The 60,948-nt window shown below is 41.2% G+C and overlaps 4 protein-coding genes across 4 annotated transcripts in view; 3 read left to right on the top strand and 1 right to left on the bottom strand.

Moving 5' to 3' along the window:
• Nucleotides 1-376: 376 nt before the first annotated feature.
• Nucleotides 377-28,963, bottom strand: RhoGAP102A (Rho GTPase activating protein at 102A). The gene is made up of 12 exons (XM_069115680.1): nucleotides 25,502-28,963; nucleotides 19,639-19,795; nucleotides 18,365-18,481; nucleotides 13,078-13,259; nucleotides 6,793-7,008; nucleotides 6,311-6,461; nucleotides 5,540-5,730; nucleotides 4,563-4,789; nucleotides 3,809-3,920; nucleotides 2,375-2,702; nucleotides 1,591-1,879; nucleotides 377-1,063 (listed from the first exon to the last, which is right to left on the bottom strand). Exons 1-12 carry the CDS (start codon nucleotides 27,386-27,388, stop codon nucleotides 724-726), a joined length of 4,197 nt encoding a protein of 1,398 aa, XP_068971781.1. The 5' UTR covers nucleotides 27,389-28,963; the 3' UTR covers nucleotides 377-723.
• Nucleotides 28,964-54,510: 25,547 nt separating this feature from the next.
• On the top strand, nucleotides 54,511-58,100 carry LOC138180987 (uncharacterized). The gene is made up of 3 exons (XM_069115401.1): nucleotides 54,511-57,236; nucleotides 57,308-57,428; nucleotides 57,668-58,100. The coding sequence occupies exons 1-3, from the start codon at nucleotides 56,961-56,963 to the stop codon at nucleotides 57,976-57,978; spliced, it is 708 nt and encodes a 235-aa protein (XP_068971502.1). The 5' UTR covers nucleotides 54,511-56,960; the 3' UTR covers nucleotides 57,979-58,100.
• A 559-nt stretch (nucleotides 58,101-58,659) lies between these two features.
• LOC138181115 (uncharacterized) lies at nucleotides 58,660-60,360 on the top strand. Its single transcript, XM_069115688.1, has 3 exons — nucleotides 58,660-58,849; nucleotides 59,208-59,534; nucleotides 59,944-60,360. Exons 1-3 carry the CDS (start codon nucleotides 58,670-58,672, stop codon nucleotides 60,343-60,345), a joined length of 909 nt encoding a protein of 302 aa, XP_068971789.1. The 5' UTR covers nucleotides 58,660-58,669; the 3' UTR covers nucleotides 60,346-60,360.
• A 518-nt stretch (nucleotides 60,361-60,878) lies between these two features.
• The window catches only part of LOC138181111 (uncharacterized), a 1,786-nt gene continuing 1,716 nt past the window's right edge, over nucleotides 60,879-60,948 (top strand). Inside the window, exon 1 of the mRNA XM_069115684.1 lies at nucleotides 60,879-60,948. This exon is cut by the window's right edge and continues 26 nt beyond it. The gene's annotated coding sequence lies outside the window, so the exon portion shown is untranslated.

Raw genomic sequence — 60,948 nt, 5'->3', positions numbered from 1 at the left:
TCTTTTTTTTTTTTCTTCTTTCTTTCTTTCTTTCTTTCGCGGACACTTTTGACGATCGAATCGTATACTCGGTCCGGACCTGCTCGAGTTTCTTTTCAAAGTGACTCGTAGTTTATCCGGCGCACAATTCAGATTTCATCGCGTAGAAATATATTTATAATTCAGCTGGATACGATCAAAGCGTAATTTACTTGTACGTTGCTCGAATAAAACTAGTTCTTTATAATCGTTAAATAGCTTAAATTAAATACCTTATCGTTTAGGGGAATATGTAATACTTTGGAATTTTAATACGTTAAGGCACAATGTTTCGTTGGAATATAATCCATCGGAAGCTATATTCAAAATATTATTCGAGCAACGCGCAATGAACATAGGAAGATCTGTACAAGTGCGCAAACTGTTCCATCTTGTTGTCGTCTTTTGTATTTCGCCACAGCTGACTAAACATTGAATTTTCTAATTCGACCTTTTTACGTGTCATACCTAAGTGCAAGCTTAGGTACGATCCGAAGCGAGTAATCAAATAGGTCGCGCATTCGTACAAACTTCCTCGCTGAATCTTCGATTATCGTAATACGAAACGCCCTTTTTTCAATTTAAAATCGACGCGAAGCTTTGATCGTGCGCTTAACTTTGAATAGAACTGTCTCGAAACGAGTTCTAAAAGAAAAAGGTTCATCGAGATCCTTCGACGTTCGATTCGATCGCCCACGGGGATATTCAGAGGTATCCCTCCCTGTCCTTGGGCGCGCTGGAAATCAGTTCCCGTCGTTTCCAGACCGGCTGTGCTCTAGTTCTTTGATTCTGCGTGCCAGCCGCCGAAGACGAAGTGGACATCGTCACGGATGGCAAGGATGAAACCGTAGCCGTGTTTTTCCCCGCCAGCGTATCGGAATCGGGGATGTGACGAGTTTGATGCCTAGAGTCCGTGTAACGTCTCTTCGTGTATTTCTTGCTCTCGGAGGACGTTGAAGAGCCGGTCTTACCCTGCTGCGACATCGAGATGCCTGCATCTGGTCTGGAGATGTGCAACATCCTCTCGATGTCAGCGGTCTTCGACCTGAAAAACGAACAAATAATTAAATTCTTTTCGAAGAATTTCTCATTGACATTCGGTAATGCGATAATATATGAAAAACGAAGAAATTAAGCGAACGACCAAGTTAAAAGAACGATCGTGATTCATGCCTGATCAAAGTTTCACTGTAACTATTTTTATCGTATTGCAAGATTCCAGATAGAACCAATTTCCAGGAACTCGTTCCAAACCAATTTAAATTATCGAATAAAAAAAAAAAATATATATATATATATATATATGTAAATAACGAAACCCGATAACGAAAGAACGATGGATAGAATGAACGAATGAACAGCGACAAGAAACGCGAATAACCTAACAACGACCTAATACCGTGAATTACAAGGTGAATGCACCAGGAGTGCATTGCACTAGATTCGAGGGGGGTGAACGAACTGTCCCAGATGTTCCGCGCGAATACCAGAACAGTATAGCTTGAATCATCCGGCCAATTCCTGTCAGCTACACACGGAAGCCAGCATAGTTTAGAGGAGCAGGATTCTCACCTCAAAACCGCACCACCGATGCTGGTGATGCTGGGTGTGTACGGGGCCGCGGTGCTCCTCGACGTTTCCTGACTGCTGCTCGACCTGGTCACTTGACGTAACTCGCTCGAGGTGGTGAACGACACCCTTTGGAGGACGGCCTGCTGATCGGGGATGTAGGAGACAGCGGTGACCGCACTGTCGGGGCTGGCTGGTGGCGATGACGCCCACGACGGAGGAGAACTTGGAACCTGATCGCCCGATAACGTGGCGGAGGAACCGACGGCGCTGTCGCTTCCGTGTCTACCACCTGGTGATAAATAATTTTATGGAAATATAGTGGTTTCTTTTTTTCTTTTTTTTTCTTTTTTTTTTTTTTTTTGCTTCGTGATTATTGCGCTGGAGAGGAAAATGAAAGAGGTGGTAGATATTTGGCGGTAGATATTTCGATCAAGGAATAAGAAATTAGTTGTACGTATTTATGGATTGTGGGATCAGTACGAGGTAAAATGGTGTAAGATCTTCGGAATTTCGGAGTTTCAGTTGGTATGTTCGTTGGTTTGCTTCTGACAGAATGATTTTCCTCTTATTATTTCATTGCGAATATTATTTGTTGAACTCTGGAAGAAATATTATTTAATGAGATCGGTTGCTACGATGTTGTTTGTTGTCTCGAAAGAGCGATTCGATAAGCAAAGAGAACGATATTCCGACAACGCAAGAATGAACGATACGACTGATTTTAATAGCTCGGATTTAACGTAGAACGTTCCACGTACTGCGACGGAATTCAGGAAGGTCATACCTTCGCTGCAACCGGAAATCGATCGCTGCCTCTGCCTTCTTGGCGGTGCACTGGGTTGCTTAGGAGTTTCCTCGATGTAAGGAATGTCCGGATCGTCGAGGTTCAATGTGAACGCTCCAGACATCGGTATGGTAAGACTGGCGGTGATTACCATGGGCGAGGATTTTCTTCGTGGATCGGCTGGATCTTCGCTGGATCCACTGTCCACGCTATTGCTCCTGCCTTCCTCTTTTCGTCGGCTTCCAGGCCTCTTTGGCCGTCTCGGCCTCGGACCTATATCACCGCCCACGCCAGCCGTTTGGTGCAGACACTGTTCCCTAGTCCACATCTTTAACAATCGAAATTGACCCAATTTTCATTTATACGAAACGTTAGTTTCATACAATTTTTATTGAGAATTTTAATCGTCGTTTCCCTAGAACTAATTTCCTTAGAGCTCCTTTGAATGTTCAACGATGATAAATATATTTTAACCCGTTAAAGACCGATGTTGCGTTAACGCGACATTTCATTTGCAATTGTTTTCGATCGCTGTGAAAGGGAGTTTCACGGGTTCGTTTGTATTCCTTGTTTCCTCGTTATTTTCTTCCTTTCTAAAATCTATAATTTTACAACGTTTAAAGAAAACGTGAAGTATTTGTCGTGGTCGATTATTGTGCTTGGTCCTTGATGGGTTAAGGATGAATTATATTCGATAACTTTTTGTATAACAAAGTGTAAAGATCTTGCATTAAGAAACATGCAGTTATGCCTGAGAACGAATGAGAATCTTATTTGTGCGCACCGGATGATATGATTTAATTAATACAGCGTTTATTAGCAAAACATAACGCTTTATTATCGAGGATTATCGGATGAATTTTTATAGAAACAAAATAGAATTATCTAGACGCTTTGTAGTACACTTGATACTTTAGATTACGATAGTAAGGTCAAAGATATTAAAAATCTAGAAATATGATTGTTTATCCAATACAAACGTTATAATTTTAACATCGTCGCTTTTTCAACGAACCCAATGGTGTCATTAACGAGTCCAACATCCACTGCCACCACTAATGACTCTCGTTCCAGCGTCTAAGTTAACGCGTTAAAACAGAAAAATTCTTCGTTTCTTCCATGACGCGAGGAACTTAACCGACGATAACGAGAGAAAATGAAACGAAAAGTAAAAAATACAGTGAAACAGGAAGGTTTAAAAGGAAACTACTCGACAGACCGAGAAGAAGAAGAAGAAGAAGAAGAAGAAGAAGAAGAAGGAGAAGAAGAGCAGAAGGAAAACGGGGAAATAAAAACGTCCAAGGTGTGGAAGAAGATTAGCCCCTGTGAAGTCGAGCCATATCTTTCCTCGATCTCGAAAATGTTCCAGGCGAAGACGTCAGAGTAATACCGCGAAATGGTCGAGGGATATCTCGTTCGATCTGGATCAGTTACCTTTCTGGTAGACGTGGTCGTGCCGGCCGTGGTCGTTGTCGACGTCGTCAGCGTCTCCTCGAGCGAGAAGGTTTCGGCTTCGCTGCACGGGTCCGCCTCGTCTCCGCATTGCCTGCGAAAAATCGTACGAAACACGCTGTCAGCTTTTCCTACGCGACTCGCCGACTGACATCATACGCGAGAACTTCGTTGGCTTTGTGCCACCAAGTCTCGCAAGTTGAATTAAAAATCGTGGAAAAGACGGAGCGCTCGAGTGTCTTTGGCAGAAAGATAAATAACGATTAGAATATTCACGATCGCCTGTTTAACTGCATAAAGGACGAAGAATGGCGCGTTTGTCTCCAATGTAAATTTAACGCAACATCAGTTACGAATATGAAATATAACATTGCAATCGACGATAGAGAAATTTAATGAAAAGGAGAATTTTAATCTAACAAGAATTTACCGCTTATATTGGAACTGTTATATTGCTATTTTGTATTAAGTTTCGTATAGCCAAAAATGAAGAGTAACGATGGAATTTTAGGATAAAGTCAAGTATAATTTTGCGATAATTGCGTAAAAATGGCAATACGTAATTCTAAATTCTTGATACTTTAGGTCGGTTTTATACGAAGTAGCGCTTGTTACGCAGAATGGTGAAAATCGAATCGTCAGCATTTCCTTAAGCATCTATTTCGAAGATCGAAGAGAGAAGGGACTTGACGGGATCGAAGATTAAAGATAAAAAATGGCCATATAAGTTACTCACTCTTCGGCACGTCGAGAAAGGGCGAGATCCAAATCGGCCGGATGGGTGTCCATCATGTGCAAGTAAACTTCGTCTAGAAGAGCGGCTGGCACCTTGAATAACGTCGCGGCGTGTTCCAAAAGAGTTCTGACCACGTTTATCACGTCTATCCTCTCTTCCGCCCTTTCCGCGGACACTTCCGACCTTTGTCCAGGTTTCACGCAATGAAGAATATTTGGGGCAAATACCTTATGAAAGAAAATTCAAGAAAATTCATAAGAGGCTTTGAGAAAATCTGAGAAATTAAACGTGTCTATGTAAATCACTACGGCGATTCGTTAGAGTTCGTTACAGCTGCTTTCTAAACATTTCGGAATGTATTATTTAGAAGCGTGTATAAGCGACAGAAGAGATCGTATTATCTGAAATCTTCGTATAATTCTATAGATTCGTCGTTCGATGGATTTGCTTGTCTCTCGATGTTTTCCAAAGAAAAACAAAATACGAAAAGAAATTCCCATTTGAGAATCATCTTTTTCCACCGCGTGGATCTCTTTGAAATTCAATTGCTTTTTTTCTTTCTTTTTTCTTTTTTTCTTCTACGATTCCTAAATAAGCTACCAAAGATTGATAAAAAGATTCGACGAAGCGCGTCTTGTATAAATTCGCTTTAGAAATCATTGCTATAAAAGTGGAAAAGCTTCGCGAGTGGCGATAACGATCCCCTACGAAGATCTAGAAGAGCGAAACGTAAAAGATATTTAAAAAAATAGCACCGATGAACCTCGAGTTCGAAGCTAATGTCGAACGAGACGTCGATTTTTCCACTCGTTCGATTAGAAATATGAAACGTCCTATCATCGATCTCTACACTGTGACACTGTGCTTACGTGTCTTTTCCTCTTCGTCCTTTTCTTTTTCATTAAAATCTCGCGGTAAATGGAAGATGAGAATCCTTTCGATCGGATTCCCGATAAGAGAAGGCGAATGACACTCACCGTGGCCAAGTTGGTCGTGTCCATCTTGTTGCCCGGTATCCACTCGCCTGTCTTGTTCTTTTGATCTTCGCTGTTAGCCGCCACCACGCTGAGAAAACTCAAAAGTGCCCAGAGCGTCTCACGGTTCGGCGTAGGCAGCAGCTGAACGAGATGCTGAAGTGCCTCTTGCTGAAGTCGCCTGTTCCGGATCTCTGCGGGGAACGAGGGGTTCTCCTTCAGTCCGCGTGGACAACTCGTGCGTCGATGACGCGAAGGGAAAATGTATCGACGAACAGGGATGGGAACGAGAGACGAATCGAACGCAAGCTCTTAACTCTTTCTCACCCCTATAAACACTTTCTGTGCAGCGGAATTGACCGAAGGCTTTCTACCACGTATAACGATTAGTTTGTACACTTATTTGGAATAAACAGCTGTGGAATGTATAAAATACGTATTCGTAGTTGTTGTAATATTTAATCGGATTAATCTTCGTTTAGTTTCCATTTCTCGTTTGTAAAGAAGAATAGAAAGATAAGAAAATTTAGTCGAACGTTCGGAATATAACGTTTTCATTCCACGACGAATATTTTGCCTGAGACTTGTTTATAGGTTCGATAGGGTCGATGATCGTCAAGTCGAAAATTCAGACGATGTTTCAGCTGACAGTACTGAGAATTTCATTGGCGACGATCGTATATACGGAAGTAGGTAAGAAAAATATTTGCAATTATTCTTTCTACGAAGAGATTGGAAGAGTTTAAAGAAATGTTCAGATACGTTTGTCCTTACTTTGCGTATGGACGAAGGCTTGGTAGAGATCTCTGCAGAGCAAAGGGTCCGGAAGATCACGAAAAAACTCCTTCAGAAGGGCTGCTACATCGTGAGGACATTGATCGGGTCCGATTTTTGTCTCGCGACCACAATCGAAGTCTTCTCGTAACTGCGGAAACAAAGAATATAACACGCTTTTGTAACGCGTAAAATGTGCAAACGTGTCGAATGTTTTCTTAATAGTTGTGCTTTAAACTTAATGCGATATTAAGATACGTAAGACATACGAGAAATATGATTTTTAAATATCGGATATGCTCTGATGTCTCCAACGTAAAGGTCTATATGGTAAGAATCTCGTTGATCAAATATGGAACATTCGATTTCAATTTACCGATGTAGACACGATTTAACTGCATGTGGTATAACGCGATGCAATTACGCGTTTCGTGCGGAGAAATAAATAAACGCAAGAACATTTAACATCGTTCGACACTCACCTGTCTCACTCTCTTCTTGGAAGGTGACACCCGGAAGATACCGAGCGTCCGAAGACCCGTGGTTTCCAGGTGCCTGATGCACTGTCTGACTATGCTTGGAACCAGGTCCCATTCCCCTGGAGGGCCTCCTCCGCCGCTATCGCTCAGCTCGAGCACCCCGGAGTCGCTTCCGGTTAGAGCTCCGCCTTTCGACGACAACGACTCGTTCGAACCACCCTGAAACAATTTCATTCCTCCGAAGACCTGTGTTGCATCGGCGAATAGTAGAATCCGACCATTCCAACGATATGAAACGCTCTCTAAATGTCTCTTTTTTTCCGTAATATATATTTATATCGGGTAGCGGGAAGCGAACGCAAGCGACAACAAGCGAGCTTTGTGCGAAATTTAAAGGCGCAGAAATGCGAGGAACGATGTTTCGAATATTTAAAGCAGAGTTTAAGGAATAAAACAAAACTCCTTAGGGTAAAAATAGAAATTCGCATAAAAATTCGTAATGCGATCGTTAGCTTTCGCTACTTCTCAGACTGGAAAATCGATCGTACGATCTTTGCGCTGTCCACTTTGATCGTCGTTCGACTAAAATTGCGTAAACAGTGGATCGATCCACGTGTCTGACCGATAACTGTTCAGCGTTCTTAATGGACGATCGTCGTGTTCGTCGATCTGCTCTGACGGAAAAGTGTTGGAAATTTAGGGATCTTAATTAACCAGGGGCTAAAATTATCGCTCTCTGATCTTGGTTCTATTCGCGTCTCCGATCTGTGACGTCACGCAGCTCGGGATACGCGCGACGTCGACGAGGAAAGTGCAACGTTGCGTCATTCCCGGATCGCTTTAAATCGATCAATCGGGCTACTTAAGCACGTGGCGTTTTCATCGAGTCATCGGCCAAACGTCCCGACCGCGAACTGTTATCGATAAAACGCACATGTTCCGTGATTCGATACGACGTTTTGTTGAAAAGCGAAATCAAGCGAAAAATTGTATCGACTTACTGATATCGTTCGTCAACTCGGTTATCTGACTGTTTCCGGGCATTTCATTCGCCATTGATATCTTTCTGATAATCGCTTTTATAGAAGTTAAATATTGTTCGTACATCGTTTTATCTGTATCTTTAATTAAATTTTACATCGAATAAAATTACAAAACGTGTGTTATTCGCTTGTATCTCTTTCTTTTTCGCCAATTATATAAACTATTTTAGAATTTGAACGAAGCATCGGCGAACGAAGAAAATAGTCATCGTTGAGGAGAAAATTCAAAGTGAACGTAAAGGAAGAAACGATGCATTTTTGCGTGCCATTTAAAGCAGCGACGGGCAACGATGCAGGTAAAATGGATAAAACGAGTAAGAGATGAAACTTTACAATGACGCGTGAAATTGTTAAACGGTACGCGTCAACAGACCGAACTGTGACTCATCTTTTTACTAATATACACAAATCGGATATATATTCGATCGAGTAGCGGAAGTCGAGGGTGGCATTGTCGAAGTTGGCGCCACGATAAATCAATGCTATTTCCACAATGTGTGAACGAGGGCTCTCTATTTTGCCTGTCGATCGACTATTTTTAGAAAATGCTAAGAAATTTCACACTGGAACGCCCTAGCTTTCCTGTCTATCCCGAGAAACAACGCTAAAATTACTCGCGATTTACTAAAATTAACAACGATATTTATCTCCGACTCTTAAAGGCTCCTATCGACATTTTAAAAGTAATAAAGTCAAACAATGCCACCGATTCAATTATCAATCGGTATTAAATAAACAAGAGGAATGTTAACGTTCACACTGGTTACAAATGTATTACTGGATGGTAATATTAAAACGAAATTAAGTTAAAGTTTACACGGGGCGAAAGTTCGTTCGTTCCTCGTTCGTTTTTTCCTCGAAAATCAAATCTTATCGAGGATTTCTGTCTCTTCTAATTTTCCTTCTATTCTCATGTTCTAGAAGCGTGCATGATCCAACAACTTGCGAACTATCTCGGACCAATAGCTGCGGATCAATGCGTAACATCAGAAACTTTGCAGAAAAAGGGGATTCACGTGGTAGATTTAGTTTCTGACTCGTAACCGGCGGAATTTCTCTTCGCGTTGGAAAAATTCCGCCCACGAACAGAATGCGTCACGAACGAGCTAGCGAGCTCGTAAGGGACCCTCAATTATGTATTAACATTCCGAACAGATCGCACCAATTTTCTTGCGGCCAATAATTCCAACTACTTTCTATATACATCCGTGTAAAACAGTTGACGCTATCAATTGCAGTAAGAATGTTAGTTTATTGCTCTTTTGTATGTGTGTACTTTGTTGTGTGTTTTAACGTAATAAAAGACAAGTCCGAGTTCTTCGAGTGTTCGGTACGTTTCCCTCTATACTAGTCTATGCTACTATACTGATTTTCCATCTTTCAAATAGCATCTTTTTACACGGTGTGTAGAATTTGTTATACTCTATGGAATTATATCATTTCAAAATTACGTTTATTTTTTTTTTTTTTTTTTTTTTACAGAAAGTGATAATTAACGCTGGAATTGCCGATCGCTAAAATGTAGAATTTATAGAAAAGAAAGAATATTCGTATACTTGCGAAGTGTGACATTGAAATTTCGAAAAATACGCTGTTCAAGATTTATAAAATTTCCACGTGGAAGTTGCAGTTGGCCATTTTGATCATTTTGATAGTTTTGCCGTTAAAACACGAGCTATTATTATTTGAAACTTTCTACTTTTCGAACAACGAGAAAATCACTACGGCTGACTGCTAAATTGTTCTCGCGGGACGACAAAGTATCGAATGAAGATGACAGATTGACGTTGGAGCCGAGCAGACGCGATGAGATAAATTGATATGGAAGAGAAGAAGGCTGGAACAAAAGGCGCGCGTGGCTAAAATAAATTCTCGGACGTGAACAAATCATCCCGCTGAGCCGCTATAAACCGAAAAATCAATACGCAAAAACGTAAACGCACGAAAATTAGATCGGATCGTGTAAATCAAGAAGCGCGGCTGGAGTCTTCGACTTTCTTAAAATAACGCCTGAACGTTCGAGTTCTTTGCGTGGAGAACGTATGAAAAAAAAAAGAAAACTGAAGAGAAGAAGAAGAAGAAGGAGAAGATTCGTGTTCATCGACCAGGTGGCGCCGGTACTTCTCAAATCAAAACATTTACTTCCTGTCACGATGAAGATAAGTAGTTTCTCAAAAAAAAAAAAAAAAAAAAAAGATAAAAAAGAAAGAAAATAGTTTTGACATGCATGCATTGCGATAGACAAGCATAGAGAAAATTTCTGAATCTGCTTTATTGATAACGTAGCAACGCAAAAAGTTACGAGGTAACCATTTATCTGCATTTTTTAAACGTCACTTATGATTTCACGAACGAATAGTTTCTCTTCGATTCGAACATTTCGTAACGCCTAACGTATACGTGTAGATTATTGTTCTCGGAAGAATAAAAGGCAGTCGAAGAATTTGGAGGGAAATTATCGAATTTGTTTTCGCAAAAATAATGTAACGATCGTTCGTATCGATGTGGTATAAATAGTCGTGAAACCTTAGAAGTGAAATTACATTTTCTAAAATACGTTGATCAATACGTAATTAAAAATTCTGCGTAGGAATAAATTAATTTTTTAAATCGCTGTTTACCTTTAACCCTTTGCACTCCGAATTTTATTTCAATTTCCTTACCAGCAGCTCCCAACGCTTTTAAGCGTTTTATTTGAAATTTACTTTGACTAAAAGATAAGACAATTTAAATAAATAAAGGAAGAAACAAACTCACTTAAATGCCAGTTTTATTCACGCTATTGTTGTATTTTGTCATTTTTAAGTGTATACGATACATCTTGAAACAATTTCCAAGTGCAATCCTAGTTTTCTTTCGCACGTTTCACAAAAAAAGGTGGGACTGAAAGAATGTCAAGTGGGGCTCGACAAAGGAGCTGCTGAGATAAAAACCGATGTCGAGTCACACTCGACGTAGGAGTGCAAAGGGTTAAACGAAGTATCATAACAGTGACATAAAAACGCAGTTTTTCTCGCACAATGCTGATTCGTTTTCGCATAAATTTATATGCATAGATCGCGGAGCGGAACAGAGAACGGGCATCGTTGAAACTTTTTATTAATCGCTGAGTCGCTCGATCTATCTTTCTTTCTCCCTTCGTTGTCCAAATTTCACGCGATCTAAATCGATCGTCTCGACCCAGAAACGTTGAATGGTAACGTCACAGGGTCGCCTATTGGCATTTAATTGCACGAAACCGTTAGCTTAAATCCGGTAAGAGAATCTGGCAACGAATGCGTTGCCTCGGCCGTCTCGACCGTCTCGACCGTCTCGGCCGTCGTACACACCACGGAATATAGAATAAGCGGCTGTAAGCCGGCGTCGCGGCGCGTCGTTCTGACGTATCCATCAAAAAATAACCACTTGCGGTCCGTCGTTCGAACGTCTGGCCCCTGACTCGCATAGTGGCCATCGATAAACGCTCTCGTCGCGATCCGCGGACACTGACGCAATCGATGACGACGTTTACGATCGCATTCACGATCCGTCACGCGACGCTGCCTCCTCGAGCCCCTCCGTCGTGTTCTCTCGTCGTTTTGATAAAGCATCGTCGAACGATCACGATGCAACCGATATACAAGTTACAAGTGGAACGCGTGTACGTCGCCATTCTCGTACTTTGATATTGATTCTTCCGCTTCTGTACGTTTCATTTACGCGATGTTGCTCAGGTCAGCATATTAGAACTTGGTGCGAATCTCTCTGAAAGATCCAGTTTTTTAACTCTTTCGTAGCGTAGCACGTTGCATTTTAAATGGACGATTTAAACGTCATCGTACGACTTGGCAAACAATGATGCGTAACGCAATTAATAAGATTATTTATTGCCTGTGGGAAATTGTAAATACGTATCCTTTATCTGTAGCTAATAGGACAAATATAAAAATCGAAATTAATAATATAAATGATGTAAATGGAATGGATGGATTCTCTGTGTGTCCGTTTCTCGGTCGTTCGTTCGAATTTACATTTGCAATTTTCGCGACGACGATTACGGCAAATCGTAGTTCAACGATTTGCATATTCGTTTACCTGTAATTTCAACTCAACGCCACGATCGAGTAAATTACTTGGCGTGATCGATCGATCTATCCACTTCGAGACACTTTGCTCGAGAAACGCAGAATAAGAAGAAAAAATAGGAGGGAACGAGTAGAATATAGAAACGTGGCTATTCGCGTTTATCGCGTCTATTTTTACGGTAACTATATTTTCGCATTGAGAGACACTGAAATTTCTATCGGCTACGTTGAGAACGTACGTTCCGCGTGCAGATTAGTTCACGTCAATCTAAAACAGGTGACTCGGATTTCTATTCGCGCGTGGGCGAGCTCCTCTATCGTGTTCTCGCCTCTTCGACCGAGCAGTCATCGAGAAAACCGAGTAAAATTCCTGATTGTGTATTCGTGCTAGCCATTCTCAACAATCTACTTGCGTTTCATGCGTGTAATTTTGGTTTGTACGATTCGACAGTCCCCATCTGCCAAAATAAACGCCACATTGTTGCCGGTATCGCGATAAAATATAATACACCGCAGGCGTAATTTCCTTTTCCAAGTATTCCACGATATCTGTCGCTGATTTCGCCGTAGAAATCCTCTTAATGTCTGAAATAGTAGCGCGAGTACTTGCGTGGAAAGATCGCCGACAGAATCGATCGATTAGCGATCGACACGCTTGGCTGACTGGATACGATCTTATACTACTGCAGCAAGGACATTCTCGTTGCACACAGCGAAATATCAAATAGAATATGTTCTAGGAAAGGAAGACGATCGTTTTAGCATTGAATACGCTGTTCTAAGGAGTTAATGCTTTTTATTTTCTTTAGAACCAATCGTAAAAAATATTTTAAATTAATCGAATGGAATTCGAATGAAATTAATGAAATGGAACGGTCGATCGAATAAATTCCACGTACTTGGTGATGTATACGACTCCGATCGAAAGATTAGATAAATCTTTCCAAGTATACAAGTATATAAGCATACTGCTACCAAGTGATATTTAATAGAGATTTGCTATAAAGATACAAATAGAAAAGAGGTGTAAAAGATAAAAGCAAGAAGAATTCTTCGATTTTTAACTCTTCTTAACACCGATATTCTTCGAATCCGTATTGCTACGTTGTTAGGCGATAATCGGGTTGTCGGTTGACACGCCTATGACGGATGAGAAACGAATGTATCTCGCTTATACTTACCTCGTCAGTCTTAGCCGCGACAGTGGGTTCGATGAGGCTCGTGAAGCTCGTTCTGCTACCGTGTCTGCTGTTCCGCGACAGACAACCAACGTCCGAGACCTCGCCAGCGGCGATTCTAGCGATTCTATCGTTCTCCAAACACTGTGACAGCGGTATACCAAATACCAGGCCACCCGACGACTCTGAAATAAAATACGATTCTTCCTGCGTTATGCAAGAAACGAACAGTGCTGGTACTCGAAGAAATAAACGATGCACGCGATGGAAGAAACAGAACCAACTATCAGTGACGTATTCGTAGATCGTTAAACTTTGGCTAAAGAGAAGGGGGACAAACGATATTCGCGCGAAAGTGATGAATTTACAAATGGAAAATTAGACGTGTCGCACTTTCTTAGACGATAGTTTTAGTCGGTTCATTTGTTCGTTTATTTTTTATTTCGAATCGCTTCCATCAACCGACCAAAAAGGAGATTCGTTCCGTTCTACGATTCGTGGTGGTCAGCTGCGTCCCATTCGCGTAAACACGGCTTATTTATTCGTGCGCGAACTGTTCGTGCAATTCATAGGAAATTGTGTTTGAACGCTTGCTACCGAGACTACCGTAAATAGTTGCTGTTCGTACGGTTCTTTTCAATTTAAAAGGTCGCGTAAACGAACGTAAAAAAAACCATAAAAATTGCTCTGTATATTTGTTAAATATCACAGTTTAGAATATTACGTTTCTTTATTTCCCGATATACTAGTAAATACGCAGTGAGAGACGAATTTTTGAACGTATACCAAAGTAATTTGTAGCGTGGATGCAACGATATTGGAAAAAGTGAAATTTGAAAATTCGCGTAGTCTCTGGTCACCTCTGACGACGTGAACGTTCGATGATATTCCGGCTGGCCATGAATGCTTCGGCCGCTTTATTTTCGCCGCTAAACCGCCCGTTTATTCGGCTAAGTTCGCGGAAACGCGCCGTTCCACCTTTCGAATTTCATCTTTTTACTTCTTAATTGCTCGCTTGCCAAATACACACGCGCGAATAACGATCATCGTCTTTTTTTAAGGTCCTCGATTCCTCCTATTCCTGTTCCTGGAAGACTTTACTTCGGAAGACCTCGTGTTCTTGATTTCTCTTTGCTTTATGGCAGAGCAATTGCGGACGTTGACACGCTACCGATTGATTGCTACAGAGAAACGCAACAGAAATGTAATTTTAAAAAAGGAAAAATGTTAAAAGTCGCAAGTTGAGATTTAAATTGAAGAGAATGTTTATAGATCGTTATAAGATAATCGTAATTATAATTATTAAAACGCTTTGAATTGGAATAAAATTTTCGTGACAATTCTTCTGCATCGAGACAGGAAAAAAATTCGTTCACCCTTTTGAAAGACACGTGTGCGTGGCTCGCGTGTTTCAAATGTGGCAGCGCTCTAAAAGAGGACGTCATTTAAGTGACGTCCCCTCGTATGATCGAATATGTCAGACTTTCACGGGGCTCTTGTCTTTCTTTCTCGCACGACGTAGTCCCGAAGCCAGCTAAAAGCCGAAAGGCAACAAACCGTGTCTCTATACCGGTCCGATTATAGACCACAATCTGGGCCATCCCAGCCTCTCCAAACGACCTCTCTCTCTCACACACACACACACACTCTCTCTCTCTCTCTCTCTTTCTCTCTTTCTCTCTTTCTTTCGCCGTGAAACGACCACCACTTTCAGAAGACGACAATGGACCCAGAGTACGAGCCTTTTCCTCGAATTCTCAAAATCATCTGCGACACTTTCCTCTCCTGTTTCCTCTACCGTCGGTGTATCGGTTGGCGTTCCTCTCTTTCCTTCGTCCTTCTCGTTTCGCTGAAATCCCCTCGTTGGTTATTTGGTTATTTGATTATTTAATAGTCTTGCATTCACTGTTCTTCAAATTATTTTCATTTCTCTCCTTATGGAAATAATCTCCATCTGAAAATTTATGCTTGCGGAATTTTATGGTGGCGATGTAAGACTATGGAATTAGATTATACGGAAACGAAGACGAAGGAGGAAAACTATACCAGATCGCTTTATCCATGAATTCGTCCTACATACACATTTTTTTCATTTTTAGACGAATGTTCAAATTTTCAATTTCCCAAATATCCACAATCATCGATTATTCATGTACTAGAACCAAGCTGTATTACGCTTAATCCTAAGTTTATCAGCCAAGTATCGAACAATTTGCGACTAAACAAATCCAAAAATACCATCCACCACCTCTCGCTTCGCGTTTCAAAAAAAAAAAAGAAAGAAAAAAAGAAAAAAAATTCGCTCATAAAAGCTCAACAGAAGCAAGTAATATAACACACCGCCGGCACGTGTTCGCAAACGACCCGATGGAAGGATCGCCGAAGGGGGTAAGCTGCAAACACGCGACCCCGTGGAAGGGCCATTCCGGTTCCCGTTTGACGTCCGGTGTCCCCGCGGCACTCGTACCCGGCGTGCACCGCAAATAAACCTGGTATATGCGGAAATATGCACCGCCACCAAGCACCCCGTGACTAATTTTAGCCAGCGAAATTGTGTCTCATACCAGGCTGGCCGACGTTAGTGCCGCGGTCTGCTGTTGCTCGCACATGGGCAAGCGGTTGCATTCCCTTTTTCCACTTCGTTCTCCAGAAAATCGAGAATGTGCGGAATAATTGAGGGGCTTAGTCAGAGATAGTATTCGATACAAATTCATTTTTTAATTTATAAAAATACGTTGCAGGAAACGATACGTGACACTTATTCTACTAGACACCTTTCTAGATTTTGTTATGAATTTCTCGGATTTTCTGAGTAGATGTCACAATGCGTTTTAACCTATGGAAGTGTTAAATCTTATTATTCTAATTTGAAAATTAGAATGGTAAATAGTTACTGCGAGTAAGAAAGATTTTAGACTTTTCTGGTATAGTTTCTAAGATTTCACGTTCCTCTATCCAATTTTCTATGTGTAAGATTTTAGATTCTTCTATTCTATTTTCTCAGGTTTATCTTTGTCCAAAGTCTTCGTAGATGCAACAGAAATACGAACGAAGGAAAAAATTACAGACTGCCAAACACACGTACACATACGTCACGCGACTACCGAAGTACCTCGTGGTTAAACAAACACTATTTTTTCCGTGTTCGCGCGAATTCCACGTGCAATTTTTGCCGAAAGTCGTCGCTCCGTGAGTGCTCGACAAACAGAGTCTCACAATCGGGAATGATACATCCACGCGGTAAACGTAAAGCTGCTAGCGTGTAACAGCGTGGCATCTGTGAAACACGTCACTCGAAACAAAATATATTAGATTCCTGTAATTCCCTCGATTAATCTAACAATTAACTCTGAATAGTCGACGATTTCGTAATTATCGCTCAACAAGTAGAAACAACAAATATATTCAGATTTTCCGTGACAAAACTCTCCTGGAATACTGACAAATACTAATTATATATAATAATAATAATAATATATGAATTATACGTAAGAATAATTTCTAAAATAGAACCTCTCAACGTGTAACGATTAAAAGGTGAAGAAGAGAAGTAAAAAGTTGCTGTTTCGTTGCTTTAAATAAGTTTAATGAACATTTCCAAATCGAATAACAATTATATAGAATAGAATATATATATAGAATAGAATTCTTTCGAAGAAAACAGGTGAAACAGAGTTACATTTTCTCACAGGAGTATCAAAGAAAGGTCGAATTTATTTTGTATAAATAATTCATAGGAGAGATCCTGTTCAACTTCCATCTCGAATTACAGTAATAATTTCTTTTGGAGAAAACAGGCAGTGTAAACAGGGGTTAACATTTTCTCGCGAAAAATCAAAGAAAGGTAGGATTTATTTCGTATAATTCATAAGAGAAATTCTGTTCAATTTCCAACTGGAGGAAATCTTTAGAGAACGATTTAATATTTTCCCATATGCTGAGAAACAAAAAGAAGATAGAAGAAAAAAAAAGAAAGAAGAAGTAGAAGAAGAAGAATTGTTGTTTGATAAAATTCATACGCGAGGGATTCTGTTTAACTTTGAAGAAGAAGATGACGGTACGAATTACGTAATTATTAGCGAAGCAATTCGAAATGGGAAGACATAGGGAAACGGTACAGCAGCCGGAATTTGTCCTAAGGATAATATTTGTCTTCGCTTGGATTTGGTTAGATCAAAATACAGATATGTAAGGATGTCGTAAACGTATAAAATGATAGAAACACTACCTAGCGAACTCTTGCAAACAGAATCACACCTGAAAATAGCTGAACTAGTTATTCTCCAAACAAATAAACGGCCCATAAATCTCTGATCGTTAACTGTGCTGCTTTCCGCACATTAAACTGCGCACTTAATTTACCGTGTTTAATTATTGACTCTCTATCTACAATTACTATCGGCCAATTACTATCGCGAAAATTACGCTATCCGATTACCATAAATAAGTTGAAACTGTTGCGAGTATTAAAAAATATTGGTCTTCGAGAAATTGAATTTCACGATACATTGGGATTTTGCCGAAGAACGGTACCGAGTACATTTTTCTCAAAAATAAAACGAATATTTGAAACGATTCATGATATTCGTACGTATTTATTTAGAGGAGTTTGTTATCGATCACCAAATCCTTACGATCTGATCTTTGATCTGATATCAAAGTTCAATTTCATCCATAGTTTGTTTCAATTAGAGATTTCGTCACTTGCGTCGTTGTTTCATTGAAATTCGCGTTTAACCATGAACTGCTGGGCATTGTATTTTCTCTACCTATTTTCGTTTTGGCTATTTTTATGAGACGATAGCTGAAGAATGTCTGTTCCTCGTCACAATGAAACAGACAACAGCTACTAGAACCTAGACAAAAGCTCGGACACAAATCTTCGCAACGATACCGCGTATCCTTTTTCTTAGACAAAGTTTTCTAGCAAGCTATACCTACGTTGTTCCTATGGGATAGAAACTATCCGCAATCTGCCGAATAGACTGTTTCTCAGTTTAATTCGGTAATTTAGTAATTAGTCAATTCGGTAATAAAGAGAAACTGAAAATAAAATTTTCGATATCGAAACTGTAAGCTTTAAAAAATACGAAAATACGAAAGTTAATACGAAAGATTAATTTCTGAGGGGAAAGTGTGAGAATAAAATTAGTACGGCGTAGTCTGTAGCATTGAAATTACAAACGAAAGATGTTTCGCACGATTCGGCCATTTTTTCTTTGGTTGAGCCTCTGACAAGAATGCTCAAGCGATACCGCGCGATTAACAAATTTCTATGTCTGCAACTCACCTTTCTCCTTATCATCTTTTCCTTTATTGTCGAAGAAACCGGTGGTGAGAGCTTTCCTCTTGAGCAAAGGTGCTCTTCTTTTGGGCTTGGTGGCAACGGTACTGCTACCGAGTGACTCTGAAAAAGAAGAAAAAATATAAAGACTGAAAGAAACATGCAAATTTATCGCTATCGTTGAACGTCGTTATTTTTACGATACAAGCGTAAAACACGAAGGAGAAATTCTCGCGGCCTCTTGTGCCCCTGTCGTGGTTTCGTCTATTCGCTTCCGCCTGTATACGGAAATGGAACAAAGAAACGTAGAACGAACACGAGGAAATGGAACTCGATGAAACGCGATCCCCCCTTGATTGTTGAGTAACGTCAATGACCACACCGGAGTGTACCGCGAAAAATTAGTTTACCATATTACGAAACGTACGGAGTATTTCTTAAACAACGTTCGTCGTACATGTAATCGCTTCTGGCTAATTAATAAATCCTTAAAATATTCTATTCTATTAATAAAACATCATTCCTCGTGTAGAACAATTTCTTATCGGTTTAAATTTCATTTAACGTAAGGTAAAATATCCCATATTTGGAAATAATTTACCAGCGATCTAGGTAGAGGGAAAATTTGAAAGTAATTTGCAGGAGGATTTTGAAGTAATCATTTCGAATAAAAGTAAAATTTGCTTAAATGGAACTGCATTAAGTGATAAATTAAATTGTATGATAAAATTCGTCTAACTACGATTACAGTTTTAATGCAGTAAAAGTAAATCTGCAATAAATTTACGACCGTACTCGCCTGATACATTAAACGACTATCTTGCATTCGGAATGTGCACGACTATATGTATGCTATGTATGTATAGCAATATAAGCAATCTGCATGAAACTAGTAATAAAACGTTCTTAAAGATTCCTTAAGAGCATCATAAACGATATCTGGTAAATTTAGAGAGAGAGAGAGAGAGAGAGAGAGAGAGAGAGAGGGAGAGTGTGTGTGCACGTGATTCCTTGAGAAAGAGGATACTTCGACGTTGAAGTTACACCCTATGTTCGTAAACATGTCAATCATCTAGAAGGCAGCCGAGATTCCATTCTCGACATTGAGTTGAGACACCAATTTTCTCGAGAAAAAAAGATAGAAAACGTACTAAAATTAATTACTTAATAAATACTAAACGCTAAGAAATAATTACCAAATATTTTGCACGTTACCAAATTTTCAATCTTCTAAACGCTAAATTTCTGAAATAACGATCATTCCAAAAAAAAAAACTTACCACTCGGCGGCCTAATGTGAACGCCCAAGTTGAGGGCCTGGAGTTTCGCGACAGCTACCTTGCATAGAACCTTCCTCTCGATTTCTGACAGTGACCTTAGCGGAGTATCCTGTAGGGTGACGCGTCGTCCACCAGTGCCCGCCCACGTACACTTTCCCTGCAATTAAAGTTACACGCTCTGAATGTTCTCCCCACGATGCGATAACGTCGATTTACGTTACGTTAAGGAAGGTCATGCCGCGTTACACGCAAGGAATTAATCGACGCGGATTAACTGTGTCGAAGTTAATCTGTACGACAATTCGCAACTGTTGTTAAACTTTGCATATTCGTTTCCTGTACGAGATATACTGGAGAAATTGACGGCACGAAGTTTCAAATTTCCTAACATTTGAATATTTCAATGTATAACTATAATTATAATATCTCTTTAATACTATTATATCTGCATAATTTTTGAAGAAGCGAAATACCAAATTAAATAACAAACGTTGAACATTGCCTATTATCCGGTGAACGATATTTTTCACGTAATAGAGATGAAGATAAATTTCTATGAAAATAATAAGAAAAAGGAACGAAACGATGAAACCTTATGGAACAGCGATACGGATGATTTCATAGCAGTTCGCAATAACGTGTATATAGGTAAAATGAACTTAAATGCGTGTTCAATTACTACGATGAACCAAGTGAAATTAAACACAAAGTTGAGCTCGTGTGGAAAAGTGGAAAGAGCGATGGTGTTACGCAATAGACGCGATGTGTTAAAAGTATCGCGTTAACCAAGATGAGCGAAATAAAATAATGTTGTTTGAGAATTTGTACTTTTTATTAAACACGTGCTATAAAAAAAGCTATTCTTTAGGATTTTTTAACGTAAAATTGAAATAACGATGAACTACGTTGAAATGAAATATCCCAACGAAATATTTTTCTATCTGTTGCTCCCTTTTGAGTGCGGTAAAATAATGATTTCCTGGTACGCGCGTGGAACAGGACAGGCAGATATCGTACCTTATACAATTTTTATTAGTACGGTATTAATGTTTCGCTGAATGGAGAAAAGAGAAAACGTGAACGATGATGGCTTTAATTAAAACTACGTCGAAAGAAACCACGTTATATTTTATATCCAATTTTTCGTTATATCGAAGTTTTCCGTCGATGAGTCTTACACGATATGGCGTTAGAGTTAAAAGTTCTTAAGACATGATTTTATCGTTCTTGCGATTGACGTTCTTTTTAATTAAATAATACAACAAGCATTTTTTATTTTTTTTAATTCGATTACCAGACCAAAAAGAAAACATCGCCATGCGCGATTACGCTTTTACATGCGTGCAAAGAGATTAAATAAAAAATTAAGAGATTAAATAAAAATTCTGCTCTTCTAGTTACGATATTTTATACAATATGGAAAGCGATGGTCGAGAAGAATAAGCTGCAAACGAAGTGACTGCGAAGTAATTTGCTTTACACGAAACGCTAAACGTACATTATTTACGATAATTAATTCGATCGAGCACGAGAACCAAAAGAAAAAAGCTCGGATGTAGAAATCGAATTAACTTCATATCAAACACGTGAAATTATATAGAAATTAGTGATATGAAAACATGCAATATGCAATTCTTGTATGTAACGGAGCAATTTTGTAATCCGTTTATGGAAGGTGCTCGCGGAAAACCCGGCGACAAATTCATTACTTCTGATGTAATGAATTGGCTCCTCGTCAATTCCGAGTTCGAACGTTATCCGGCTTTACCGCCCGAGAACAACGATGTCCAATAATTTACGATCACACGGTACTCTGGTTTATCGATTTCAGGAAGAACGCACAGGAGTAGGGTAATTTACTGTTGCACGTTTCCTGGACCCTGATATTCGAAAAGCTTAGCCGATTATAACAGACGATAAAATCAGTGCCAATTTCATTCTGTCAGAAAATTCTGTCGAATCGAATTTACGTAAGACGACGACGACGACGACGACGACGACGACGACTTTACTCATTACTCAACTTTAGAATTTTCAATTTATTCTTTTTGCAAAAGATATTCGTAACTTGAATGATGGATCTTGTTAAATTGCGAATTCTTCGATTGTTTTAATCGCATCAAGTCATAAATTAAAACATCTGATCTGTCCCATTAGAGAGTTAGATTCCGATTGTAAGTGATTAAAATGTAATCGTAATTTCGTACATATTCGAAAAATTGCACGAATCGATGATATAAAAGAAATAAAAATCTAATATTGAAGGACAATTCGATGTTAAAGATATTCGGTGATGTTGTAGCATAATAAAAGACGACTGGCCGATGGATGTATCGCAAAATTTGTTTACAGAGGAGGCTGAAATCGCGACACGTGAGTGAGTGAGCACAGTAAAGGAGAAGACAAAGGTGAGACACGATACGGTCGCGAAGGATCACTGCCAAGACGTGAATTCTGCGACACGATCTATTAAAACGTTCTATCGTTACTTTCTTGTCATCGCAACCATCGACAAGATATCTTTTGTACCGCGACATCGAAGTACTCGTACAAAAATATGGTATGGTATGGTAAGAAAAATCAACGAAAGGCGAGACACGTAAAATTTCGCAGATTTAAATTTCGCAATAGACTTTAGATCGAGGAACGTGAGACTCGTAGTTCTTTCTTAAAACGTTTAAAATTTATTCGAACGAAATAAGGACGAACTGCGTGAGAATCGAATACAATAGGCTGAAGAAGCTTTTTACGATTCTCGTACATCTAATCGATCCTCGGAACAAGTTTCGTCCACTAAAAGTCATTCTCTGTATTTTTATTGAATTCTTGTACGATTAGTTGCGCATCGTCGAGCAATTAAACGCTTCGAGTATCTTTTTCATTCTTGAAGAGATCAACGGAAGAAGATAAAAGAGAAAGGAAGCGGGACTAAAAGTTTTGTAAGATGGTTGAATGGAAAGGAAATTACATCAAGTACATCAAAGTGAAATTTCTCGAAGAGGGGAAGCGAATTAGCTCGTTCCTTTTCTAAATCGAAAACTGCATGCAAGTAAATAAATCGACTTAAAAGTTCTGACCAAACGAAGCAATAGCTTTCGTCGTTGTTAAAATAAAGAGATATTACATTCGGTCTTTATCGACGGAATAACGAATTTTCTTTAAAACGTTAATGATTCGATTCGAATATCCACATGGTCCATTCTACTCTTCTAATCATCGACTATAGATAGAATAAAGGATCGTTTCAAAGCAAAACAACGTGTGGTCAAAATATCGATAAATTCTCTTCGAGCGATCTCCGTGTATAATTCAAAACTTTGAGGAACCAACGTGCGCTAGAGGAACGATTTTATAAAAAGAACCTCCTGCCCCGACTAAACGTTCTGTCAATGTACACGGCTGATAAATTCGTGTCTGAATCCCGCCGTTTTTCATCGTTTTCAACGTTAATGAATCGAGAAACATATATTTTCCAACTTTTCCTGATCTCGCCACGCAAGAGAAACTAATAAAAGTCAAAATACAAAGAGAAGAAGACGCTCTTACACGATCTATCTTTCGCAACTTTTCTCGCAACTTTTACTAGGTCTACTTTTACCAACGTATCGTGGAAAAGGCGCGTTTAGGACCACGTGCGTACAGTCACTCTATACACGGCGTACATACATGTGCACGTTAATTAACAACGTTATTTAGTTTACTGCTTCTTATACAAAGAAAAAAAGAAAAAAAAACGATGCGCATCGACTAAATCAAATTGATATTTCTACTAACTAGAATGAGCGTTGTAACGTATTGGATACGATCGATTCAACGATACCGTTACGAAGAGATACGTCGAGCAACAATATCTTCCAAACACCCTAATGTCCGAGTATTAATAAGAGTAACTGCAGGAGAAGTAGAATCATCGGTTGTAGCGGCGGCACATAAGCTGTGGTTAGCAGACACGTAGTAGTAGTAGCAGGGGTTAAGTATAGTTTATACACACCACCGTTGGCTGACTATTTCTGGCGGCGCCGGCGAAATTCCGAGGCCCTAAATTGGTTATCGCGCTTACCGCTTAACGAGATGCCTGCCGCAAGGTCGACCTTCTTCTTCTTGTTCTTACATCTCGTCTTTTTCCTCTTTCACATCCTCCGAATACTCGGTCACACCACGGAGATATTAAACGTCAGCCGGGTCGGACGGTAAAGAAAAATAGACGAGCCGTCGAAGCTAAGATCGTCGAAGCGCGCCGTGATACGCCGTGAAACGCCGTGAAGCGCCGTGAAGCGTCGTGAAGCGCCGTGAAGCGCCGTGAAGCGCCGTGAAGCGCCGTGAAGCGCCGTGAAACGCCGTGAAGAGCCGGGAGAGAGATGAAAGCGATGAAAAAATAGGAAGAAAGGGAAGGTTAGAGTGCGGGGGAGCTACGAGGGAGAAGAGATATATAGAACTTGGAAATAAAAAAGGCTGTTATACGTGGAAATTAGGAAAGAGGCAAATGTATCGCAGGAGAAGTGTGCGCTAAGCGAAAATTGGGAAAACGAAATGAAATAAGTTCGGAAGGGAAAAAATGTTAAGGAGAGAAAAGAAGGAGAAGAAAAACGAAACGATATATATGAGGGAAGATCGAAAGGACAAAAGTCGTAACGTAAAAATTCTGGAAAAAAGATTAATTATTGAGAAGAAAGAGATGAAATCGGTAGGAGGGGAACGTAATTACGTAGAAATTCAATTGTAATACGTAGATAACGACTAAGGTAAATGGAAATCGGCAGAAGGAGATTGTAATACTGTAATAGAGCATGGAATTGTAGCAGAAGAAAGCTGAGATTAATGGGAATAAGAGAAATAGGAATTTTAAATGCGCGGATATTAAAAGAAGGAAGCTGAAGTAAAAAAAGTAAAACGTAGTTATTCTACCGTTCGATATAGATAACAAAGAACGAAAATATGGAACGAGGGAATTTTTATAAAAAAGATACCATAAATATTAAATTATAGGAAAAATTAAAAAAACTCACGGTAAAGAAAGGAGAAATTGCCGAGTGCCAGAGTTGTTCGTCTTGAATTCTTTCTCGAAAGAGGGTCGATAAAACGAGAACGACGAGAGAAGGTTTGACCGTTTTCCGGATGAACTTGCCGGGATCTTGCCTTCGACTCGGTGGCAAGTAAAATTAATTTACAAGTGCTATTAAGAAAGCTAGGCAGGCGAGTATTGTTATTAATAGCAACGCTCTATTTTCGTAACAGATGTTAATAGCGGCATCGTTAATTCGTTTTCTTTCTTATAACGAGGTGGACACTCCACGCTATGCTGCGACAGGTGGTTTAAGCAAATTATTCGTAGACATGTTTTGGCAAGACAAAACTCTATATATAGAGTGCGAGATTCGTTTCTGCTTCGTTTACAATGCACGAATAAAATGCATCGAAATATTCGACGAAAGTTCTTCGTTCTGGACAAGATTCGTATTATCGATCCGATTCGATTCGATCATTCTTTGATACTTTAACTTTATTTCCTTCCAAATATCTCTCTTAATCTTTTGCTCCTCCAAACAGAGAAATTGTCAATCTCTCGGGTATAATAATTTTTTTTATCCAATAAGCTTCTACGTTTTTACGTGTTATTTCATTTCGATCGTTTTGGAAACAAATCTTATTAACTTTTAGTCATATCCTCAACTTAAACAGAAGTTCCAAGATCGACGAACTAAACTTCTACCGAGAATCACAAATTTCATAAAACGCTAACTACGTGTTCCCCCCGCCCTCCCCGCCCCCCCCTCCCACCCCAGAAAAGAAGGAAAAGAAAAGAAAGAAAGGAAAACACGCGATCAAACAAAACGACAAAAATAAAGGAAAAAAAGGAACTCACCTGTGGTGTCCAGACGGAGGGTTGATTGGACGCCCTGGAAGTACTCTTGCTTCTGGACCTCCATATCTTCTTGGCGACCAGTCGGCTGCCGTGATGCACCACGCTGCTCGAGGACTTGCTCTTCTGCATCGCTGTGCCACCTGCGGAATTGGTGGACGATGACGTAAGTGCCGGTGAACCCGGTGCCGAATGCGGTTTGTCCTTGTGCGCGTTGGAACCGTGTAGGAGATGGGAAAGGAAGGACTGATGATGATGATGTTTAGGGGTCAGTGGTTCTTCCGAGCCAAGGCCAGCATCGATGCTGCTCCTCGAGCTCGCGTTTCTACTCGGTGGCGAGGTGGTCGTGTCAGCGTCTGACAGATTCTCCGATGGATTCTCCGTCGAGGACATCTCTCTGTAATTAACAGCCCAGTTGTCTTCGGTTTGACAGCCCTTGTTATTGCCATCGTCATCGCCGAGGCTCGTGGTCTCTCCTTTGGCCTTGATGTTCCTCAAGTTTCTGTCGTAGTTCACTCGTTTGAATCTGTCCACTTTGTCGGCGTCCATCGACTTCTTTCTAGCCATTCGGAGATACCTTTTGATCGTGTCGCTGACGGACGGTGAAACGTCATCGTTGTCTACGCTGCTTCGCCTGCGACCAGTAGACTTGTGCATTGCCGCCTCTTTCATAGATAATTCCTCCTTTTCTCTCTCTAGAAGAACGGCGTCGAGAACCTCGCGAGGAACAGGTTCCGTTTGTACGCCGTCGTCTACGGGGCCACGATCTGTACTGGGCTCTTGCACGGCTATCAAAGGTGGCAGGGAACTAGGATCTCTCCTGAGCGAAAGCCAATCTTCGGATTCCTTCGACGGTACTCTGGTCCTTTGTTGGTGAGTCCACCAACGAGAAGACGGTGACGTGTAGGCGCCAGTAGCACGTGGACCTCTGAAACCCCTGGTACACCTCAAGTCAAAATACAACTTCTCCAGCAGCTTTCGGTCCGTTAGAATCGCCGAGATCACGTGTTCTCGAGTTGCAGATTTACTATAATAACGGCCGATAGTTTCCATCAACGATTTGTGCACGTAATCGCCCTGATACGGTTGCATGGTCTTAGAAACGTTTCCCGTGTGTTTCACTGTTGGCAAAGACCGTTGGACCGACAGTTGCTCCAGTTTCGTCTGGGCAACCATCAAATCTAGATATTGTTGAAGCTTGTTTATCAAACTCTGATAATCGAAAGGTTCTTTTCCATCCATCTGCCCAAGCACCTCTGATCTTCCCGTCGATTTTGTCGTACCAGCGACGTCGCTTTGCATGTTCAGATACTTCTGCAGCATATCAGCCAGTGCTTTAGTCTCGGAGTCCTCCTGTACGAATTTCCTATGCTCTACAGGACTCGATGGAGTGCTCCCTCTCTCCGATGCCAGCAGCCATTCTCTTTTAGCTTTCGCTAGGTCAAATTTTCCCGTCGTGGTGGTCTGAAAAATGAAATTTTGAGGCGGATTTCTAACATCGTCAGCCTCGTCGGCGGAGCTAGCCTTCGTTCTACAACTGCCGCCCTTTATATGTCTTCGACGTCTCTGCGATCGAAAGCTCAAAGTCCCTGGATAGGAAGTTTTCCTCCAAAGCAGAAACCTTGGCTCTTTTTGACACACTTCCTGAAAATATTGCTCTATCTTTGGAATATCTTCCGGCCTATTGTGCGTTCCATCGGGTATTAAACGTCTACCGGCGTCAGCCATGTACCGCCATGTTTTTCTAGTGAGCAACCACCGCTCTTTCGATGGTTTGCTCGATCGTTTAGTCCTCCTGTCTTTGGAGGTCGGCGGCGTACCCCGTAACGATCCGCCCGTCTCCGTGCTGTCCCGACGCGAACGTCTCCTACCCCCAGGACGCTCCGCCATCGTCGCGTCCTTTTCCTTCTTCGCCACGCGAACCACTTTCGCGGAATTATTTGTACTCTTTAAACACGATCATCCACCGACGAATCGAACAACCAACCATTTGCTCGAGAACCACTAAACCATTATCGAAGAGGCGCGTGGCGATTCACTCGCGACCACGTCGTCCAAGATGCTCGCTATCTGGACACATTCGACCAATTTGACCATTCGACGAACACTCGGAGATCCGTTCGTCCAACAGACGAATGGAATGGGCGGGACACCTCACTTTCGCACACCGTGGAATCTGTCACAGCCGAGGAACTGAGTCACCGGTAAAATATTGCGTCGAGCTTTCTGCTTGATCTATGGACGACGTACTTTCGACGAGAGCGATATCGTTTAGACAAGCGAACGAAAATTCGGTGAATTTAAACCGATGTAGCTTGCTCGTTTATGCTTGGACCAAGCTAGAGAATACGTGAACGGAATGATACAATGGTGTGTGGATCGGAAGGAGGCAGGCGAAAGTTTGCGTTCTCTTTTCTCTTTTTCGAAGGAAGAATACCGTTGCAATAGCGAGAACTTTCTTCTAACGCGAAACAAAAGTGGCCACTTGTTTCGCTGAGTAGGAAATTACCGGTTGTTTCTGCAGCGCAACACGTGTAACCCTGCGTGTGGCAAAAACTGATCCGACTCTCTCGGTTCCCCGTATCACGCTTATTTTTATTCCGCGTACGAAACTTTACGCTCTTTTTACACCGGCTAGCAGCAGGCCCGCGTTCGAAACTTCAACAACAACGGGCTCCAGATTAATTTAGACTTCGCAGATCCCACCGAATTTCAGCTAACCACTGCTTCTCCTCACCTTCTCCTTCGTATCCGAGATCCAACGCGAACCACACGTTGTCCTTCTCCTTGGAAACGATCCCCGCGAACACCATCGACCTCGCGAGATCGCAAAGAAACAAAATCACAAAGACTTCCGAACCTAAACCTTCTTAAAATGGAGATCCAAGGCGACCAACTGTAATCTTTCGCAGATTCTTTGATAAAGTAAAATAATCCTCCAGGTAAATTTAACTCTCGTCCTTGTTGCAAGAGGCTCGATGAAACGGAAACTGTACCGAATGCGAAAGAACAGGACGCGCGTTTTCAGCGATTGAGAACCACTGGTTCGTGCCCGTTCCTTAAGCGTTCTGTTTGTTGTTCTCGGTAATGTTCCAGGGATCGGAGAACATGCAGAGGCGAGGCGAAACGAACGCGACACGAGGAGCGTTAGGAGCGACAGCCGATGCTGCGTCGAGCAGAAACGTCGAGGAGAATCACGTTACATACGGCCGCGAGCCGGCAAGGTGGAAGCTGCCTAAGGTACGCGACTACTGCTTCTCAAGGCGTCGCGACGCTCGTGGACGCTCCGTGTCTAAAAGCGTCTTTGCCCCTTCTCTCCTCGTGCCTCTCTTACGCGAGAAGAGAGAAGCGAGTGAAGCGAGAGACGGAAAAAGGGGAGACAGACGCGGAGAGAGAGAGAGAGAGAGAGAGAGAGAGAGAAAGAGAGACGGTCGAACCGCGGGCGCGAGTTAAGGCAATAGTGGAAGAAGAGGATGAAGAGGACGATGACGACGAAGGGTGGATGAAACGAATGGACGGTTGAAAGAGGATAGAGGAGAGTATGGAGCGGTGGAAGAGGAGCACGATGACGATAATGACGAAAAAGATGAAGACGGAAGGATAGAGATGAAAAACGATGGGCGAATGGACAGAGACAAGGATATCGCGATAGAAGAGGAGAACGATGACGACGATGATAGAAAAGACGAAGAAAGGGGGACAGAGACGAAAGAAGATGGACGAAACTAAGATGAACAGAGACAGGTGTAAAGCGGTGGAAGATGAGCGCTCTTCTTGCACCGAGATGACGACGACGATGACGAAAAAGTTGAAGAGAGGAGGACGGAGACGAAGAAAGACGAAGGAAGATGAAAGAGTACGAAGGACAGAGACGAAACGAATGGAGGAAGAGGAGGATGGAGGATGGAGGAAGAGGCAGAGGGGCTGCGGTCTAGGATACCTGGGACCGCAGACAAGCCGGAGGTGGTGTCCACGACGTTGTCATCGTTTGCCAAATACCGACGCCGCTTTCTGGCGAGCCACGTCTACGTGCACAGGCTCTCGCGTACCTCGTAGTACGATAGTCCCCGCCTTGACGATTTGTTTATAACGATCTCGCGGCTACGCGTACGGTAGAGAGACGTTTTTTAGCAACGCTACGCCTGTTTTCGTAAGACTTGTCCGTCGTCCCAGTTCGACGGTCGTGTTTCAGACACGTTGGAACGCCAACGTGAAAAACCAAGCAGCCTTCGTCGAATCGAGTGGATAATATCGTTTCATATAGTAGCACGTGATGAAATGGAATTTTCTTGAATGTCGAGACGCTGTACGTTTGGTCCGAGTTTCGCGAAGAACGTTTGGAAGTCGAAGATTGGCGGAAGACGTCTAGTTGCGAACACGGCTACTAGCTAGGCTAACTAGCCTACAACTGTAGGCACTACGGATGGAAAACTAGTAAATCGAAACGATATAGAGACCACCGAGGATGAAGATGATCGGGAAAGGAAGGAAAGCGAAGGTAGCGAAGTAGTAAAATCCGGCAAATCGCGTAAGATTCTGTCGAAAATATCAATTCTGTTTGCCAAACGCTATAACAAATTCCTGGCGAACGTGCAATTTCTAAATTCGTCGGTTCAAGCAACTCTGCCGCGAACTTTTGTCTTCGTACGAGTATACATACGTCTGTAATTCAACGAAAAGAAATCTAACTTATCTAACGCACATTTTCCTCCATCGATCTGCATTAAATCGAAAGAATTGGGTGAAATAACCCCTCCGGGTTATATTTTCGTGTTTTCGTTCACTCGCCAAGCTTTCACGCGAATCTATAAAGAACATAAAGCGAAAGAAAACAAAGGAAATTTAAGAAGTTTAGATACTAAAACAACAAGCTACGATATCCACGTGCACGCGGTTTCCACAGTTCCAAGTGTGTCTATGAACAAGGCAGAAAGAGAAAAGTTGAGAAGTCGAAAAAAGTGAAGTTCGGATAACCGTGGATTATCTAACGTTTCACGGCGAAAATGTAGGACATTTCTTTATAGGCGCGCGCCACTGACGTAGTACGATAAAAATCGCCATGAGGGCATTGCTTGATATTCTTAGGGATGTATTCCGCGTCCGGAACTATTTCCAGACTCATTCTCTAATGCAAGTCGGACCACACCTCGAGCCGCCTATAGGGGTGATCGTAAATCAGAGCTGGCCTAGCTCGCCGTGACTTTATTTTTTCGAGCGGAAAATTGCCGTCTGATTTATCGACGAATGCGCTCGGAATTTCTAGGCTGCGGCCGTTTAAAAAATACGCAACACGTCGGTAACAACTTTGCGAATTCGTCCACGGCTTACGTCCGTTTCCGATCGATGTACTCTATGCGAAGGATACGATAGCAAAGTTGATGGAATTTCCAAGCGAGACACGGATATGACTGAAAATATTCGATGACGATGGGATATAAGCGTATTCTTTCCGAAAAATGAGATAAATAAAGAAAAGAACAGAAGGATCGTAAGACCCGTGTTTCTTTGAACGATCTGTAACATTCATACTTTTGTATTATTTCTATTATATATGTGTTGCATATTTATAATATCGATAATCTGTTTTCATATTCGAAAGCATACAGATCTTTCTATTGACGCGTTAAAACTACTAGTCTAGAACGAGATATTTGCCGCAAAAGTCATGTTTCGTTCCTAGTACTTTCGTACAATATACGTATTTAATAATACGATATACTTTTATACTAATAATATTAATGCACTCTCTCTCTCTCTCTCTCTCTCTCTCTCTCTCTCTCTCTCTCTCTCTCTCTCTCTCTCTCTCTCTTGTATTATTCAAGAGCTTTCTGGAAAAAAAGGCACGTAAGATAAAAAAATGAAATGAGTAAGTTTCGAAACGTCTAGTGTAGAGTAGAATTGATAATCGTAATGATTCCTAAAGAACTTTGTTCTTTTTGTATTTATAAAATGAAGATTTTATAATAATTCAATTATTTGAGTACGAGTCAAACACCTGTTACATACATACAGGTGCTTTTTCCAAAAAGCATCTTGGTTGTTGAATTTTGTCTCGATAAACTTTGCAATTACGAATCCTCGAGCGATTGCAAGCGTGGCGGGATCTGATAAAAGATCGGCCAAGAAGCGAATCGCGAGAGGGACAACGCATATTGCGCTATCTTTAGCGTTTACGTTCGCGTTTCTCGTCGGGACGCCGAAGTGTCTGCCAGCCATCCTTATCTGTACTCGTCCGCGCGTTTCGAAAGTTTCTTATCGTTAGGGAAACCGACTTTCGCGCACCTAAACGATCACTTCCGCCTGCCGATATACTCTTCGAAGGTTATGCGTGTCCTTCGAACCGGGGAAAGATGAACACCAGAGGAGAAAATATCTGTGATTTCAACGCGTAACCTCGCTAAACGACAAAATACACGTAGGCCGAGCGACTGCTTCTCGTTTTGAATCGTCTTTACAATTGTCTTGATTGTTCTAGTGAAGTCAGAGGTATTTAGACTGCAGGATACACGAACGATTTGATAGATTATGTGGCTGCAACGGAATCTAAATGTGCGTTACGCGCGTTTAACGACACGTGGCACACTGTGTCGCTTATATTCCGCACAGAAATCATAATTTCTAAATTAATAAATTTTTTCGAACCAAGTTCTTCGATATTTTTTCGTAGAGAATCGATATATGCATGGATTGGCATAAAGAAAAATTGTCACGATCTCGATTGTTTATCGAACAAAAGATTCTTTGCGAATTTTTACCAACGCGATTTATTGTCAACCGAATGTTAAGTAACCTTTTACTTTAACTTTTGGCTTTCAAAGCCTTTTTTAGCAGTTTGTTGGCGGAAATGCCTGAAAAATGGCACCGATCGTTTTACATATGTAGATTTCAGAATGAAAGGTCGAGGCTTATTGTTTGTTCGAGATTTTTTCATTTATTCACACTTGGAATGAAAAACTAAAACTGCAATGGTAGATATGGTATAAACATTCGAGAATAAGTGATCGAATGTTTAAGGTAACGCGAGTATCTCGTCGTTTGGCGAGAACGTAGCACGAGTGCTAAAGACCTGAACGCTGAACGCGTTAGCAACGATCACGATCATTTTTTCATTTTGGACAGATTTGGCCAAACAAATTTGACGTCGATGGAAAGCTGAACGTGTCCGGAAATAGTATAGTGGTATAAAATGGCTCAGGTATCTTTCGGCATTTCTTTTTTAAATCTCTTTCAAGTTAATAAACATTTTATATAAAGGCAGGACAATTTGTTATTTTATGCCTTTTAAAATTACTTGGCAGTGTTAAAGGTATTTAAAAAGGTATTTAAAAGGTATTAAAATGAAATTAAAAAAGCAAATATTCCGCTAATGGCATGTTTCCGGCAAAGTGCCTTGATTTTTTAACTTTAACAACAAATCGGTACATTCAGTAAAAATTACGAATAATATTACAAACGACAGTTAGTTACTAATACTCTACGATAAGGCAATTTCGGGACTTGACACTTGGAATTTTTTACTTTTGTCCTTTGAACGACACAATGTGCGCAGGCGTGAAATTTTCAAAACATCCCCTATTTTTGGCAGGTGTTTTGAGATTAATTTAAACGAGAATGTTGGCAATTTATATCGCCTTCGAAACAGATCTTTTACAATGGACGCGATATAATACTGTAATAATATAATGGAATTATATTCCATTTATAATGCAATTATATGTGCCAATAGCTCTAAGTGATGATATCGATAACAACACGATGCACTTTGTAAAAGTTACTTTATAACTTGACCCGTTAGTTTTAAGAAGGGTCGATCGATCTGTCGCAAACATTCGCGAAAGCATTTACCTTGAAACGTTTTGTTTCAACGTAGAAATTGAATTACGTGTGAAAATTCAGCGAGATTCTATAATTTACAATTAAAAATAGATAACTAATTTGTTTTATTCTTTTAATCCATCCAACCAGTCTGTCAACCATTGATTTATTCGAATTTAATAAATTTAATTTAATCGAATTTAATAATCATTAAGAACTGAAGAAATCGTTAAACAGCAGATTAAACGAAACATTGAACGCTTTCACTCGGTGCTGTTTAGATAATGAAAGATAGTTTACGATGACGATAGGCAGGCTAGAAGTCGGTAGATGCAGCATTATCGATGGCAAAAAACGGAACGGGCTTGACGGATGTGACAAAGTCACCGTTAAACGCTAATTGTACGAAATACTTAAACGATCGAGAGTATGGAAAACAAGGCGAATCTACCGCTTAAAAGCTTTTTAAACGGCGAGCCTAAGAAACCGTGAGTTAATTGTAAATGTACCGTATCTGTAATTTCGCGTATATCATGTTGCGGTAGTTCGCGATATCAAGGACGCGTTGCAGTATCTGTTGAACATATTCATATTAATATTATACTTATAGTATCGTGAAACATCGAACAATTTATCATTTAGCGAATTTATATTGTAAACCTATTTATCTATAAATTTTTCGTTCGAGCTTCCGTTAAAACTAATTAAATTTACTGCACGTTTACATGATTTATCGTGCAGAAGTTTAGCAATTTATTCAACGATGTTTAGAGCTACCTTAATCGTTTAGTCGATACAACTTTCACCGTTTCACCGTTCCTATACACGGTAGAACACGAGGCAAACGTGTCGGTGTTCGTCATTATCTTTCGAAGGTGGATAAGCGCAGATAAAAACGCGTCGTGTATCGCCAAATGAGATTTACGATCGGTCACGGTTACGATCAAACGTGAACGTTGAATACCCAAGTAATTATGGCTCTCTTAATTGCTCTCTCATCGGTAAACCTTTGAACTCGATTCGAGTTTCCTATCGTCGACCAAACTTTTCTATCGTCTAAATTTATTTACGTTTTATCGTTACTTTGTTCGCGTGCAAGAATTTCAAAGAATTCTACGCGAATAGAAGTCACATTCGAACGTCACACTCGAGTTTTAACGATATCATCGATCGTTGAAACTTAATCGATTCGATTTCCACGAGTCAAAGTTGAATTTCAAAAAGTAAGTGACAGAAAGAACGAGAGGCGAAGATCGGTGAATGGAAGCGACGCTACTCGCCGATTAAAACACACGGTCTTCTCGTTATCGATCGACCACGATCCACCGGAATGAGTCGACCGATGATCGATGTCGAACCGGCCGTCACCAGAGAGCAACGCGCAGTGTCATCGACTGATTTGTTGCTATTTCGAGCGGACTCTCGGCCGGGCCTATTTAAAATCATTTGCATTGCCACGTGAGAGCCGGCATCGTCAACAAACGTCAGAATGTCGCGCTATCGCAACCTCGTGACACGTAAATTAATTGTACGCTATCGCTACGGTTATCGGTGTTTTCAAACGCGAAGATCGAGATATAACCTCGATAAATCCATCCTTGACCTTCGACGTTTTCGAATTGTGAAACACGATTCTAACTTTACCTGGCTGAATTTCTTATTTATTTGATTTCAAATATTTTTTTCTTTTTTCTTTCAGTTTCTACGTTCAATTCAATCTTTTATGTTTACGTAGTGTTTGTTCGATAGCGTTTCAATCAAATTTCAAGCGAAATTGTCATTTTTCCAACTATCGCTTGATCCGAAAGCAACAGCGATTTTTAAGTAACGTAATGTTGTTTCCGGTATCGTGCTCATGTATTGATCCTCTGAACTAACTAGTTGACTGTACTGTGACTGATATTTATCTTATTTGCACGTCAATTTGGAGTATTCATTTTCCGTTAAGTATCCACTTGAAGTCGAATCACTCAAGTTCAAGCAACTCAAACTAATCTGAACGAGCCTTTCCAATTCACGATGAAATAAAACACAAGTGGAGAGAAATAACGTATCTTGGGGTCATTACAGAACGTTCTAATACGTTGTATTTGAAGAATCCGAAATCGTAGGGGTGTGTTCCTAACGTCAAGCTATTGAAAAAGTGTATATACGCAAATCCGAACGTGATAATATTTATAGCATCGAGCGTAAAAAGTCAGCGGCAAGAATAAATATACACTTGGAGCAAGGTTTGAATACCGAGTGCCTTGGGTATCCAAAAATTCGAGTACCTTCGAAACCTTGAAACTTATCCAGCGTCTCGTATCCACAAACCGGCTAGATGTTGCACAACGAAGTTCATTACGCAACGATATAACGACACGTTGAAAACTTTTGTTTATCCATTGGTCACGAGAATTACCATGCATCCCCTTAAACGTTGTTCCTGTTTATTTGGTAATGAATCAAATAAGAATTGCGTTAAGATTGCAAATGATAGATAGATACCATATTGTATGGCTTACATAATTTCAATACCAGTTCGATACCACTCGAATAGGTTGAAAGGGTGTAAAAAAAGTATTCGGTAAATATCCTTTAGAAGAATTCATATATGATGATAAAACCTACTAAAAGGTACATCAAAACTAAAGATGGAGGCGTTATACCGCCATAGAAATGAAAAATCAATATTATCCTATGAGAGATAAATTTAACGAAATAAGTTCGGTACGAGCTCGATATTATCTAAATAAATTAAAATCCACCAGCAAAAATGGCATGTTATTCTTTTATAAAAATTCCATAAAAATATCTTCTATAAAGTAAATTTCAATTCTAATGCTGATAATGACGATATTGGTTGAATATTTTTCGAATAAAAATTCTCGATATCGACAGCCACATTAGGATGAACAACAGCGACAAGTAGAATCCGCGTGGCAAAAAATTTTGGTGAAAAGGTCGAAGGCAACCGATAGGATATTAGCATTATTTCCGCTGCTGGAGCAAGCAGGGGGAGCGAGGGGGGGGGAAGAAAGACGAAGGTGCGAGAGAGAAAGAATTACGGAAGGACACGGATAGCGTAACAGCGCCAGAATAATCGTCCCAGTGGCGTCTTTTAATCCGAACCGCCATACGAATCTATTTTTCGCCGGACAATCGCGCCAGAAATACCGGATTGGTCCCCCTTCGTGTTAATTCTGTTCTGGTGCTCACATGATCGCCACCACTTGGTCTGTGCCGCGTATACATCGCGCGGATCCCGGCATTTTACCGTTTCTTTCATAAGAAACGGATAGATCGCCTCCTTACGATCGATCGAATCAGTGAAAACAAATTCTATTGAATGTTATCGATAACAAATAAAAAGCTTCCCTTGTTTGATTTAATAACTTTTGTTAAATATCAAACAGACACAAAAATGGTGTAAAAAGAAAAAATGTATAAAGCAAAATTAAATTTTTAACACGATGGTTGATGGCTGTATGTAAATTATGTTAATTTCGGTAATAAAAACTGGACGAGTTTTCAAAGGTAAAATGACGTGGATGGAGGAGAAAATCGCCTAATTTAAAATGACAGCAAGTCTGCGAAGAAGTCTAGGAGACCTAGACAGTCGAAAATAACCAGAACTCGAAAATAAAATAATTAAATTAATGCTTTGCATCCGAGTTGGATATCGTATATCGAATCGTCTGGATGAGAGCATAGTCTAATAATAAACGTCTCTTAGATTAATGGCAATACAATTAGATAGGACTTGAAAAGCACCGCAGGAAATTCAATCGTACGCTTAAGAATCACCGCGTCGTGACACTACGTGACAACATAACGATAATTATCGTCAAGAGCCCACGATCAAACGTCAATTAAATCAATTTACTGAAACTCTTCCCTGCAAACGTCTCAATCTCGTGCAACTTTACGCAACGTAATCGATATCATCCTCTCTCTACAAAATATCCCTTAAACTTAACATCTTTCTTCTATTTCTCGGTATTTAAGTTCATGAAAATGGCCAATCTTCGTTTGTACGTGCTTTTATCTATTTATTCATTTCTATTTTATTTCTATTTATCTATTTATTTATTTCTATCGAAACAGAAGCATTAATCTGGCAATTGTTTGATCAAGGACCGATCGATTCGATCGCGTTGTTGTTCGCCAGTGCATCGTTCGTTCTTTAAGCTTTCGAAATTATGGAAATGTGCGGAGAAGGCGCAACGAAACGATCGACGAAATCGGTGAAGCTCGGTCAGTCCTCACCGGTTGTATTATAAAATGTGCGAATTATTTTTAGCGGAACACAAAAATATCGCAAGGTCGCTGGTACTTTTGCCCGTTCGTCGCGTGCGCCTTCTTCGAGAGCTTGCTGTTCGAAAAGCTCGTAGCTTTTCGTCGTGGAACCACCGGAGTCGCCACCGTGCAGACACTACCAACTATTTTCCCGAAAGCTCGTCAGGTGGCATCCATGCTTGCAAGCTAAGAGGAATCACTAGCTTTTCTAATATCGGTTATCTCGGGCTGATCGAACAGATTCGACGTTTACTGGTCAATGGTTAACACAACGATCGACAATGATCGACATTAGAACTTGGCGATCTTCAATTTTTGTCGAAATACGACCATCGATATTGTTAAAAATCGATATTAACTTTGCGTAAAGTATCTGTAGCTTTTGAATAATCGAAAGAACAAAACGTTCGAAGTTGCCCATTTTGACATCTTTGGTAATTCGAGGGACGGACTATGTACATTTTTATGAAAGTTTTATGAAACGAGATAGACGATGGAAGATTTCTGTTACCACGTGTGGATAGTCCGTGGAGAAGAACTGTTCGTATGTTGGTAAATAGTGTATTGCGCGACGATAATACGCAAGAGCTTATTTTATTTTCCTAATAATTTAACGTAGAAAAATTAAAACATTCGTTGGTATTCATTCGATAAGATTATCCGCTTAGCTACTGAATGGATTCTTTGAAGCACGTTTCTGCCTGACGATTTATCGACGATGCGTTTGAAATAAAGTTTACTTTACGTTAATTGTAAAAAGGCATTAATCCAAAAGATCACGGAAGAAAGTGGATAAAATAATGGAAAATAGTCGAAAAAAAGTTAAATATTTGCAGTACCTGTGTAAATATTTAAAAAAAAAAAAAAAAAAGAAAAATCTAGATTCTCAAGATGTCGCTGTTTCTATCAATTTGTTCAGAAGATCGCAAGCAACAGTAACGTTTCGTGTCATTAGCTTCGGTATTATGTCATGCAGTAACGTCAGCGCTATGTCATACACGAATTTAGAGTGCGTAAGCGTCTCGGGCTGCAGTGACACTTTTATTCAAACAACCCAGCGATAAATCTGAAAACCCAAGCCCGATTGTCAAAATATATATACTCGGTTCCCCTACCCGACTTTCATTGCCGATGATTTTACAAAAAAGAATCGCAATTTATTGCGCCTCGCAGAACCGTGCTCCGTCCGACCAACGACGTCTCGTTTCACTTGTCGACGCATCGACTCTGCTCCTCTAATCCGCGATAATTGCACGTAACTCGTGCGACGCTTGGACGAACGAAACGTCTATACAAACGAAAGCGCCACGATCGAGGATGCAACGGAAATGTTGGATTTCTTTTAGACACGGGGATAAGGAGTGTGGAATTTCGATGAAAATTTGTTGCAAGAACGACGAATAAAAGCGGCAGACTGGCCGTCGAAAATAGGCGAAACACCGGCTATTTTCAACATTGACACGAGAGATTTACCGGAGCGAGATGATTAATACGGAGGCACGAGAGAGCGGGGCTAATTAAGCCTCAAGGTTCTATCCCATTAAACGCATGGTGTCTCCACGCGAGTTTAATAATCGTCGTGGCGAACGGTTGCTCGCGTGTTACGCTCGTATGTACACGGTCTAGCCGGGAAGCCGTGCAAGAAACGTTCCGTGTCACGACACGTGTGCGTGGCAACCGATGTTCGTACCGTTCCAAGACCCTCTAATACGCGGAATAGATCCTAGAACGTAGGAGTCTGAGCGGCGTTAGGCCTTTGGCCTTTCGTCGAGTATATACATGTACTGAACGCTCGTATAAGGCTGGCTGATAGTTGCTCTTTCCATATTGTGTATAGAAACACACACGAACGAAACTAATAATTTCGACTACCTGTAGTCGCGTTTACGCGCCACCAGGATTAATATAGGCGATTGTGGACGTAGGCGAAGTGGATAGAGCTTATTTATGGATTATATGGTCCATCGTATGCCAGTTGGTCGGCTACCGGAACGAGAATCTTTGCCAAATACTACACGACGTGTACAGGTCGCACGTATGTATATTGATTTAGTATTCGATCTTATTGTACTTCGTCACGGGATTAGTAAGGATCACGAGAGTTGTAAAGCTGTATGTAGAAGATACTGTTACACTATGTACTATAGATCTGCACAGATCTACGTGTGTAGGTAGGTTATATTTTAAACAGGAAGGAATTCATCATTGTACATATCGTAACCGAAACTAAAATATTTGTTTACTGTTTTAAACGTTTTAAAGGTGAATCTTATGAAGGAGGTTCGTATAGAGGACGCTGCAAAATATGAGGGTGTTTTGTAGGGATTCTGGACATCGAATCAACGAAAAGACGTTGGTCGGGGCTTGCCTTTCGAGTTACGATTATTAACTTTGATACGGACAATCGTTCGTAATTCGTTCTGAAGCAGATCGGACCAGCAAAGTAATTTCTACGTATACTTCCTGGCAAATGAAATCGCAAGATACTACCTTTTGCTGATAGATAGCACGTACGATCGCATACTTGTTTACCTGCGTGCAAATGCGGTTCTTGGAAGTACAAGTTTCGTATAAACTGTTCGATCCTTGAGTACGAAGAATGAAATGAAATTACAGCGAAATTGAACGCTGGAAATCGCGTAAGAAGACTAGATAGAGAAAGGGTTACGTCCAGGAAAGAAAGAACTTGAAGGCATCGTCTCTGTGCATAGAAAATGTTTCTTGCGACACGGCAGTTCTTCTTGTTACGTTTACGATCGTTTGGCAAAAGAACTTTTCTCGCGAAAATTGCAATAATTCGTCGAGTCTCGTATATTACAGGGAATTAGCCAAAGCTTCGCGCTAACGTATCTAATTATTAGCCATGAACACGATGCAAGCGTGTGCGTGTACGTGCGTAAAGGGAATGATGGATCGCGAATGTTGTGACCGTGTACGTTAAGGGAATGATGGATAACGAAAGAAAAATATTTAGATCGTTCGAAAATAGCCGTGGCCGGTTTTATTGAGCATCATCGTTCCCGCGTGTACCGAACATCGAATCTAAAGCTGTTCGAAGGCTCCCGCGATGATAAATCTGCTTTTCGTTCACGAATCAAACGCGTTTTCCAGCCGTTTAATTTAGGCTACGTATACTACCTCGAGCAATTTCTTTCCCCGTCTTTTCTCTATATAAAGTTTGCTTGAAACGATAGGAACTTTGACAAATGTTTGGATTTATTCTAGGCAGACGAATGATAGCGAAAAGCGAAAAGCGAAAAGCGAAAAGTTTATGGCACGTTGCGTAACGCAATAGCGAAGGAATCTCCTTTCGAACGATTTTTATTTGCCGGAATCTTACGTACAAAGGAAAAGTTTCATGTACAACGACGATTGATCGGCCATAAAATTAAATTGTTTTAATCGAAATAAAAATTCATTCCAACTGATACGTTCTCTCTGATTCTCGCAATCGTATAAATATATTGATTTCGTTACTAAAAAGTGTTTATTTTCTTACTGTTTCAGGACTGCTCGAACCGGTTTATATTCATCGTGCAAAATAATCTAACAATCGCATATTTATATATTACGCTTTGAATGAAATAGAATGTTATTGTTCAAACCGGTGCAGGGAATAATAAACCGAAGTATTTTCAAGAAAACATAGTAAACAAAGCAAAGCAACTATCGATTATCGTTAAATTAAAAAACGATTGGAACAAGATACCAGCAACCTTATAAATGTATAACGTAAGAAATTACATGTCGTCGAAATTATACTTCGTCATCCTAGCGTGTGTTACGTATCCAATAATATACAATTACAGAAGATCTAAACCCAATCTGAGAAATAATCATTCGAAACGTTTAACAATGAAAATTCACGGAAATCATTTATTCGTGCTTGCCCTTTTGCTTCCACGCGTATTATTTCAAAGTCGTACGTGACGTAGGCGAGCATCTGTCAACTATGAAATATTCCTTGACGTATAGCACGATCCGCTTAGATTATATACACCATACAAACATACAAACGCGTGGATTTCACGCGGCCGAGTACGTAGCCACGTACGTGTACGTACGGACACGCACGCGTACGACTCACGATAGCTGGCAGAAATCCATGGAAGCGATCCCTCTGGGTCTATGCACGAAATCCATGTACTATCTATTAACCTAAAATAAGAGTCTTTACGCATCGTGCGCGCTCGAGAACGAAGACCGACAATCGACCGTCCCTATACGATCCAATTTCAAACTCATTCTCTCAATCAATCCTGATTACCATGAATTTTACATCTCTCATAGTTTTCCATATGTGCTCTTTTTCTTCGTGTAGAAATGCACTTTCCACCGTATCGCTCGATAAGTTTCTAGCTAACGCAACGTTTCCGCTGTATTTTACCGTAGTCAGTTCGCTCGATCGTTTCATTTTTCGTACTTCGTAACGTCGATCATACTTACTCGATCGCTTATTCAACGGACACGCGTCTATTTGCGTCATTGTCCTTACATAAGAAATCGTAGAAAATCATTTTCCCTGTGGATTATCTTTCGTGTAAAAAAAAAGAACAATGTCTACTAATATGTGTGGTACAAAATTTGTAGGTCGACGCGAGTTAAATTAATCTGTAAGAGAATTATTCCATCTTCCTGCTCTTTTCCTCGCGCGAACTTCGAACGCGATCGTCGCACGTTTACTCGTTCACCCATCGTATCATCCCTCTGTTCCAACAGCATTAAAATGCCGAGGGTGTGTTTCTCGTAACACGTGAAATTAAGCGAGAGATATATTTGAAAAGGACGGACGGAAGATAACATTGCGGCTCATTTCGAGCGTGCTAACACCACGCTGTCAATAAACGGCGAGTTACGAGCGAATCGATTTTCCCATTAGCCAATGGTGCATCCTCGTGAAAGGCAAGGACGAGATCGCGTGCTGGACGAGCCAGGGAATCGCCACGATCGATCGGTTGCACGAGGCCTACGGAACGACGACGACGACGACGACGACGACGTCGACGACGACGACGACGTCGAAGTCGACGTCGACGATTCGACGGTCGATGAATTATCGAACGCGTCAGTCTCCCTGACGTACTCAAGACGGCCCCGGGGAAAATCCCTGACGAAACGGTTTTAAATATATACGTAGACCCCACCCCGATCGCTGTCCGACTGTCGATCACGTTTCATCAACTGTTACAGAAACGGATATAAAATACGCGCGCCATCGTCGCGGATAGGCTCGCGGCCACCGGTTTAAAGTTTCCACCTCTGTTTCTTCTTCTTTTTCCTTATTCTTTTCGTCTCGCCTCGTATTTATAGATCGTTTTCCATGATACACTCCCGACACACGAATCGCGATACGAACGAAGACACGCGAATTCGCGACGGATTCTTGCAACGTTGTAATCCAAAACCGGACGATGAATTCACCGCAGGCGGGCCAGCAACCACCATCTTGAAATAAATCGTGCAGGAAGAACGCGCGATACCTCGATATTTTCACTTGCTCGAGATTACGATCGTTTTTTGAGAAGCGTAGATCGAGCGTGATTCGAAGGTAAGACACGCTGATGCTTTCTTTCGTTTCGACGAAGTGGCAAATGAGCCTTTATCGAGACTTTGATTTACGATGTACAAGCGAGTTTTACAGAAAGAACGGTTCACCGCTGTCAAAGTGTCGCGGAGATTGAGAAATTGGAGGACAAAGCGGTAGGGGGAGAAAAACAACACGCGTTGGCATTCTCTTTGTATCCTTCGTATAATTTCTGAATGACTTTGTTCTAAGGAAAACGCGGAGGGCGGGGGAGGGTGGTCGAGGATCGAGTTGGGATACGCGTTAAGACGGTTCCAAACGTGCGTCGGGCATTGACCGAACACGTTGCGACGTGTAAATATCTTTCTAAATAGAAATTTAATTCTTAATGACAACGTTATCACGTGCAAACGCGACTGACAATTATTTCGTTGTTTCGCAAGAACGAAGAAAGAAATTGTGAAAATAATGCGAGACAACGATGCGCGTGAATATGTACCGATAAGTTTATTTTACATGGAGGAATTGAACGACGCGAATTAAATTCGACCGATTGATCGAATGTCAATTAAGAAAAACGAATATATCAAACGATCAACACATACACAGAGGTAACGTTAATTGAGAGAAGTTTCGTTATCCTGTTATTTGTGATCCTCGTTTAACTTTACGGTATTACGTTGAGACCGTAAACCATCAGGCAAAAATTCTACCGGCTTATTACATTTTCATAAATAAACTGCCGGCGTCATGTAAACGGGCCCCGCGTATGCAAGACGATCAGTTTTATTTCACTTGTACGTGCACCGCGGTGACCGAAGTTTTCAGCGCAGAACTACATTCAAGTTGGCAGATTTACGACGCCCGCGAGAATTATATCGAGATTCTACACAACCTCTGCAACGTGTTATCGAATTCGCGTTTTCGTGCATCAGAAATTTCTAATAAATCTCCATCGACAACAGCAACATGTGGAAAAGAAAAAGAAAAAGACTGATACGTCTGGCGCTATTTTTAACTTACAAATAACGTAAAGTTAAAAAAAAAAAAATAGTAGTAACTTCTCCTTTTGTACTTATGTTATTTGCACGATTTCTTTCTTTCGTTCGAGCTTTCCTTTCCTTAAAAGCAATGGGGAAAAAGCAAATTTCCATCGAAACGATAAAGAAAAGAACTGCACAAAGAGATACGTAAACTCACCGATAATGTGGTGGTACTTCTCGACGAACTGTGCGGTACTTTGAATTCCCATGAGTGCCACGTCGATGTTGGAATACCAGGGTGCGGAATATCGTGGCTCCGACTCGACGCAACCAACACCTGACATCTGCTCGATCGTCACATAATTCCCGTACGGGATTTTACCACTGAACACTTTTCCGGCCACGGGGAACGCCGAGACCGTTTTAACGATCGGCGACTCGCTGTCTGACCACGCACCGGCTTCAACCACTTTCTCCACTGTATCTGAACCGAACCGGTGAGGGGGGGGGGGGGATTCACACCGCAAGAAAAAAAAAGAAAAAGATCACCTCTCGAAGAACACTTTCGATCTGGCGCGCGCGCGCGCCTCGATCGTTCCAAATAGATGCACTTGTGTCAGGATCGTAAACGAATAAGAAAGGAACCACGCGTGGAATACGCTTCACCGTCGTTGATTCTTGGCTTTCTCGATCGGCGATGCTTTTTTCAATCGGCCATCGTTCACCGCAGTTTCCTGTAATTCAAATATTTGTGGTCAGACACGATGCAACGCGATACTCCACCGTGCATACGATTTAGACGACTTTCGACCGCCGAACGGTATTAAACCGTGAGGAATCGGAGCGAATCGATTACGGTGGCGGATAAAATTACCGGTAGATAAACGGAACCTATAAATTATCGCACGAGCCACTGATATCTTAAAGATGTGAAATAAAAATACGGAATCGTGTAGGATTTATCAAAGCTGAAGATTATACGAGAGTCCTAAAGGAGCACGCGCAGACTCGCAGCACAGCGAGAATAGAACAATATACAAACGAGCGGACACACGCTGTGGCGTGTTCCGTGAAATTGACCAAGGCTAACATACCGCTAACGATCGACGAAATCCTTTCAAACCGCACGAAATCTCTGGTCGTCTTCGTGTAATTCGAACGCTCCGTAAAAAATACGTTGGCGCAAATTGATATAACGATTAATACGTGCCGTAAACTTGACACAAATTGGAAAACTTGTTTTACGAATCATCTTTATGAGAAAGTCCTTTGTGGTTCTTTAAACGCTCGTTCAAATTAATCGGGTTAATTCAAGTCGCTCGAATCGAAGTAACTTTACTCCAACTTTGTATATTCATGCGGCACAACTTTATTCTTCGACTCGTTCGAATGCAGGCAACTTGCCTTCAAATCCAATAAAATAGCGTACACATGAAATTGACCGTGGCTTTAGGTGCCAACATGGTAAATTAGAAATCAGATTACGTCTTTAAGATCACTAGATTAGTAAGTTAATAAGTTGATGAATCTCAAGTCACGTTTTATAGGTGTTGTCCTTTTCCTTTTTCTTTCTTTTTTCTTTCTTTTTTTTTCTTTTCTTCGGTAAACTTCTTCGTTAACAAAATAACGTATCGTTACATCGAAAGATGATTTTTAATATTTCCTTGAAAAACTACTGTCCTTTGGGTTGTGTCACGTTTAAAAATAAAGGTGGGATATATTCATCTAAACAAAGGAGACGCGGCGGGAGACGCATTTCGCGAAAAACACGCTTGCGCGTTTAATGAAGTGCTACTGGAAACATTGCCCCTTTGATCGCCCATTTGCATCGACCATGCCTTTGTGTACAAACTCGCGCCGCTCTAATATCGCCTCGCGTTAATGTACAAGTCGGAGGAGGCTTTCGCAAGAACCAGCCTTCCTCGTCTTTTGTGAATTTATCGTTTCACTTTCTCCTTATTTCCTGTCCGTGTTGGGTAGTGCGACTCGTTCTTTCGCTATAAGCATTGTCTTAAAATAACGAAAACACCGTCGACCATACGTTCGACGAACGATACCGGTGGTCTGGCTTGCGAGAACGATTTTTCCAACGTCTTCACTGCCAACTCAAATATTATGGAACTCCTCCGTTCACCTGAACCTGCGACAAACTATTTGTATAATAGTAGTTTGCCGATTCTCTCTGTTAGCAACGAAATTTCGTTTAAACAAATTTCGCGTTCGGAAAAGGAGAATCGAGTCGGTGGAAATTCATTTTGTTTTTACCAATGGAATTCGAATAGACGTATATCTACCGTAACTTTTGTCAAACAAAGCTCGCATTTGGATAAATAGACTCTCGATCGGTGTTATTCTTACACTAAATGAAATTCCGTCTCATGAAATTCCCAATGCGATTCTACTAGGTACGATCTCTTTCAACTGCAGTTCACATTCCGTTAAATAAATCCAGTTGACGTTACTCGGACACTGGATAAACCTTCGTCCGAATTAACAGTGTCCGGACAAGTAGAATTCTTACAGCAACGATCGTAGTACACCTTGGTCACTTTAAATCGAGTCACTTTCCCAACGATCTGTTGGAACCCGGTTCTATTCGAGACACTGATTACCTCCTATTTTTACTGTCGCGTTCGGTACGCGTTCGGTACGCGTTCGGTACGCGTTCGGTACGCGTTCGGTTATCGTTCGGTACGCGTTCCTTCGTAGCTGACACGGGAGTATCCTTTCAAGGAAATCACCTTCTCTGCAACCGTGTATCGTATGCACAGCGAGCACAGGTAGCCGCGTAACGCGACGCGCTGTCAAACGCGACTACGCGATACACCCGCGTACCCGTCAACTCTATAATAAATCATTCGCGTGGAACCCGTGCGAATCCGTGACGAGTATCGCCGCCGGACACGACCGACCGGCACCACGTGTCACCTGGCACACAAACACACGCTCGCTCGCTCGGATTTAACTTCAGCTTGTATTTCGTTCTCTCTGTACCGTTGTACGAACCGTTTACCTTACCGTGTTCTTTATCGTACGGTAATTATCGTCGGCGGAGAAGCGAAATATCGGTTGGATGGAAGATAGAAGAGAAGATCGTTGCACTAGTAGCCGCGCGCCACACGTACAGCAACGAGGACGCTCGCTCGGTTAACGCGTCCGGTTTTCTCTGAGCTCGCGCGCGAGTCGGAACGACGACGACAACTGGTACGGTGACGACAAGTGGCCGGACGACGAAGACTACGACGACGACGGTTGTTGCGAGGACGGTGCACGATCAACGACTGCTGAAAAGGAGAGCGCGCACCGACTGGTTGGACCGATAGGCATTGGCAGAGCGCTGGGACTCTCGTGAGCTTATTTTAAAACCGCTGTCCTTCCAACTCGGGCGACCGTCCTGCGGCACACGCTCCTAAACGACGCGCACGAGCGCCGATATCGTGTAATCGGGCTTCTTGGCAGACCGTGGCAAGTGTCAACCGAGAACTGTCGCTGGTTTCCATGGAAGAAACTTCCCGGCCGCTAGCTGGAACGTTTTCTCCTTTTACCGCGCTCGTAGCGAGTAAAGGATGACGTGTTATAACGGAGCCGGGGGGAGTTCAACCCTGAGGAACGATCGAGTTTCGCGAAAAAGGCTCGTTGGGTAGCGAAACGCGTGCTCACCACTGGCTTCCTTTTTCCTTTCTATTTTCTTAACTTTAGATGTTTCTTTTCGTTATTCGTGTAGGAAAGAGAAGGTCGTGTATTTGAATTGATAATTTATGACGGGTTGGTATCGTTGACATTTCGTCTTTGCAAAATACCACGTGTTAGGTGTTCCGAACGTTGGATATGTACGTAGTTGCTAGATCGATAGATCCGAGCTAAAGAAAAAAAATTGATTGATGTGAAAAAATTGTCGGTGAGACGATCGATCGAATAATTAAAATGAAAATAATACTTCGCTTCCGTGGCCGAGTGTACGATTCTTTTCTATATGTAGTAATTTCATTTTAGAATTTGACGATGATTTCGTGTATGATGTTATCCTATTATACAATAGTCGTAGATAATTTGGAAGTTTGGCGCGTAATATCGATTGTTCGATAATAAGGTAGAATCAACGTGACTCGTATCGTTCTTTTCCGTTTTCATTGGAAATTTATTTAGAGAAAGAATGTAATTATAAACGAAAGTTGTACGATGTTAGATGATCGTGTATTGAAAAACTACGCTAAACGTTACATAGTAAAATGTAAAGGACATAAAAAATGTAAAATTGCTGGCAAATACAGCTTTCTAAAAAATTGTATGCAAAACTACGTATCGGACGTATCGTAGCGAACGCGATATTCGTTAAACGATACACGATTGTTTATCGATCGTTCTATATCAATTGTTTCGACCAACGCGGCAGTCGATTGGAAATAAAACTAACGACCTACATCTACATGTTGCACGATAACGAGTCACTGGTCGAACCCTGTGCCGATTACCGTGTCATCGGGTTTCTTGGCAGACCTCGGATTCACGCGACGAAACGCGATGAGTGTCAAGATGACGATGGCCGCGTGATTCTACAAACTACGAGCGATTTCGGGATCGTTTAATTGCAACTAAAAGGCAATGAACGAAAGCCACCAAACTTCTTCTAGAGAAACAAGAACGTGATTCGACTTTTTTCACGAAAAATCGCTCATTTCGATAAGAAAAAGAAAAAAAAAAAGGAAAGATTACGCTATTTCAAATTTTGCGCATGAACAAAATTTCTCGTTTCTTTAATATTATGAAAAGACACGAAACACGAATCGCTATCGTTCACAAACATTTCCTCCATTCACGCAATTTTCCTACATCCTTTATATACTTGGAATATTCACCGATACGCATCAAAAAGAGTAAAAGATATTCGATCCACGCAGATTATGAAATCGATTCTTTTATTGAAATTGTAAAATCTATCTTTATATTTAAGAGTAATCTACGGATATAAGTCGATCTGTTCGTAACATATTCGATTATTTCCTTTAAATAGATGCATCGATATCTATACGATCTATCTATCGCCTACTACGATATTTCACCAGGCAATTGTATAACGTGTATACGTGTATATGTATATGTACGTAAAGCATATATCAGACGACAAACGTTGGCCAATCAGAATAGCACAAACAAGCAAGCAAGCAACAAACAGCAATATCTACATTTATTCATCGCGATCAAGCTCGGCTTGTCTAGCGAGCAACATTAACGAGTGAATTTCATTCGTCATGGAAATACTTGCGTTACACACGGTGGTTGCATTTAAACGTCCATATTTAGAAACAGTCTAATTATAATGTGAATATAGAAATAGCGTTCTATAATCGAGTTTGCCGTTGGTACGGCCGCTGCGCGTTATCTCGTGTAAACTGGCAGCACGGTTAGGCGAGCTTTTTGGCAGACGTTAAGCGCGACGGAAGACGCGCGAAGCGTCAACCTGTCGGCGAATGCTAGAGGGATCGAAACGGAAAATGTCACGACTGTATAAATAACGAAACACCTCGTGTGTCTATACGCGGTGACGAAGAACGCACGAGCAAACCCGTTTTCCTTTTCCCTGCTTATCTTTTATTTTCCTTACTTTCCTGCGCGAAGGAATGCGATGGATTATCGTCAAGCATCATCGCGCTAACTAGCAGGTTGTTAACGAGGATTTTGGCAAGTCCGTTTGTAACGCGATCCCAGTCGATTTGTCGACAGACGCACGCCTAATTAAATTGAAAAATTGTGCGACTTCGCGTAGAATATGCAGCGTTGCAGCCGTTAATTAAGCAAGTTGCACATTGTGTTTCGGGTATTTAACTCGTTCCCTTGGTGCTTTCGAAGCAACGATGCTGCGTTTTTCTGACGATAGTTCGTAGACGAAGGACGGAACAACGAGAAGTCGAAGAATCGATTTTACATTGGAAGGGAATCTTTCAACGCTCGAGTAGTTCTCTATTAATCGAGTCTTCCGCTTTGAAACGTTTCTAGAACGATATCTTCGTGGCTGGAAAGTGGGCACAGCGCGAATAATAGGGTAATTTTATCGTCTTGTTATCGAGGATTTAGTCTCTCGAGTATCACGACGAGTAACGAAATTTATATATATGATCCAGAGATAGAAAACGCTGAAACAACTATAATAATAATAATAATAATAATTTAATGTCCCGACAAACAAGGATTTAAGAAAGAGATAAATTTTAGCAGACCTAATATCGATCATTTAAAACGTACAGATTAAGCTCGGTTGTCTTTTCATGGCTCTTCAAAATTCATAGAATCTATCTAAAATTAAAAAGCCTAACTAACTGTCCAAGATAAATGATCGTCTCGTGGAAACGAGCCACGTTCGAAGATCGATCCTCCATTTTCTCTAACCAGAATCTTATTTCACGTGACTTTGATCATTGTTCAAATAATCGCGACACGCTGGGACAATAACCCTGGTTCCACGAGAACACGTTATTCGTCGAACGATGTTCGTTCACCGAATAATGGTCCATTTGAAAGGAAGAGATTTCGAAAGGGAGTTTGCATACAGTCGCGCTTATGCTTGATCTTGGATGTTCCTCGAAATCCAAAAATGCTACACCGGCATCGAACTCGTATTCCAGGGATTTTGAACCGGCTTACATCGGTGCCCTCACACCTACCGAGTAGTGTTTCCTCGAACAAAGAAACTGAATCAGTTCGCTAGTCGCAAGAAACGCGACGAAATTCGAAGATATTTTGTGAAACGGTGAACGTTCTAAACGATCGTGCGAAAAGCAACAATCGTTCCTGAAAATTAACTTCCTTGATGAAGTTGGGATTACTTGGAAGAAAACCTTGATAATATTACGGAAACTAAAAATTCGAAATAGATTCTGAGAAGTATGTTTTGGTTAAGAAAAGATAATCAAATTATATCGTAAAATGCGCGCGCGCGCGCGTGTGTGTGTGTTTATTAAATATCTAAATTACCACCAAATAAATTGAAATAAATTAAAGGTTGATAAACAAATTGTAAATATTATTATATCATATTATCTCATCGTATTTATCTCAAGCGCGATCTTCATGATCGTTCGTCAACACTTTCATAATGTTCTAGGAATCATTTCAGTTCGTTGTCCCAATAAGGGCAGTACGTGCCAAGAATATCTAACGCTACTTTCTACGGAGGCAGTTCTGCCATGTTAGTGTATCCTAGAATAATGTTGCCATAATGTAACTGAGACACCGGCCTTAAAAACCTGACTACCCTTTAGCTCTCCTTTCTTAACACTTTATTTACTATATAAAGATATTTACGAAGGAAACCGTGATAAAAAGAATATCGAATGTCCGTGTGGCAGCGCAATTATTTGTAACACGATGTTTCGTTGTTGGGAAGAGTCGTTATTCGCGGGAAAAATTGAATCGAAGGGGAGAAGAGAGTTTGAAAGACCGACGTTTACGCGCGTGAATCTCGAACATCTCGCGCGGTACTGAAAACCCGAAAGAAACACGGTTGAAAAACAGGAATCACGACAAATTAATTTGACGGCACGATCGCCCGTAACGATATCAAGTAGTCGTTTTACGTTCAGAGAAAAGGCTGCGGCTGATCCTCGGTGCTGCTTTATGCCGAAATTTTGACCATCGGATCGCATTCTCGATTCTCTGGCGAGCCCCGCGTCCCTCTAAATCAAATGATATTAAAGAAGCGTCGTGTTCAAACCCGACGACAAATTCAGACGACGAATTAAGTGAGAAACGAACGTAATTCTTATCCTAAATAACGATAATAGCAGCGATTCGTCTTGACGATCCGTACGAGATGAAGGAGAGAGAGAGAGAGAGAGAGAGAGAGAAATTGAGAAACGCGAGAAATTAATAAACCAAAGTTCTGAAATTTATTTCTTACTCGTTGTGTTAGTTGATATTTACGAAACCATTATATAAAATATTTCTAATCTATTTTCTTAGTCCATTATTATAATCTTTTGCTTTTATACCATTTACGCTAAGAATACATCGTATCGTCTGCCCTTTCAAGGATCGTAATCAACCTAAAACTCTCTCTCGTGTCTATCGTTAAACACCGTATGTGAACACGCTCCTGATAGAAAAAGAGTAGCACGAACCAACTAACAAATTAAAAAGAAAGGAAGAAGCATCGTGACTTGTAAAACCACGATAGAAGCGTCCGAGTAAAAACGATCCGAGTCCAAGCCCGTAAACCAACGACGCTAAGGTGACTAACGAACGATTCTCCAACCTGACTAATCGACAAAATTTACCCACTAAACGTTTACGAAAACAAATTAGAGGAATAAGTAAGAGGCTGTAAGAGGAATAAATCGCTTAACTCGCCGGCAGTGATAAAACCATCACTGGAAGGAAGAAGGACGCGTAACGACGTCGTTAAGAAGGCTGAAGAAAAAGGGCGGCCTTGGCGCGCACAAGCTTTGCCACTGTGGCCGTAATTTCTCGCGCTTTGTACGAAAGGGGAATCGCGTCTGGTTCCGCGAACCTCCGTCGCGAATTCCCTTCTCCGGTGAGTCCCCTTCGAACGCGGATTATTTTTGCCGGTGGCGGCAGTGTCGCGCGGACACGATGCCGGTCGAAAGTCAAAACACGGAGGTCCACCCTATATCAAACGTTTAATTGGGTGCTACGTCGCCGGACAGGAATGTGAACGTCGGTATAAATTTAATGAGACTCGCCTGACTCCTCCCGTTACCCGTTGTCCGCGTGTAAAACGCGAATGATTTTTAATTTAACGCCGCACCCGCCCAATTTGTCTGCCTGGAGCAACGTGTACGAGCAGCGAAGTCTTCGATCGAGGGTGAAACGACACAACGAGAAAGTACGAGTTCCTTGAAATAAAAACGAATATGTAAATTAGGGAAGACAGTGGATCGCGATCGTTTCCTTCTCGAACGCGATCTTTTATTTGACGCAACAGCCGCGCAATCTGTCTTCGTAAAGCGCGAAATCTTTGACGAAATCCGGGATGATACGACGGGCGACCGATGATAAAGGCGACCGGGCTGAAAAATACGAGCTGCGAAAAGCTGCGAGTCGATAAGTTTGCGAGGATCGTTTACTTCTTTGCGATTTCTTCTCGTGCTCTTTAGTATCATTCCCCTTCGAGTATATAAAAGATGATATTTGGTGGTTGGAAGGAGGACAGAGGCACTAATGCACTAATGAATGCTAATGGGTTTGGAGCTATTTCGATGGAGTTGGTCTGCTTCCTGCTGCGGAGAGATGAGTAGGCGACAGTCGACCAGACCACTATCCGTCTTGTTTCTATACGATTTTAGTTTTCCAATTGCACGGATTTCTGGAAGATGCGTCACGTCTGATTAACGACGCCCTCATACTTGGAATACGGTCCTTCTCTAGCGTACCACGATCGTACTCCCGTCGATCCGCTCTGAATCACCCCTTTCGCTCTCGATATAGATACGAGAGGCAGTTATGTAAGCGAACTAACCCTTTATTTCGTCCGAAGAACGAATCTGTTTAACACGTGTACAGTATTAACGAAAAGTGTCCGAAAAATCTGTCGATAGGTTAATTTATCGAATAACATACATAGAGAAAGAAGAACGTACGAGATATTCAGTTTCATGATAGAAGTTCATTTTGGAAGTTCGATAGGAGCAAAGAATTCGTGGGAAGAATGCGAGAAAAGGCACGACACGCGGCGCTTCACAGGGTCAAAAAGCCCCGGAGAACAAGTAGAAAATAATACACGGATTAATTTGAAGCAAGCTGCAGCGGGTCTCTTTGTCAGCGAGTTCTTTCGAGTCAGACGGCGTTCTCCATGCCAGTCCATCGACTCTTTTTTCCCTTGTGCTTGAGTCACACCGTAGCACTCGGGAACGCAGCACTTCAAAAATCGAAGAAACGAAAAGCGAGTAACTTAATGTCAGTAACGCCACGTTTCTCCGCGACTTCGTGTTCTCCACGTGCGCTTTCGGTCAGATCTTCGTTGTTGCCTGGTCGTCTTTATCCGACAGCGATAATTCTTTCCACTAAGAAATTTACGGTCCGGCTCTTGTCAACGATTTTTATCGGTTATGTACGCGCCGGTGTCGTCCCCCTGTTATTCTTTTACTTTTCACACCCTTTTCCTTCGGTCTGTCTTTTCGAGCTTGCAAACCTCGGGAAATTAAGCCACGGAACGAAGAAGCACGGTTTGCCGATAAATTATCAGTCGCTGGTGTCTGAATTTCATCTTCCTTTCGTACTGAAAACCTCTACTTCGTTCATTTATTTATTATATTTCATATGAGTAATTACGTTTATAAGTTTCGTATCCGATTGTCGCTACCTGTAATCGCTAAACTAAGCAGAAACGATCGCGACTACACGGACAAGGTTGTCAGAGAAGAACAGAGTCTACGATCGAAAGGACTTGTAGCAATCGTTGAGAAAAGAAAAGAAGCTACAAAATCGATACGGACGTTGAAAGCGTTACACTTTCGGTGTAAAATGTAAATTTTCAGGTCTCTGTAGGAGTGTACTCTGAACGAGTATAATTCGACTCGTCGACCTGAATTACGCTTACGAACGTAACAATTTGCAATGGGAAGAGGACACCTTCTTGCGAAAGAGGAAATAAAGCCTGCTCTGTTAAACGCGTATTCTTAAATTTCTTTGATCACTGAATCTAGATGAATATAAATAATACTCCGTCTGATCTTAAATTCTAAGATCACGAGACAAGATCGAGACGTTAAAGCACACGACTGATAAGAGATCGATCAAGACCGAAACTTTTCGTAAAACTTGGAATCGTGGCGTAATCAGAGGAAAAGTAGGAAGCGTTTGGAAGAAAATCAGAATCACGGGGTGGCATTCGTAGGATCGTGTTCATCGTCGACCTCGAAGCGTATCGCATTGGCTAACTGTCGGTGTACGACGAACCGAAGAGTTAGTATTCGTTCGTCGACGAACAACGACGTCACGGTTCTATTCCTGGCCGCGTGGACGCAGCGATATCTTTAGAGCAACCATCAGTAGTACAGTCCGTTTCCGAGCTTTCCTTCCTACGGGACCAAACGTTTTGCCAAAAGATGAACGAAGACGACAAGGATGATTCGTTTCGACCGATTATTTCGTCGTCTGGGCGTTCGATAGCCTGTGACATCATCGTTTCGCTAAATCGAAACAGGAGATGCATTGGATGCGTCGTGCGAAGATCTAACATTTGTTAAATTAACGTCGAATATTATTTCTGAGACGTTCTTCTAACTTAACGTCTCCTCGGAACTTATAGAAAACGGAAACATTGAAAAGCTGGATACGTTGGTATACGTGAAAAATAGGGTACGAGTCGTAAGAAAGATGCGAACGAATAGTTTTATGTTAATTCTTCGAATTAATTTACAACGAGAGTAATTTATACGGAGGCTGGGATCAAAGGAAAGCTTAAGGTATCCCGATGAGGCAAGTTGTATGTCACTGTCTGGGCAGAATGAGTGCCGTGATTCGAACGGAATCCATTCGTTTGTCTGTCCCCGGGACGGAGAAGACAGCGCGGATTCCGGAAGCAGAGTGACCGAACTTTCGAATTGATGTATCTCTAAATAAAGCGAGCACGACTTTGGTTGTACCGTCGATTGAAGTCGGTAGCCTATGTCTAGAGTCTACATCGAACTATCTGTTGGTCTTGGAGCCGGGCCAATCGCGATAGAAAAGGTAGGGGTGAGAATAAGATTAATGCCGCGCAGCCGTCTCTAATGTACAAAATAATCGTAATTAAAGAGGAATTTGGTAAAAAGGAAAATATCGATATCAAGTATCTCACGTTGGAACGATATAAGAGAAAAGAAACGATAGCGAGAAGAAAGTTCTCTGATAGAGTCGTCCGTAAGACGAAAGAACATAGAAGAATATCTTTTTTCTTTTTTCGATGTGATTCGGTCGGACTGAAATATTGACCTGGAAAATGGATAACTTCTATTGAAAGTGGCACTACGCCAAACACAATAATCTTAAACGAACGGTGCCATGTTGTGTGGCATCTTTGTTTGCGATTGCACGTAAACGCGTGAACAGTATCGTAGTCTACGACTATTTATTGGGCAAAGTTTATTTGCACAGCGGACGTTGCAACTTAAAATCGCACGCGCCGACACCGTTCTCCAGACGGGAGTTGTACGACCGCTGCGGCCGTTTGTTTGAACTGGCAAAATTAGTGAACTTTCGGGTCGCTAACTGTTACGACGTTCGGGAACGATGAAAACGCCTGAATGTCGCCGATGGTTCCCCTTCGCTGCCAGAACTTTGCTGCTTAACCGATCGAATTCTGTCAACTTTGTCCGTAAATTTTCCGCCGATTAACATCGACCAAAACATGTAGCATAAAACTACGATGATTAAGATAAAACCATTAGTCAACGAAACACACGGGCAGATACAAATGACGGAATAACGTTCGATCATTCGGCGTTTCGATAATCTCTGAAAGAAATTCTAGTAAGCAAATATACGCGAGATATGGGGGTTAATCGTAGATATCGCGACTGAACGAAGACGTAAGTGGAACCGAACATTGTCACGATGAAACAATTATTCCGTATTGATACTATCTACGCTACGATCTTTCTAATTGTCGATCATAAATTTCAGCAATTGCCACTTGATTTTACCTTCGAAATTCGAACTAGTAAAGCAACGGATGATACTTTTTATGGGATGGCCTGGTACGAGAAGATCCGACGCGAAATTTAATTATAACGCGCATGACTCACGAAATATATACCTTTCGTCGAAATTAGACTGATATGAAAAATGTGAGATATAAAAAGTCTATAACGAACCATCGATTCGAAAATAAAATCACCGCTGGAAAATAAGAGGTGAACGCGCTATGGCCCGATACCTCACGACGTACAAAAAGGATTACACGTGGCCCTCGACCAGGTACAAACGTAAGATAACTTCGTTAAGCGAATATGCTTCTTGCAAGTGCCATGATCGTCCACGAGAGATAAAGCCCCTTGTACGGTGCGGGGACGATTACGACTGGAGTCGCACGGGTCCCATGGGGCGGCTTCTGGACCCAAAGCTTTATCCTGCAAAAACGGGACCGCATCCGGAAACCGAAGCCACCAGATTCGATCAACCAGCCACGTACATGAGAAAGGTAAACCGATAATGGTGTAAATCGCCTTACGATCGCCTTACGATCGCATTACGTCGAGACGCTCGTTTCAGTTGGAAGAGAAACATCCTAATCTCTATGGAGTTTTACGGAGTACTCCTATCGACGAAGTAATTAAACGCGTTGACGAAGATCGACTGAAGACAACATACCAGTTGGATTATTCCGACAAAGGTGAGTTTTATGAAAACGCAACCAACGATATACGCGTATAATTCGCGTAAAAAGAACGTAATTGTCGGTCGAGATAAAAATGTAGAAACTCTGATCCAGTTGAAGAATTTGTAAAATATCTGGTAATTCGAAAGTCTATACCTGGTACGTTCTATTTTATTTCCTACCAACGCACTGTTCGTTACTTTCGGTGTTATCGGAAAACGAATTTTCTGAATCATCGTTCGATATTACGACAGCCGCGCCAATGGAGGATATCTCTACGGGGGCTCCCTGTGGTATCAGACAAGAAGAAGCAAAGGACATAGACTGTCGACCCTCTACTCGGGCTAAGCTATCGAAAGTATCTAGTGGAGATGACAGAGACAAAATAGGAAAGAGGCGGTCGAAGAGAGTGGCCGGAGCTGAAGACGAATCGCAGGAAACGCGATTACTTCCATGGCGATCGGAATACCAAGATACTATCAGTAAACTAGGTCAATCGATTCTAAAATATAACATTCATCAAAAACACGATAGTGCACCAGCTTGGGCGGCAGCTGCCTTGTAGAAATTAATTGTATCGCTGTGTTCAATAAACGATATTCCATCCGGATCCAGTTCTCGAATACGTTTGACGCGATCGCCAGAAAATACTTGCGAATTTTCCAGAATTTATTTCCATTTTTTCACTCCTATTGCCGATACGTGTAAAAGAGTGTTCTTATTTCAAAGAAATACGTAATGTCCCTTTCCTCGTGGAAATAAATGATATCGAAATATTCGAAGACATTCAGAAATATCTAAAACCTTGAAGTTGCTCGAGGAACTCAGTCAGCCTGCTCGCAGTATGGAAGACAGACAAATTACGTAGAACTAGAAAATAATATAGTACATCAAATTCTGTGTAATAATGCACAAAAGCGCTATGCATCTGTCGACAACGTGTTTCGCAGAATAAATTAAAATAGCAACTTTCTCTTCGAATCGTGTTCGCAACCAACTATCCAACGAGTAATCTCCCTCCTTTAATAACCTACATCTGCTGTAACTTACGAATTTTCTTCCAAACTAATATATTATCGTAATTATTTTTCCTTTTTATCGTATATTTCTTTACTTTTATCTTCTTTGTTTCCATCGTATATTTCTCTTATTATATGTATATGTGTGTGTGTGTGTGTGTGTGTGTGTGTATTTATTTATTAATTTTACCGTGTAATATTATGTAACACTATGATCGAAGGTACCTTCAAAGCGAGATGGACGATCATCGGGAAACATCGTCGCACAGAGAGATACACCATAATTTGCCACGTTATAGTACTTCGAACGCTTATCAAGAGGCTTACAACAGTGAGCACGATATCCGATTACCAGAAGAGAGATCTTCCGTGGAAAGTGTCTCCGAGATCGAGGAACCTGGCGTTAATAAAAACAACGTATGATTAAACGGCGTTTATTTTAGCATCGTTGCGTATTTATAAATCGAATTATACGACGTGAGAACGCGGGACATTGTAAGTGCCAAAAATTGAAATTTTTGGTATTGTACATGCGAGTGGTTTTCCCTTCTGTTTATTTATGTAATTAAGTAGAGATTGAACAGGAAATTAGATTTCTACGATTCTCGTGTGTTCTTGTTATCCCTGCGTTAAGCATGGACCAACGATTTCCAATCTGTTCGACCTATCGAAAGAATCGAAAAGAAATTACGATTCGTTCAAACGCGCGGTGAGAATTTTTATTCGAAGCTTTTGTCCATTGCAATTTCACCAGGCGGAAAATTTTCTTGTATAGATATATAATCCATACCCAAATGAACCGGTTTACGGCAAAGTGCTGCCAAAGAGTAACCACGCCACGCTTCGCGAGAGATACCAACGATTCAACGATTACTCGGAGCTGAATACGCCAGAGGCGGTAACCGCGATGCAAAAATTACAAAGGCTGAAGGAGCTGCAGATGAAACGAGACATTAGCGAAAGATACTACTCGCAAGAAATCAAACGATTGATCGGCGAATATTATTTCGGCCCGAGAGTTGCCTCGCCGTCCTCCAAGTTCACCGCCGGAACGTTGCAAAGTTCCAGTTTTCATCCATCTTCGGGAGGTCGGTTGAAAAACGTATGTAAAGTATCGTCGAGAGACAAACTACTATTTAGACGTAAATAAAAATATTTTATACGTATAACATTTTACCTTACAAAACTTGTTGCTCGATAAGGTGTCCAACTAAATTCTGATCCGTTAACTGCATCTGTTCACGTATCTGTTAACTAGAAACCTCTATAATTGTGAAATTAAAAACGAAGAGTAAAGACAATTTGTTTGAGATCGTGGATTTGAATGTTTGTACGTATATATCCGAAAGGTTAATAAGTTAACAACGAAATAAAATTTCCGCTGTAGTTAAGAGTATTTTTTAAATGTAGCGTTTAACGGAATGGAAATATTAAAATATATTTTAATCGTATTTAATCGATTAATATCCGATCGACTGCATTGTAATTGTCTGCATTGTCTGACGATTCAGAATCTCGAGCCATGTGGCACAATGACGACGATCACACGGTTGGACTGTGGGTGTATTCAGGAGACGACGAGGCCAATTTTTACGACGGCAAGGGGCCGCGTTCAAAGGAGGAAATGCAATCTATCTCAAGATGAGAAGCTTTTGAAGTTGACTTCGTTGAACCCTCAGGAACACTTGTTTTCGTCGTTAGAGCAACCTAAGGATACGTATCGCGCGAAAATGAAGAAACGGTTTTCCCTAGACTCGCGAATGTGCCCGAAGATCTCTCCTGCCGGCGATCAGGAGTTTGAGACGGAAAACGAGAAGAAAAACAAGGAACCGGAACAAAAGATATCGAAACGTATCTCGAGAACAACGTCCCCTCAACGAAAATTTAGCGATACGTCAGCGACTTCGTATTAAAATGCAAATTTATTTTCTACTTAAACGTACTGTATTTCGTACTTATAATTACTAACGATATGTCGTCCTGATGCGTACTTTTATTAGCGATGAAAATTGTCATATCGATTACTCTCGTTTCGAGCATCATGAAATTACCTGAAAGTATTTAATAAACCTGAACTCTTTGAACTGAATCGTTTGTATCAAATATCAGATTGGTAGAACACGAGTCAGTTTCGATAAATCACCGGTGAATTATACAAAGCATATTACGTCTATGAACATTTGAAACGACTAAATCGACGAAATAATTCCCAAATTTCAAGATGAACGATTTAAGATTAACAACCGATTCCGTGATCGCGCACATTGGTATCACGTTTTTAAACGCTATATTACATTACGCGCTTTACAGAGCTGTCATTGCCACGATCATGCTGATCAAAGAAACGATACTTTGGCTGTTCCGGAAGGTGATGAAATTTCGTAATACTAGAACCGACGAATCGATTCAGTCCCCATTGCCATGTAACGTTTAGTCGCTGTTTTCTTTTTTTCTTTTTTTTTTTTTCGCAAAGAAATTTCTGCCGAGACAAATTTTCCTTCGAAATCCGTTGATTT

Source organism: Bombus flavifrons, chromosome 6 (genome assembly GCF_040668555.2).
Source record: "Bombus flavifrons isolate JBK064 chromosome 6, iyBomFlav1_principal, whole genome shotgun sequence".
In the NCBI taxonomy this organism is placed as follows: Eukaryota; Metazoa; Arthropoda; class Insecta; order Hymenoptera; family Apidae; genus Bombus; species Bombus flavifrons.
The sequence above is the reverse complement of the archived record's forward strand: the minus strand, read 5'-3'. Positions and strand labels throughout refer to the sequence as shown.

Excerpts from the sequence above, each read along its gene's own strand:
- RhoGAP102A (XM_069115680.1), bottom strand. The coding sequence starts at position 27,388 with ATGGCGGAGCGTCCTGGGGGTAGGAGACGTTCGCGTCGGGACAGCACG. Across the intron at positions 6,462-6,792 it reads CCAAGAAGAGAGTGAGACAG|TTACGAGAAGACTTCGATTG; the intron begins GTGAGTGTCGAA and ends TTGTTTCCGCAG. Across the intron at positions 5,731-6,310 it reads AGCCTTCGTCCATACGCAAA|AGATCCGGAACAGGCGACTT; the intron begins GTAAGGACAAAC and ends CGTTCCCCGCAG.
- LOC138180987 (XM_069115401.1), top strand. The coding sequence starts at position 56,961 with ATGGCCCGATACCTCACGACGTACAAAAAGGATTACACGTGGCCCTCG. Across the intron at positions 57,237-57,307 it reads CAGCCACGTACATGAGAAAG|TTGGAAGAGAAACATCCTAA; the intron begins GTAAACCGATAA and ends CGCTCGTTTCAG. Across the intron at positions 57,429-57,667 it reads GTTGGATTATTCCGACAAAG|CCGCGCCAATGGAGGATATC; the intron begins GTGAGTTTTATG and ends ATATTACGACAG.
- LOC138181115 (XM_069115688.1), top strand. The coding sequence starts at position 58,670 with ATGGACGATCATCGGGAAACATCGTCGCACAGAGAGATACACCATAAT. Across the intron at positions 58,850-59,207 it reads CTGGCGTTAATAAAAACAAC|ATATATAATCCATACCCAAA; the intron begins GTATGATTAAAC and ends TTTCTTGTATAG. Across the intron at positions 59,535-59,943 it reads CGGGAGGTCGGTTGAAAAAC|AATCTCGAGCCATGTGGCAC; the intron begins GTATGTAAAGTA and ends CTGACGATTCAG.